This window comes from Thamnophis elegans, chromosome Z (assembly GCF_009769535.1).
Source record: "Thamnophis elegans isolate rThaEle1 chromosome Z, rThaEle1.pri, whole genome shotgun sequence".
In the NCBI taxonomy this organism is placed as follows: Eukaryota; Metazoa; Chordata; class Lepidosauria; order Squamata; family Colubridae; genus Thamnophis; species Thamnophis elegans.
This window is the reverse complement of record NC_045558.1, coordinates 133,037,858-133,109,653: the sequence shown is the minus strand read 5'-3', so window position 1 is coordinate 133,109,653 and position 71,796 is coordinate 133,037,858. Positions and strand designations below refer to the sequence as shown.

The 71,796-nt window shown below is 45.8% G+C and overlaps 2 protein-coding genes and 2 non-coding genes across 4 annotated transcripts in view; 1 reads left to right on the top strand and 3 right to left on the bottom strand.

Moving 5' to 3' along the window:
* The window catches only part of PFAS (phosphoribosylformylglycinamidine synthase), a 48,807-nt gene extending 45,054 nt beyond the window's left edge, over positions 1–3,753 (bottom strand). The window contains exons 1-2 of the mRNA XM_032234553.1: positions 3,591–3,753; positions 1,085–1,220 (exon numbers count right to left, since the gene is read on the bottom strand). Of these exons, the coding sequence (XP_032090444.1) occupies positions 1,085–1,220; positions 3,591–3,729 (275 nt within the window). The 5' untranslated portion in view covers positions 3,730–3,753. The remainder of the gene's footprint in view (positions 1–1,084; positions 1,221–3,590) is intronic.
* A 9,194-nt stretch (positions 3,754–12,947) lies between these two features.
* On the top strand, positions 12,948–13,029 carry TRNAS-AGA. Its single transcript has one exon. It is a non-coding gene; the product is annotated as a tRNA-Ser (tRNA).
* Positions 13,030–13,263: 234 nt separating this feature from the next.
* TRNAS-AGA lies at positions 13,264–13,340 on the bottom strand. Its single transcript has one exon. It is a non-coding gene; the product is annotated as a tRNA-Ser (tRNA).
* An 8,557-nt stretch (positions 13,341–21,897) lies between these two features.
* On the bottom strand, positions 21,898–62,446 carry LOC116521848. Its single transcript, XM_032236497.1, is given in 17 exon segments — positions 21,898–22,001; positions 25,029–25,135; positions 25,730–25,827; positions 28,397–28,511; positions 28,513–28,564; positions 33,075–33,192; positions 35,481–35,686; positions 36,990–37,107; positions 38,389–38,597; positions 40,699–40,852; positions 41,767–41,990; positions 47,054–47,150; positions 49,018–49,188; positions 52,738–52,830; positions 54,350–54,493; positions 60,647–60,774; positions 62,416–62,446. Coding segments are annotated over 17 exon segments (2,169 nt in total).
* Positions 62,447–71,796: the final 9,350 nt, after the last annotated feature.

The following is a 71,796-nucleotide window of genomic DNA, read 5'->3' as shown; positions in this document are numbered from 1 at the left end:
GTCAGCCTCTTGCCCCCCAAAATCTGGGTCTTCATTTTACCCACCTCGGAAGGACGGAAGGCTGAGTCAACCTTCAGCCTGATGAGATTTGAACTGCCAAATTGCAGGCAGCTGGCAGTCAGGAGAAGTAGCCTGCAGTACTGCACTCTAACCACTGCGCCACTGTGGCTCACAGATGGTTAGATATGTCATTGACACAATAAACATGAATTTGGTCACACTCTGGAAGGCAGTGGAGAACAAGGGTGCCTGGCATGATCTGGGCCATGGGATCACAAAGAGTTGGACACAACGATTGAACAACAACAACGCTGAAGCAACCATAGATGACAAAGCCTAGAAGTCACAGTACTTCTCCCCAGTCACAACTGATTTAAAACAAACCGATCAACTCTAGGCACGCTATTTATAATGATTTATTTTATTCGTTTATTAGATTTTTATTCCAGCTGTATTACTTTACAAGTCACTCAAGCTGACGAGCATACAGGTGAAACTCGAAAAATTAGAGTATCGTGCAAAAGTTCATTTATTTCAGTAATGCAACTTAAACGTTGAAACTAATATATGAGATAGACTAATTACATGCAAAGCAAGATAGTTCAAGCCGTGATTTGTCATAATTGTGATGATTATGGTTTACAGCTCATGAAAACCCCAAATCCACAATTTCAGAAAATTAGATTGGGTGGGTCTTATACACTCAATACAGCATTTTTGGCCTACCGAAATCCTGCCCCCTTTGCAAAAATGGACGTGCAGAGGGTTTGGTAGGCTTGCAAAGTGCTCCTGAAGGTTGGGGAGGGCAAAAACGAGCAAAATATTTGTCCATTTTTGTCCCTCCCAGCCCCCAGGAGCACTTTAAGAGCCTCCCAAAGCTTTTTGTGCCGCCGCCCCTCTTATTTTTGCAAAAAATGAGTGTGTGCAGATGGTTTGGGAGGCCTGCAGAGTACAAAAACTTTTTTAAAAAATTTACCTCTTCAAAATCATGGCACGTCTTATACTCCGGTGCATCTTATAATCCGAAAAATACGATAATATCCTTCCTTCCTTCGTGCGGCTTTGCCTTCGCCAGAAGACTTACCGTGGACCGATCTCTACCAGCAGATCAGACGGGCGTGGACTGAGGAACGATGTGGGTGCGATATCGCCTTCTTCGAACGGACAGCCAAAAACCCATTGCAACATCTCCATCTCCCGGGCGCTTGGGAGAGTCTTTCCTGGTGACAACACAGGGATGGGAAAAATGTAGCCACTTTTCCCAAAATCCAGGGGTGTGAAACTCAAACCCCTGATGTGATCAGATCAGATACGGCCAACGTGGCTTCGGCCTGGTCTACCAGTGCGAAGGGGAAACATTCCAGCAGTTTGGGGAAGTAGCGTCAAGCTGGCCACACCCACCCGGTTGGCCACACTCATCTGGTTGGTCACATCCATTCAGGCAGCCACGCTCACCTGGTCGGCCACACAAACACAGCCCCCCAAGGTCAACCGCAGCCCTGATGTGGCCCTCAATGAAATTGAGTTTGACACCCCTGCCATAATTCAACAGGGCTACAACCCAGCAAGCCATTATCTTGGTAAGAGGGGGATGAACAAGCTCTGAACCAAACTGTTATCCCTTAAATAGGAAGAAAACCACCATGTTAGCGTGCTTCCCTCAGTTCTTCATTCCATACCATCCATCAGAATCTACGCTTTGGCAGGTTGGAGATGGGTGGACTTCAATTCCCAGAATTCCTTAGTCAGCCATGCTGGTTGGGAATTCTGGGAGTTGAAGTCCATACATCAGGGTTGTCAAACAACAGGAATGTGCAGTCACTAGAGGCAAGGGAGGCGGGGCCTCACCAGTTTCCTCAGGGAAAGGAAAGAATTTTAAATAATTTTTTTAAAATAATTAAAGCCAGGGTAGTTGCTACCAGATTTCAAGTCACAGTGGCTTGGTGTCTGCTCTCAGTATTAACTAGGAGGAGGCCAGAGAACTAGGGGCCTCTTTTACATAAGGAATTTTTCGCCTTTTAAGAATTAAGCAAGGGTTAATAAGCAAAGAATTCCTTATGCAAATGAGGCACGTATTTTCTCGCCTCCTGTAGAGGGCATTTTTAGAGGCTTTTTAGAATTCTCTGGGAGCAACTAGCTCAGTCTGACAGAGCTCTGGCCTTTCAAGAGGGGAGGGCAGGGCACGGCAGGGAGAAGCAGAGTTGAAATCGTCTCTGAAACAGCTGGAAAGGTGCGTGTGTGGGGAGGGGGGAGGAATTCAAAAAGTTTGATCGGAAGGCAGCAGGGGAAGGGGGGGTATGGCAGAGGAGCTGCTTTGAAGCCTTTGGAAAATATATCCAATCCAACTTCTGTGTTTGTGTTTGAGAGTGAGTGAATGAGAGAGGGATCGAAGTTCTCTGTGTGCGTGTGTCTGTTTGAGAGAGGGGGGGGAGGGAGAGAGGGAGGAAGGAGGGGGGAGGGAGGGAGAAGAAAAAGAATGGGAAACTTATTTTGCAAGGGGGAAAAATGCTGTCGCTTTAAATCGGAACTGAGCATGCCTGGCTGTGGAATTCTGGGAGTTGAAGTCCACAAGTCAAAAAAGTGCCTCACCAGGCCTAAAGCTGACCGCACGTCACTGGGTCAAACTCAAGGCCCATGGGCCGTATCCGGTGCTTAGATGTGGCCCGCAAAGCCACCCTGGAACAGTGAAGGACTGGCCAGCGGTTCCTCTGGCAGAGAAAACTACGGCCTCCTGCAGCCCTCTGCCAGCAAAAACAGAGTCTGGGGAGGCCACCTGCAACCCACCCGGGCTCTGTTTTCAGCCGCAACAGCTTCATGCAGCCTCTGCCAGTGAAAACGGAACCCAGTGAGGCTGCGGGCAGGCCGCCCGGACTCTGTTTTCGGCTGCAATAGCCTCCTGCAGCCCTCTGCCAGTGAAACAGAGCCCAGAGAGGCTGCGGGCAGGCCGCCTGGGCTCTGTTTTCGGCTGCAACAGCCTCCTGCAGACCTCTGCCAGTGAAAACAGAGCCCAGAGAGGCTGCGGGCAGGACGCCCGGGCTCTGTTTTCAGCTGCAACAGCCTCCTGCAGACCTCTGCTAGGGAAAATGGAGCGCTACTAAGCATGGCTCCCAGGAGCTACATTTTCGCTGGCAGATGGCTGCAGGAAGCTGTTGCAGCCGAAAACGGAACTTGGGCAGGCTGAACACAGCCTCCCTGGGCTCTGTTTTCACTGGCAGTGGGCTGCATGAGGCTGTTGCGGCCAAAAAACGGAGCCCAGGTAGGTTGCACACAGCCTTCCCAGGCTCTGTTTTTGCTGGCAGAGGGCTGCAGGAGGCTGTTGCAGCTGAAAATGGAGCCCGGGTGGGCCCCACTAAGCGTGGCTCCCAGGAGCTCCATTTTCACTGGCAGATGGCTGGATGAGGCCATCGTAGCCGAAAACTGAATCTCAACAAGTGACGTCGAGCTGGCCACGTCCATCCCCTCTCCCCGAGATCAAACACAACCCTTATGCAGCCCTCCACGAAATCAAGTTTGACATCCCTGCCATACATCTTCAAGCTGCCAAGGTTGAGCAATATGGATTTAGATCAAAGTTGATTCAATTCTCATACCCGTCCAGTTAACGTTGAAGCACAGTTCCTTCTGGACCGCTTGGGCGCCATTGCCTAAGATAGTTTGGGCAGACAGTAGAAGGTTGTTGAGGTCCCTGTCGGCCTCGCTGGGCCGTTGGTAATAATGTAGAACCACCATAGCTGTCCTGAGGGAACAGAATAGGCAAGGTGTTAAGATATCATTCTAACGGTTGGGTTGGCAATATATGAATCATGTAACAACGTTGTACCTGTTTCTTTAAAACATACTGTAAATGTGATTGGTTGGTTTTCCTCAATCGGCCATAAGAGGGAGCCAGAACGACTGTTAGCTCTCTCTCTCTGTTTCGTTAGATGCTGGGCTGATCTGGAAGTGCTGCGAGCTATTGTACGTTTTGCAACTGCTAGCAAACTTTGAGTTCTGAACTGATTATATGATACTGGACTATGTTATTTGGATTATCCCTTAACTGAAAGACGTTGATGACTGACTGTCTTATCCGTGTATGACTTTGGACTGTTGGATGGACTCTGATACCTCTATTTCCACGAAAGTAAAGCCTATTTAAACTGCAGTGTCCCTGTATGCTGGTTTGTGTGTTCTCCAACACAAACTCTCACAACGCTTCTCTGAACACACTCGCTCTCCCAACGGGGAGCTTACCTAACACAGGGCAATGAGGAAACTTAACAATATACATACAAAATAGTGTTTCGATATCATCTGGCATTTACACCAGATAAATTATCCAAGAGGTATAAAGGTACGTCAAATAAATGTTATGAATGTATAATATATGTATAAAGGAATATACATTTATAAATGAACGTATAAATGTATGTCAAATGAATCTGGTTTTGCTCTGCAACCAAGCAGGACAAGACACAGACTTCAAGGGATAATTAGAACTGCAGAAAAAATTGCTACCATGAGGACCTGTATACTGCACGAGTCAAAAAGAGGGCTGTGAAAATATCTACAGACCCCTCACATCCTGGACATCAATTGTTTCAACTCCTACCCTCCAAACGACACTATAGAGCACTGCACACCCAAACAACTAGACACAAGAATTGTTTTTTCCCAAATGCCATCACTCTGCTAAACAATTAATTCCCACAACGCTGTCAAACTATTTACTAAGACTGCATTACTATTATGCTTCTTATTCTTCCTATTACTTATCTCCTCCTACTTATGACTATAACCTTGTTGCTTGTATCTTTGCGGTTTATATTGCTTTATTAGTTTCCTAATATAGCAATAGCAATAGCAGTTAGACTTATATACCGCTTCATAGGGCTTTCAGCCCTCTCTAAGCGGTTTACAGTCAGCATATTGCCCCCAACAACAATCCGGGTCCTCATTTTACCCACCTCGGAAGGATGGAAGGCTGAGTCAACCCTGAGCCGGTGAGATTTGAACAGCCGAACTGTAGAACTACAGTCAGCTGAAGTAGCCTGCAGTGCTGCATTTAACCACTGCGCCACTAATATGATTTGATTGCTTATTTAGCATCCTGTTGTGGCCCAGCAGGAGCCGTGGAGCTGCCGATGGACTCGATAGTGAGGACCCCTATGAGTCTGCTATCAAAGATGTGGTGGAGCCTGGGCAGGGTTCAGACTCCGAGCAGGGACCAGAGAGGCTGGTTGGCCACCAGGAGGCGCCTGAGGCATGGAGCAGTGGTGAAAGTCAAGGAAGTTTGTCCCATCAGGCACTGGAGCAGTGGTGAAGATCAAAGGGAGTTTGTTCCTGACGCCTGGCAGAGGCGGGCGGAGAAACGAAGGCAGCAATTACGGAGACAAGACTCATAGGAGATAATCAGGCCCAGGTGGTTATGATTTGGCTCCTCCCAAGAGAGTATATAAGAAGAGACTTTGGGAGGAGACCTTTTGCAGGACACAACCATTCATACCAAGCTGGAGAAGCTCTTGTGTGTATTGTATCTTTTATCTTTGGGAGTCTGGGTTGCTGCCAACGTCTTGTCTGTGATTAATTACTGTAAATAAAGCGTGGCTAAAAGTAAGCTTGTGTCGGCGTTACTCACCGGACGGAGGGGGGTCAGAACAGTATCCTATGACTATCATTAAGTGTTGTATCTTATGATTCTTGGTGAATGTATTTTTTACGTACTGAGAGCTTATGCACTGAAGACAAATTCCTTGTGTATCGAATCACACTTGGCTAATAAAGAATTCTATTCTGTTCTGTTCTATTCTTTTGGAAGTATAAAAGTAAAGAAGGGACGTTTTATCATCTATGGTGGACATGTGGTAAAGCAAAAAAATATAATCGGAGTACGATTTATATTTAATAGAGAAAAAATTGAAATGGAGATAAAAAGAAACCAGAACTTTTTTTTTTCCTTTTGGGCCTGCTGGAAAAAGAACTGGAGAAAAAAACTCGAAACTTTGTTATTATATATGTTGACTGCAACAAGGCAATTGTAGGCACGAAATAAATGGAAGGACACTTCGATTCCTGCTACGGACCAATGGCTGCAGAAGTTGATGGGGTTGCCTGAAAGGGCAAAATTGACTACTTTGATTAAGAAAAGAACTCCCAACTGTGGTCGTAAGTCAAGAATGCAATTTTAATTTTAATTTTTTTAAAGAATTTTCTAGGCCTCGTGTAGGGGTTTTTACAGTGAATCATCTGGATGGCCTTAGAACTGAGGTTATACGTGTAAGTAGAAACTGCAGCAATCTGCAGAAAATATTTGCCTGTCAGCTATTCTTTGCTCTTGCAATGTTCCCAGGGATGTTCGAGGACACGGGATGATACAAAGTATAACCTGCAACATTTTATTCACTTATTTGATAACACTTGATTTACTTAGCTATTACAACGTGAACATTCTCAAAACACAATGATGTAAGGACTAACCAATTATTGTGCCTTGGAGACTTGTTAGCCAATAATGAGATAATACGTAACGCTCAAAGAAGCTGAAAACACTATAAGAATGATGTTTCATGATTAAAATTTTGCTGTTGGTTCTCATGTTAATTCTGGATGCTCAATAACTTGGTTGATTCAGCTATCCGTGACGTGGACATCCTTCATCTTCAGCCTCGGGAACCCTAAATGCTACAGCCTCGTTGTCAGTACACGGAAAAGACTGGAGCGATAAGGGAGCAGATACTGCATTTCATTTCAGAAGTCACCTAAGTACATCTGGCAACTGCTGTATGGTACTAGCCGGCGTCGGTCTTACTCCAGAGAGCCGCTGATTGATCTAAAAGTCCTCGGAGCAAATACCCAACGGACAAAGAGGTCATTGGCCTACGGCTCACAATTCTTGCTTCACTCAAAGCCGCAGAGCAACAGCCTTCGTTATTTAGCCTACAAATTGCACAAAAAATGATCACAAATTGGGTATCACAGGGCAAGGGTCCATCTTGCACCTGGCAAGGTTTTTTTTTTTCCCTTTCAAAAGTGGTTCGTCATTGCCTCCTTCCTAGGCCTGAGAGAAAGTGACCGGCCCAAGGTCACCCAACTAGCGGAAGGCAAGACTAGAACTCACCGTCGCCCAGTTACTAGCTTGATGTCCTTCACCATAACCACCTCTCTAATGTATAAAACAACCAACAAAACAGGTTAAATGCTACTAAGGTGCAAATTTACACACTAAGAATCAACATTCAAAAATCAAATCGGGGCGCCCTAGGCAGGAAGTCTAAACAGTGCCCCGTTATGATGAATGTATTTTTATGATAACTTATGATCATGATTTTACCCCTTGTAGCTTTATGTACAATGAACAATGCATCCAGGACAAATTCCTTGGGTGCCGAATCACACTATAATTTAATTTAATTAATTACAAAATTTATATGCCGCCCAATCCCGAAGGACCTGGGCAGCTTACAAAAAGAAGAAAAAAAGAGAAAAAAAAAAAGGCCAAAAAGAATTCTATTCTATATCCTATTCATACTCTATTCTAATTCTCTATTCTATTTCTTATTCTATTCTAATTCTCTACTTTATTCTATTTTATTTCCTATTCTAATTTATTCCATTCTATTCTAAATTCTAATTCTATTCAGTTGGAGTTGTAAAAGTAAAGAAGGGAATTATCTATTCTATTCAAATGCATATATACATGGTAAAGATTCCCACTTGCACATACGTGCTAGTGGTTCCCGACTCTAGGGGGCGGTGCTCATCTCCGTTTGTAAACCGAAGAGCCAGTGCTGTCTGATGACAATTCCGTGGTCATACGGCCAGCATGACTAAACACTGAAGGCATGTATATTTATGTATGCATATAACATGGTATAACATGTGTTATGTATGTGTTTGGGTAGACAAGAACAGCTGCAGGAACTGGGCATGACTATCATAGTGAAGAGAAGGACCAGGGGAGACAGGCTAGCAGTCTTCCAATATTTGAGGAGCTGCCACAGAGAAGAGGGGGTCAATTATTTTCCAAGCACCTGAAGGCCAGACAATGAATAATGGATGGAAGCTGATCAAGGAGAGATTCAACCTAGAAATAAGGTGAAATTTCTTCTGACACTGCGCACAATCAACTCATGGAACAGCTTCAGAAGTGCTGGGAGCTTCATCACTGGAGACTTTCAAGATTGGACTGTCATTTGTTGGGGGTGGTATAGGTCTCCTGCTTGGGCAGAGGGTTGGGGTAAATGACCTACAAGGTCCCTTCCAACTTTGTTCATTTATGTTTTCGCTATACACTTTCTCTTGAGAGCAGGCAACAGAGTTTCGTTTTTAAGGCGGTGTGTGCTCACAGTAAAAAACGACAATAAATCCCAAATTATCTCACTCAAACAGAAACCTAAATCGAGTCAAAAAAAAACTTCAGCCAAACTTTTCTCACCATCCAATCTCTCCATATTTCTTTAAAAAATTTAAAAACCTAAAGCGTTTCCTGCTTGAACAGGCGTCCCGAGCAAAACAGTACCCCCCACTCCCCAAATATCTTCCCTCTCAGCCGGCCCAGAGTGATGGGAGTTGTAATCCCACGCGTCCAGGACGCCTCCCGCGGATGCACGTGCTGCTGCTTCTCCTTCTGCGGAGCCCAAGGGAAAGTTTGCCCACCTCTCCCCCCAAAAAGGGGGGGGAAGGAGACCCCGGCCCGTCCTTCCAAGAAAGTGCGCGACTTTTCCCCACGATCCCAACTTAGGTGGCAGAAGAGGGTCGTGAGAAAAGCCCCCCCTTTCCCCCGCCAGTCTCGGGGTTGCAAGGCTTACCTGCCCGAGGGCTTGGATCGTCTCTCTCTCTCTCTCTCAATCCCGCACGCGATCGCCACGATCACGGGGCACTTGGCGGGCTGCGGCGCGCACTGACCCCTTTCCTGGGAGGGGAACTTCCCGGGCAAGAGGAGAGGGGAGTGGGCGGGTAGGTGGGAGGTGGCCAGGGCCCGCCCTCATCTCCCATTGGCTGCCTCGCTTCCTCCTCTTTTCAGCCTTGAAAAAAAAGGGGGGCGAGGGAAAGGAAGGGCGCGTGCAAAAGCGATCCTGGCTTGCGCGCAAATGCGCACCCCTTGTGGTCCTTTTAGTCGGATGAGGAAGAGCTCTTGCAGAAACAGCCATTGTGTTTCGTTGGATCTAACGCGTAATGGTGTAGTAGGGTCTCTCTACATCGCTCCGCTAAAGAAATAATCCCCTCAACACTGTCAAACTATTCACTAAGGCTGCATCGCTACTACTATCCATCTTCTCGTCGTTCCTATCACCCACCTCCTCTCACTTAACGACTGCAGGACTGAACTTTGTTGCTTGCAACCTTACGATAATAATGGGCTTAGTGACCAAAGTTACAATGGCATTGAAAAAAGTGACTGATGACCATTTTTTCACACGTAGCGACCATTTTCATACTTAGCGACCGTTGCAGCATCCACATGGTCACATGATCAAAATTTTGATGTTTGGCAACAGAGTCGTATTATGATCAATGTCCTGGGGGGTCATATAATCACCTTTTGACAAAGTCAAATGGGGAAACCAGATTCACTTATGTTACTAACTTATCAGCTGCAGTTATTCACTTAAGAACTGTGGCCAGAAAGGTGGTATAATGGGCTTAGTGACCAAAGTTACAATGGCATTGAAAAAAGTGACTGATGACCATTTTTCACACTTAGCGACCATTTTCACACTTAGCGACCGTTGCAGCACTCATGGTCACATGATCAAAATGTTGATGTTTGCCACAACAATGGATAGAGTGGATGGAGGGAGGAGTAGAAGGAAGATAGGAAGGAGAGGAGAAAGGAGAGGAATAGGAGAAAGGAAAGAGAGAAGAATGGAGGGATGTAAGAGTAGGAAAGAGGGAAAGGAGAGGCAGAAAGGGAAAAGGCAGAGGAGAATGGGGAAGAAAGGAAAGAGGGAAGGGTAAAGGGGAGGAAGGGGAAGGAGAGAAGGGAAAGGAGAGGAGGAAGGAAGGAAGGAGAGAAGAAAGAGAAGAAAGGGGGGTAGAAGGAGGGGGAAGGAGGGGGAAGCAAGGAGGGAAGGAAGGAGGGAAGGAAGGAGAGAGGGAAGGAAGGAGGGAAGGAAGGAGAGAAGGTGAGAAGAAAGGAGGGAAGGAAGGAGGGAATGTAGGAGAGAAGGAAGGGGGAAGGAAGGAGGAAAGGAAGGGGGAAAGGAAGGAGAGAAGGAGAAAAGAAAGGAGGGAAGGAAGGGGGAAGGAAGGAGGGATAACAATTAAACAATTGTATCAAATGGAGGTATAATGATGGTAACATGTATAAATATCTGAGTTAAAATACTTCAGTTAATATGAATTATGCTTGATGACTGTGGAAGAGATGCAAAGTCTTTTGAAACCAACTGATACACTTTCTACAGTATGTAAAAAAAGGAAGATTTTATGTGTTGTGTTTGTTTTGAAAATAAAGAATTTAAAATAAAAAATTTTTTTTGATGTTTGGCAACAGTTACAATTTATATTTGTAAATTGTAGTTATGTTGAAATTAAAAAAACTATTACAATTCTATTTTTGCATTGTATGAAAATTTTTGTTGCTCCGTATAAAATTTTTAATCAAGCCTCCCACCCACCCCCCACCCACCCGGTCAAAGGTGTCCCTCTTTACCAATCTGAAAATCTGGTCACCTTAGATTTATATTGATTGCTTCCTAGTGTGATGGGATTGCTTATTGGTACCCTGTGCATAGACTAGATTCCTTTATTGGCCAAATGTGACTGGAAACGAAAGGAATTTGTTCTTGGTGCTGATGCTCTCAGTGTGCGTAAAAAGACAGAGATACATTCGTCGCGAATCATAAGGTACAGCATGTAATGATAGTCCTAGGGTACAAATCAGGAAACAATATCAGTATAAATTGTAAGGATACAAGCAACAAAGTTACAGTCCCGCAGTCCTAAGTGGGAGGAGCTGGGTGGTAGGAACGATGAGAAGATTAATAGTAATAGTAATGCAGCCTTAGTGATAGTTTGACAGTGGTGTGGGAATTATTTGTTTAGCAGAGGGATGGCTTTCGGGGGAAAACTGTCCTTGTGTCTAGTTGTCTTGGTGTGCAGTGCCCTATAGCGTCGTTTGGAGGGTAGGAGTTGAAACAATTTATGTTCAGGATGCGAACATGTAGATATGTAGATATTTTCACAGCCCTCTTTTTGACTCGTGCAGTGTACAGGTTCTCAATGGGTTGGTAGTAATCTTTTTTTTCTGCAGTTCTAATTATCTGTTGAAGTCTGTGTCTGTCTTGTTTGGGTGCAGAATCAAACCATACAGTTATGGAGGTGCAGATGACAGGCTCAATAATTCCTCTGTAGAATTGAATCAGCAGCTCCTTGGACAGTTTGAGCTTCCTGAGTTGGCGCAGAAAGAACATGACTATCATTAAGTGTTGTACCTTATGATTCGTGATGAATGTATCTTTTTTTTATGTAGACTGAGAGCATATGCACCAAAGACAAACGCCTTGTGTGTCCCAATCACACTTGGCCAATAATTCTGCTAGGGGTGGTGGGGGTTGGACTAGATGACCTACAAGGTCCCTTTCAAATCTCTGTAAATCAGTTAAAAAACGTTGCTTGGAAATGTTACATAAACGCATTGGAGAAAGTCTCCAACGGACAGCAGAGGCAAGTAAGCAAATAATGTATCTCAGAAAGCGATGCTCATGGAACCACCTGAAATGAATCTCCAAAAATATGTTTTTTGGCCAATGGGACCTAGAATAGAATAGAAAATATGGAATGGAGTGGAATATAATAGCATATGGAATGGAATGGAATAGAATAGAATAGAATATGGAATGGAATGGAATGGAATAAAATAGTATGGAATGGAATGGAATAGAATATGGAATGGAATAGAATAGAATAGAATATGGAATGGAATAGAATAGAAAGTATATGGAATGGAATGGAATAGAATAGAATAGAATATGGAATGGAATAGAATAGAATAGAATAGAATATGGAATGGATGGGTGGAGTGGAGTGGGATAGAATAGAATATGGAATGGAATGGAATAGATAGAATAGAATAGAATGGAATGGAATAGAATAGAATAGAATAGAATAGAATAGAATAGAATATGGAATGGAATAGAATAGAATATGGAATAGAATGGAATGGAATAGAATAGAATAGAATAGAATGGAATGGAATGGAGTGGAGTGGAATAGAATAGAATTAGAATGGAATGGAATGGAGTGTTGAGTGTAGAATGGAATATGGAATGGAATAGAATGGAATGGAATGGAATATGGAATGGAATAGAATATGGAATGGAATAGAATAGAATATGGAATGGAATGGAGTGGGTGGAATAGAATAGAATATGGAATGGAATGAATAGAATAGAATAGAATAGATATGGTGGAATGGAATAGAATAGAATAGATGAATAGAATGAATAGAATATGGAATGGAATAGAATAGAATATGGAATGGAATAGAATAGAATATGGAATGGAAATAGAATAGAATAGAATATGGAATGGAATGGAATGGAATAAATAGTATGGAATGGAATGGAATAGAATAGAATTCTTTATTAGCCAAGTGTGATTGGACACACAAGGAATTTGTCTTTGTTGCAAAGGCTCTCAGTGTACATAAGGAGAATAAAAATACATTCATCAAGAATAAAAAGATATTCTTTCTGTTCGATTCTATTATCAATTTGCTATTTTATTAACTTCAAGTCTCCCACCAGCACTGATGATGTTACCTATCTTGGGTAATGAAAACAAGGAAAACCAGAGACCACAAAAGATTCCAATTTTAAAAGCTGCCCAGAAATGGTGACTTCAGTTGCTCTGAGTTTGGAACAGAAGAATATTGGCCAGAATTGGGGGGGGGCAGGGAGTGGGTGGACAGTAGAATAAACATTTAGTCTATTGATTGACATAGACCAAATAAGAAGCAAGCATTGGTAGTCGTGGCCGAGTGGTTAAGGCGATGGACTAGAAATCCATTGGGGTCTCCCCGCGCAGGTTCAAATCCTGCCGACTACGAGGAGGGGGAAACAAGTGTAAAGATTTGGGTCCCTTAATTTGAGTATTTTGCATGGGGCCAATTTAATCTAGGTTCAGTTTGGGAGGGAGAGTGGCTGAAACATCCAAAACAACCTCCTAAGAGGAAGGGTGATCCTCTCCGATGCTTTTTTTTTTTTCCCAAACACGATTTAAAAATTGAATTAACCCAATGGGGAGGAAAAAAACTGCAGAGAAAGTAATTGCACACTTTTTTGTAGTCGGCAGGATTCGAACCTGCGGGGGACCCCAATGGATTTCTAGTCCATCTCCTTAACCACTCGGCCAACTACCCTATATATGTGTGTGGATGTGGGGGGGGGTGTAAATATAAATAATCTGCTTTTTCCTCATGTGTCTAAATACTTCCTGCAATAGTTTAGAGGGTACCAACTGCTTCCTTCTTAGAAAGGGGGTTTCCATGGCAACAGAACTGCAGCTCATCCTCCTTCGCCTAGGAATTAGCCGGCTGTGCTGGGCGATGGGAATACACGCTGGTTACTTGAAGGCTAATCTTTGACATTGGAAAAAGGGCAAGGTTGGTTCTGCACAGTTGATGCTTTCCTCAATCAATCAATCAATCATTTGCATCAACAATATCACTTTGAAGAGGGCATCCTGAATGCAAGAGAATCTTTACTGCAAAATTCTCCCAGGATTCTCCTCCCACCATATCCGTCCTGATGTTTAAATGCAAAGTCTTGTTGCACTACTTTAAACTTTAAACTTAATAGAATCTGTATGCCGCCCACTCTCTAGGGACTCTGGGAGGCTCACAACAAGTAAAAGCATTTAAAACATTTAAAAATACAGAATTAAAATCAACACAACATCCATTCCATCAAGTGGGGCTGGAAATTAATCAACAGCCCCAGGCCTGCCGGACACAGGTCTTGGTGGTTTTACGGAAGGCCGGGAGAGTGGTGAGGGTCCGGATCTCTGCACTACATTTATACCGAGCTCAGGAGGGACACATTGGTTAGGGCGCCACTTTGCGGATCCGCTGAATTGATCCCTTACCTCCTAGAACGGTGGTCACCAACCAGGGGTCCGTGGACCCCCTGGTGGTCTGGGAGAAAAGGTTGGTGGTCCCCAGAATTATTATTTGCATTTTTTAAAATATTGCACTAAATACTATTTGTCTTTTTTTAAAAAAAATCATATCAGTCATCCGCGGGATTTAAAATTATGAATTTAGTGGTCCCTGGGGTGACTCCATCCTAGAACAGTGATGGCTAACCTTTTCTGGAGCACATGAATGCACGTGCGAATGTGCACATGCCCAAATCTCCCAAATGCAGCCCCTGCGCATGCCCCCTTCCCCCAGGCCAGTGATGGGATTCAAATAATTTAACAACCAGTTCTCTGCCCTAATGATCAGCTGGGTAGGCGGGGCTCGGTGGTCATGTGACTGTTTGGGTGTGGCCAACTCAATGTCACTTAGGTCAATGGGCGCTTCACCATAGCTATTACAATGTAATTAGGGTTAACCAGAGAGGAAGTTTCTGTAAGGAGGGCAATAAAGATCAGGCTAGAAACAGCACCAGAATGTTTCCTTCCTTACAGGATTAGCCCTGTAAAGTAGAAAAAAACAAAAGGAGATTTCTTCCAACAACTGGTTCTCCCAACTGCTCATAAAGTTAACAACCAGTTCTCCCGAATAGGTGCGAACTGGCTGAATCCCACCACTGTCCCAGGCATACATGCCCCTGCGCTGCTTATCTCCAACAACTGCTTCCTATTGGGGCCCTAAGAAGCCCAAGGAGGCAGGCGAGGAGTGGCTGGGAGGGGAGGGGCAAGTAGAGGCCTTAGAGCAGTGCGGGTTCAAACCGGAAGTGGTTTGGTGGCCTGGGTCGCTGGAACCAGCAGCAACCCAGGCCTGCCACACCCCTGAACCGGTTCTCCATCTTGTTTCTTGCTTCTGCACAGAACAATTTTTATTGCACCGCACATTCGCGTAAGGGCGCATCTTGGGTGTGTGCACAACGCCGGGACCCACCCCTGCGTTAAGAGGCACCCCTCGACATGAGTGACATCAAGTTGGCCACACCCACCCAGTCAAATGACCACCTAGCCACGCCCATCCTGCCAGTCATTAGACAGATCATATTAGTGGTCTGCGGGATTTAAAATTACGAATTTAGGGGTCTCTGAGGTCCAAAGGCTTGGTGACCCCTGGGCTAAAAGACCTCCAAGGTGCCTTCCAACTCTGTTATTCTGTAATTTAGGAAGAGATAACCAGAGAAAACTTGTGGCAGTCGGCTACTGGTGTATCCCTTTCAGACTCCAGGAGTGTGAGAAATTGATGAAATAAATGTCCTTCTGGGTTCGGCTCCAAGGGGGGAAAAAAGACACTGGAGACATGGAGGCTGCTTGGAAAGATGGTTTATTGGTGGACAGGACCACATGGCTTGAGCCCTGAACAGAAAGGTGATCACATGCTTCAACATTGGAGAAGAAGAGAAGGGCTGAGGAAGGGGCTTGCTAGGCTTTTTATAACCTGTTCAGTCCCACCTCTCTGTTTCCTGTTCCTGTGTAAGAAATGTATTCTGATTGGCTGTTAGATCCCATGGGGCCATGCAGGGGCAACTCTCTAGGCTGTGTTTTGAATCCAGGTTTGGTTGAGTTCTCAGATGCCAGGTGGTCAGTTGGGTAAAGGGCCAATATATCATGCCTTTACTCCCACCCCCCTGGGGCTGCAGTGGAGAAGTCTTTGTTATGTAAAGTGGACTAGTTTGGCCTTCTTAATGGCCCATTGACAAAGCAGGAAGCTACAGGCAGCTATTCTGTCTTTTAAAACATGTTTCTTTCTTTTCACATCCAGAGAAATATTCTGTCTTTTCAATATTTCCTAGGATATTTCATTTTTCTGGGAGAGGGCTGGATGATAACTTCCCACAAAATAAAACTGCCATTTTTGGATTATTTTATGCCAAATGACGTTTAAAACAAGTATAGCCCAATGAGAACTGTGGGATGTTGACAGTAAGATATATAAGATTTTTGATTTAAAATATACAATGTGATATGAATTATAAGGAATGACTGTGGAAGAGATGGCACGAAAGTTTTATAACCAATGGACACCATTCTACAATAGTAACAAAGATGGTTTTATTTTATTTTATTTGTGTTGTGTTTGTCTGTTTTAACTAAAAATGAAAAAAAATTCTTTAAAAAAAAAGAAAGGAAAAAAAAAAAATAAAACTGCCTTTTTTTTTTTTTAAACAGAAGCTGAAACCTGGCTTAAAACCAAAGTGCTGCTCGCTTGTTGGCAGAGGGAGATTTTTCCTGAGCCAACTCAGCAGAAATTCCTCCAGGACATCATGTTGAAATCCCTGCCCACTTTGGTTGCTGGCGTCACTGCATGAATGCCAAAAAATAACAGTAAATAAAAAAATGTTTGGGTCAAGGCCACGTTACACCATCCCCGTGTCATTCACCATCTCAGGCTTCCCTCAAATCCAACAACGTAGGTCAGATTTTGACAAAGTGGGGCCATTGGCGTTTGCTGGAGGACGTGGTGTTCCGACCACTTTTGGAAGAAGATGACAAAATAGGCCAGGAGTACCCACCATCTGAGGATATTCCATATCTATACACCTCGGAGCAAAGAGGGGGGGGGACCCTTATTACTGTTTTTGGCATTTTTCCCCCCTGGTTTTTACAGGGAGTTGTGAATATTCATTATTTGAGGGGCTACTACAAAGATTAACAGATAAAGAGATTAGCAGAGTTGGAAGGGACCTTATAGGTCATCTAGTCCAACCCCCCGCTTAAGCAGGAGACCCTACACCACTTCTGACAGATGGCAGTCCAATCTCTTCTTGAAAACTTCCAGTGATAAAGGTCCCACAACTTCGGAAGGCAACTTCTGTTCCATTGGTTGAATGTTCTCACTGTCAGAAAGTTTCTCCTTATTTCTAGGTTGAATCTCTCCTTGATCAGTTTCCATCCATTATTCCTTGTCCGGCCTTCAAGTGCTTTGGAAAATAGATTGACCCCCCTCCTCTCCGTGGTAGCCACTCAAATATTGGAAAACTGCTATCATGTCTTCCATGGTCCTTCTCTTCACTAGACTAGCCCCCAGTTCCTGTAACGGTTCATCATATGTTTTAGCTTCCAGTCCCCTAATCATTGTTGCTCTTCTCTGCCCTTTTTCTAGAGTCTCAACATCTTTGTTTATAGCGTGGATCAGGGGTGGGTCCCTGCCAATTCTAACCTCTTCTGTAGAAGAAGTTCCACAAATCTACCGTGCCGTTTAGAACCAGTTCCAGCTCCCTCTCCCCGCCCGTCCGCACATCATCAAGATGAAGAGCGAGAGGAGGAATTCTGGGAGCTGAAGTCCACAAGTCTTAAAGCTGTCAAGTTTGAACACCCCTGGGGGTTTTTTCTAAAGGGTTAGGGGTGCAAGGGTCTTGGAACTTGACAGCTTTAAGACTTGCGTGCTTCAAATGCCAGAGTTTCTGAGTCAACATTTTGGTTGCTAAGCAAGAGGGTTGTTAAGTGAGTTTCACCACATTTTACAAGTTGGCCACGCCCACCCAGTCACATAGCTGGTAAGCCACTCCTACCCAGTCACATGGCCAGCAAGCCACTCCCACTCGGTCACATGGCTAGCAAGCCACTCCCACAAAGCAGGCCACACCTACAGAAGAGGTTCTAAAAAAATTTGAAACCCACCACTGGTGTGGATGCAGTCTTGCTAGGGCTTTATAGAGTGGTATTAGTACCTCCCTTGATCTTGATTGTATCCCTCTGTTAATGCAATTTAGGATTGCATTGGCTTTTTTGGCTGTCACTGCACACTGCTAGCTGGTTGTCCAGCACAGAAGAGGGGATCAACCTACTTTCCAAAACACGAGAAGGCAGGACAAGAAGCAATGGATGGAAAGTAATCAAGGAGAGGAGCAACCTAGAACTAAGGAGAAATTTCCTGACAGAACAACTAATCAATGGAAGGGTTTGCCTTCAGAGGTTTTGGTGCTTCATCCCTGGAGGTTTTTAAGAAGAGACTGAACAGCCACTTGTCTCAAATTGTATAGAGCAGGGGTGCCAAACTCAATTTCATCGAGGGCTGCACCAAGGTTGTGTTTGATCTCAGGAGGCCGGGGTTGGGCGTGGCCAGCTCGACCACTCACTCATGTCAGGGATGCCTGTGGCGCAGGGGTGGGATTCAAATAATTTAACAACCGGTTCTCTGCCCTAATGATCAGCTGGGTAGGCGTAGCTCGGTGGTCATGTGTCTGGGTGGGCATGGCCAACTCAATGTCACTCAGATTGATGGGCGCTTCGCCTTAGCTGTTACAATGTCATAAGGGTTAATGGGACAGGCAGTTTCTGTAAACAGGGGAATAAATTAGGCTAGAAACAACACCATAATGTTTCCTTCCTGCCTTCCTTACAGGATTAGTCTTAAAAAGTGGAAAAAAACAAAAGATTTCTTCCAACAACCGGTTCACCGAACTGCTTAGAAAGTTAACAACCGGCTCTCCCGAATAGGTGCGAGCTGGCTGAATCCCACCACTGCTGTGGCGGCCCAAGCGCTCTGCCAGAGAAAACGAGCCGTTTTCGGCTGCAATGGCCTCTTGCAACCCTTTGCCAGAAAAAACAGAGCTCGGGAAAGCTGCACGCGACCCTCCTAAGCTCCGTTTTCACGGGCAGAGCCACCGCGGGCCGGTCCTTTGCTGTTTCCAGGGTGGCCCCGCAGGCCAGATCTAAGCACCCCGTGGGCCGGATCCAGCCTCCAGACCTTGAGTTTGACACCCCTAGTATAAAGTCAGCCAGCCACTTCTGCAGTTAACCTGGAAATAGAAGGCTGATGTAGGAATCGCTCGGTTTTTGGTTCAGTTGGAGTTTGCGTGAAGCCAATTTTTAGAGGGACCAGGATCGGGAAGAAAGTGGGGCTTCTACTTGAGGTGGGAAATACACCTTTTGGTTTCAAAAAGGGAATTGGGGAAAGCTCATTTACAAATTGATGGTGGGCTGCTGGGGGTTCGGGTGATCCTCTAGCTAGGATTCTGCCTGGTTTGGCGAACCCCCAATGCCCACCCTGCCTCGCCCCAACCAGGAGTCCCCATGTGGCCCGTTTTGGATTCAGGTAAGTGCAGGGCGTGCACAGAGGCTCGAGGAGGGCGAAAAATGGGCCTACCGGAAGTTTCAAAAGGCCCGTTTCTAGCCTCCAGAAGGCATCCGGAGCCTGGGGAGGCCATTTTCGCCCTTCCGGAGGCTCGAGGAGAGTCTCCGGAGCCCGGGGAGGGCAAAATCAACCCCCCTGCAAACTAGGCTATGCCCACCATTTTTACGCTCACCCAGCAACCTGGAAGAGAATCCCTTGCTAAATTTTTTGAAGCCCGCCAACCCTTGGTTAAAAGGAGAAAGAATGAAATCGTTGAAATGGATTTTCACCCTATCCTCTATTCCCCGGTTCACCGACAAATGCGCGCTGGACAAAAGCGCGCCGACAAAACCGCGGCGAGAAAAGAGCGAAATGTAAATGGCGCCGGCAGAAGCGCGCCGATAAATGCGTGCCGACGAAAGCCCGCTATCAACAAACCACGCGAAAACAAGGTAATAACCCTAACCCTAACCCTTAGGGTTTTTACCTTGTTTTTGCGTGGTTTGTTGATAGCGAGCTTTTGTCGGCGCGCATTTATCGGCATGCTTCTGTGGGCGCGATTTCAACTTTGCTCTTTTCTCGCCGCGCTTTTGTCAGCGCGCGTTTGTCGGGCGCGCATTTGACAGGTCACGCTATTCCCCAGTTTCTGCACACACAAAGCCGATGGCGTTCTCGGGAGAACAAAAATAATTGTGCAACAGTAGCACCCCAATCCAGCTTTCCACAGCTTGTGCTTGCACAACCTTTCACCTGGCTACACAGTTAACCCACTTTTCTGTGCTGTGTTGAATCACAAACTACCCAAGCCAGTTGGGTTTGTGCAATAGACTTGGCCACTAAAGCTAGCCAAGAATAAACTTAACCAAGTTTTAGGCCTCTGTGGATTGTTGCACCAACACAAGTTATTTTTCTGGAATCCTTCCTCTGACTTGCTCAGTATCCTAATGAAAAAATAGAAGCATAAGATATCCAGTCCGGTAAGGGTATATATACTGTCGCCTTGCCTATTTAACTTATACGCAGAGCACATCATGAGAAAGGAAGGCTAGAGGAATCAAAAGTTGGAATTCAGATTGCCGGGAGAAATATCAACAACCTCAGATATGCAGATGATACCCCTCTAATGGCAGACAGTGAAGAGGATCTAAAGAACCTCTTGATGCGTGTGAAGGAGGAAAGTGCAAAAGTTGGCTTGAAACTCAACATTAAGAAAACTAAGATCATGGCATCTGGCCCTCTCAATTCCTAGCAAATAGATGGGGAGGAAATGGAAGTATTGACAGGTTTTATTTTCCTGGGCTCCAAGGTCACCGCAGATGGGGACTACAGCCAAGAAAATAAAAGACGCTTGCTCCTGGGGAGGAAAGCTATGGCAAGTCTAGACAACATACTGAAAAGCAGAGATATCACCCTGCCAACAAAAGTGCAGATAGCCAAGGCGATGGTTTTCCCAGTTGCAATGGATGGCTGTGAAGGTTGGACCATAAGAAGGCTGAGCGCTAAAGAATTGATGCCTTTGAAACTATGGGGCTGGAGAAGACTCCTGTGAGTCCCCTGAACTGCAAGGCCATCAAACCGGTCAGTCCTAGAGGAGATCAACCCTGTCTTCTCTTTAGAAGGCCAGATCCTGAAGAGGAAACTCAAAGGCTTTGGCCACCTAATGAGAAGGAAGGACTCCCTGGAGAAGAGCCTCATGCTGGGAACGATGGAGGGCAAAAGAAGAAGGGGACGGCAGAGAAGGAGGTGGCTGGATGGAGTCACCGAAGCAGTCGGCGTGAGCTTAAATTGGGGGTGGGAGAGGACAGGAAGGCCTGGAGGAACATTGTCCATGGGATCACAATGGGTTGGACACGACTTCGCAACTAACAACAACAACAAAAGATATCCAAGGGTGTCTTTAATCATCGTTTCAATGGCCAAACAATTGAACAGGAAGAAGGGTGTTGATTGTTGTTGCTAGTCCAGACAGAGCCACACTGACAGCTAGAAACCAAAGCCAGATCTTCCCCTTTGCATCTGTAAGAAATAAACATATAAAATCAGCACTTGGTGGAAGGGAAGTCCCAATCTACGCGCTAAAAATCGAGCACGCTCTCTTGTACCGACAGAAGAGACTATTTGTAGCTGGGATTGAACTGTGGATCCTTGGTGCTCTCCGAGCTTGGTTGTTTTCTTGCAGACGTTTCGTTACCAAACTAGATAACAGCATCAATGTTAGAAGGGAGTGTGGTTTTGCTCTCGGTTTATATACTAGTGCAGGGGCCAGCAAACTGCGGCTCTGGAGCCGCATGTGGCTCTTTCCTCCCTCTGCTGCGGCTCCGTCACCGGTCAGCGCCACAATTTTGAGAGGAGCTTCCGGTGGGGTGAAGGGGGAGAGAAGCACAGTGCGCCAGGAGAAGACTCTATGGCAAGGGGAGGGTTTCCCAGTTGTCTCCACAATTGATAGGGCTTTCGGTTGACAGGTAGAGGAAAAAGTACACCGCGCTAGGAGGAGGCTCTATGGTGGGAGGAACTGAACTTCCGATCAGCTCCAGAATTGAACAGGGGGCTTCCGGTTAGGACCTCTGTGGCTCTTGATGTTTTCTTTTCTGTGGGAAATGGGTCCAAATGGCTCTTTTGCCGACTGGCGACTACCCGGAGGAGAGCCTTCTCTGTGGCTGCTCCGACCCTCTGGAACGAGCTCCCCGTGGAGATTCGAACCCTCACCACCCTCCAGGCCTTCCGCAAAGCCCTTAAAACCTGGCTGGACAAACTACTACAGTAGTATATACAAATAGAGCGAACTCCACTCCATTTCTAACAGTGATGATGTTACCTAGTTTGGTGATGAAAATGCCTGCAAGATAACAACCAAGCTCAGAGAATACCAAGTACACAGTCTTGTAGCAATATTTTGGTCCTGTTTTTAACACACCCAGCCCTTTCTTGTTACCCACTCTTTTTGTGTGTGTGTAGCTGTAGATGCCTTTCTAATTTTATTAAACTTTATTATGAAGTAAAATACAAATACAATTCGAAAAAGAGAGGAAGAAAAAATGCAGAAAACAGTAAAAAAAAAAGTGATTGCCAACTTCCCCCCCCCCTGGGGGGGGTAGAATAAAATACAAAAATAAGGGTCAGCCTTTTTTGCTTTACTTTTCTAAAACTTTCAAGCTGTTTCTTGAAATATTAAAAAAGGCAGAATATTATATTTCCCTAAAGGAAAAAAAATGTGCTCTTGAAAAACAGTGTCCACTTTTCTTAATAGTCCCAGCAGGACTGGGCCAGCCTATCTACAGGACAAAAGACCTTCAGCTCCAGGATGATGGGATTAAGACATGATCCCTCAGCAGAGGTGGGTTCCTCCCGGTTCGGTCCGGTTCGGCTGAACTGGTCGGGGTATTTTTGTCTGGGTCACAGAACCAGTGGCGACCCAGGCTTGCCACGTCCCCAAACTGGGTCCCTCCCCGCCACTGATGTCACTGCCATGTTGTTTTGTAGTGACTGCCTGTGCGCAGTTCACTGTAAATTGTTCTGCACACGCGCAAAGAACAATTTACCTTTAACTGCACACACAGCGCGCAAAACGAATCGGTAGTAAAACTGGCAGCAACCCACCCTGCCCCAGGACATAATAGGATAGACCCTCTACCATCTAGCAGCAGAGCTCACCACATGGCACAAGTCCCTTCATTGCATCACCCAGCAAGTGTCAACCGAGCCTGGGACTCAAGACAGCCTACAAAGTTAGCAGTGACCCCTACGACAACCAATAGAATATATTTCTTGCACAGGAACAGGAAGCTCAAGGGCAAGGCCCAAGAGTAGGTATAAATAACCCTCTCTCTCCTTCATGTATTCAGCTGCACCAGGACTCAACCCATGTGGTCCTGTTCACCAAGTAAACCATTTTTCCAGTCAGCCTCCCTGTTTCCAGTGTTTCTGGAACCAAATGGATATTTCTTCCAACAGATAGTTTAGATTTGGAAGGAGTAGGAAACTGTTGATATAAAAAGTGGGAATTTTGTGTCATTTCCCATCAACTTAGCACCGTTGCGTCCCAAGCATAAAGGAGTTAGAGACATCTCCTAGAGTTACCTTGTGGTAAGATGGGTGGTTAACAAATGTAATAATAAATTTTAAAAAATTAATAAATCTCATCCATGCGTCTCCCATTCTCCTCCATATTCACCCAGGAAATTCTAATAATCTCCTATTGCGCAACTTGAAAGAAGGAAAACAGATGCCTTCAGATTCACTGAATTTATTTTTTTTTCATACTAAGCAACAAATCTTACCCGTTGAAGCGCCGCTTACTAACTGGGAGACATTATGTCTATTTGCAGCTCTTTTTTTCAGGTATCCTGCAAGAGGCAAGTCGTAAATAAATTGCAGCAAGAAGGATTTTTTTAAAAAAAACAGAGTTATTCCCTTGCGTTGTGATCCAAGCTTCTTGAGAAAGCATACATCACAATCTTAGTTCCCAAAAACCCTATTTTAGTTATAAGGCTGTAAATTATCGTCATTCCCAGCCTGCAAGGCTTCACAAACAGTCTGTGAAGATTCTGACAGATGTCTGCTTGAGTTGCCACAGTCTTTAAGGGGAATGTTGATAAACACCCACCTTATCTCCCTGGGAATGCTGGCAGAGATCTAACTCCCAAATGCAGAGCAAGGGCCAAACTTCGCACAGACACAACTTTTCAAAGCTTGAACCGACCGGATGAACAAATTGCTCCCTGCAAAAGCTCAGGTCCTGTTCGCTCCTCTTTTATCTCTTATGGCAGGGGCCAATCCTTTCCAAGCCTAATTCGACCCTGTTTTCTTAATTGTTCTTGCCTTCGGGCAGCTCTGCGCATGGGCACCCTGGGAACAGGCTCCCACTGTTCTTCCGCCTCGCTGATGTCAGGCTCCGGAGACTCCGGAGGCAACAAATAACTACCAGGTGGCCTTGGCCCCCATCTCTACCTCTGACGCAGAGCCCTTGTCCAAGATTTCCCCAGACTTGAGGACTGGCCTATGTTCCTTCCCAACCTCCTCACTGTCCTAATCTGCTGCCAGCTCTGCAAGCCGCTGACGGGCCATAACATCTTGTCTGCAATCCTTGGTGTACAAAAAGGGCTTAGTTTGGACTGCTTAAAAAGGGGGTTTGGCACTGAGGGGAGCAAAGGGAGAAGGTGTGGAAAGAAGGCGTTTCTGGGCCCTTCCTGTCAGGCTTTGCAGAGGGCTGCACTACATTTCCCAGCAATCCTTGCAATCTGTCTCTGTTTGCTGGCTTACTCTAATACAGTATTTCTCAACCTTGGGCCACTGAAAACGAGATATTTCAGGAAATATTAAAAGGGCAGAATATTCCCCATAAAAGGGAGGAATAAACTCAGCCCACACACCCCTGCCACCTTTGTCAATGGGCCATTAAGGCCTGAGCCAGTCTATTCTACATAACAAAGATCCACCTCCTTCAGGCAGAGCCATAAAAGGGATCTCAAAACCCTTTCATTACCTCATCACTCAGTAAGTGTCAACCGAGCTTGGGACTCAGGACAGAGTTGTCCCTGCATGTCCCCATGGGAGTCTGACAACCAATCAGAATACAAGCTTCAAAAGCCCAGAGAGCATAAAACCCAGGCACTCTCAGCATCTCTTCCCTTTTTTCCCCTTCACCCAAGATCTTGAAGCATGTGATCCTGTCCACCATCAAAACCATCTTTCCAAACAGCCACCATCATTCCCAGTTGACTTTCTCCCCACTTGGGATTGGATCCAGATGGACATTTCTTGCAATACTACATTTTAGGGACTGGACTCAACAGCACGGCTCATCAGGCCACATCAGGATTGATCTAATTCAGGATCACTGGCAAGAGAAGACATTCCTACGTACCTTTGAGGTGAAAAGGGTGGGGTCCGGCGGCCACCCCCTCCTTCAGGAATCGCTGCGCCCATATTCGGAGGGTCTCATTGAGCCGGTAACGGCAGCGCAGGGTCAACCTAGTACAATTTTTGGGGGGCAAAGAATGTTAGTAAAAGGGGGGGGGATAACTTTTTATGCAATGAAGATTGTTCAAGATGGTGCCGCCGATGATAGAACCGGTTCGGGCGAACCGGTAGGAACCCACCTCTAGTGGCTCCACAATTGATAGGGCTTTCAGTTCGGATAGGTACTGTAGAGGAAAAGGATGCTGTGCTAGGAGACTCTATGGTGGGGGAACCAGACTCCCGGGGGCAGAGGAAAAATGATGCCACGCTAGGAGAAGACTCTATGGTGGGGGAACCAGACTCCCGGGGGCGGAGGAAAAATGATGCCGCGCTAGGAGGAGTCTCTATGGTGGGGGAACCAGACTCCCGGGGGCAGGAGAAAAATGATGCCATGCTAGGAGGAGACTCTATGGGGGGGAAAATTGGACTTCCAGTCGGCACCAGAATGGAATGGGCAGTTAGGACGTTTGTGGCTTTTTGAGTGTTTAAAGTTGCTGGCCCCTGGTCTAAATAAAATAAATATCCAGTAATTGACTCAATTGGAACATCTTCCTCTAGGAGAGTCCTCCCCCCCCCCCCACTCCCACCCTTTTTTTTGCTTTTTACCTATACTCAGGGTCCCTGGTTATGATGGGTTTTGCTCTCGGAATCATCTCTCTCTCGAAGATCACTTCATTTTCATACAACACGTAGTTCTCTTCAAACTGAAAGAGGACAGGCAAAAGAAAAATGATGCTAAACATTTAACTTCACGGGAAGTGTGGGCCGAACACCTCTCAGAACGTGTCACCAAGGCCCAATATTGCTCTACCATACAAGTAGTCCTCGATTTATGACCAAAATTGAGCCCGGCATTTCTGTTGCTATGGGAGACGTTTGTGAAGTGAGTTTTTCCTCCTATATGAACAACCATTCTTGCCACGGTTGTTAACTCCTGCAGTTGTTAAGTTATTAACACGGTTGTTAAGTGAACCTGGCTTCACCATTGACTTTGCTTGTCAAGAGGTCGCGGAAAAGGATCTCATGACACACACAAACACACACCCCAGGACACTGCGGCTGTCATAAATAGGAACCAATATGAGCTCAGGCGAGGAGCAAGGACCATCGCCTCCCTGATCCAAGAGTACGGAGAGTGAAGAGATGGTGAGAACAGTGCAGTCTGAGCAGGCTACTAAGGAGAACAGTGCCCCATCTATCTTCGCAAGGCACATGTGGAGGGAATGAGACTTAAGGAGATGCTGTGGGGAGGGGCATTTGATGGGAACAAACACTGAGTTGAACTTTCCAAGAGTCCTTGCATTCCTTCTGGCTTCTGGACGAATTAACTGGATCCTTTGCTTCTCGAATTCCTGGATTTGTCCTGCTGGATTATGGCTGTGCAGCCTTGGTGTACACAGGACTGGGCTGTACTATTTGCAGCCAGAGGCTGCCTGAGGAGTCTGGGGAGTGGGGGGATTGTCACCACTTTTGTTCGAACTACCAACTGCCTGTGTTCTCTCTGTGCCATGTCCCAGGTCATCACACAATTCTTCATTGCACCCAAAAGCAGCTTAAAACAGCGATCACCAACTTTTTGTCCATGAGAAAATTTTGATGGTCCGCAGAGAAAAACGATTTTAAAATATTTTTTAATCTTTTTTATTATTGCATTTTTTTATATTGCACTAATCGGGGGTCCTCAAACTACGGCACCTGGGTTGGAGTACGTGCAATGAACATTTGTGTTGCTGCAGAGATTCTCCCCCTTCGGCGTCTTTTTCTGTGGGGCCAGCAGGGGGCAGACATTCCAACTTGGGGTCTTCTATAGCCTCCTGGTGTGGGGCTTTGGGTGAAGGCTGGAAGGAAGGACCACCGGTGGCAAAGAGCTGGAGGGTCTTGTTCCATATCATGGTCGGAAAGTGGCTGACCATCTCATCCTGCTGAACTTCCAGGCGCCGGTAACTGGTCTCGCTCCCACAGGTCTTCCCCTCTGCTTGGAAACCCTATGCTTCTAGTCCTCAGTGAGGTGCTTCTGTTGAGTCTCCTTCTCGCTCAGATCCAATTTGAACTGAGGCAGCTGTTTTGCCACTCTTTCTCGTGGTGGCTGCTTAGCTCCAGCAACTGCTTCCTGTTGGGGCCCTAGGGAGACCGGGCGGGGAGACGAGTGGCTGGGAGGGGAGCGGTGAGTAGAGGCCATCAAGGGGCCCCTCGATTTGAGTGGCATCAAGTTGGCCACGCCCATCCAGTCACATGACCACCTAGCCGATCGTTAGGCAGATCACATTAGTGGTTTGCAGGATTTAAAATTAGGAATTTAGTGGTCCGAAAGGTTGGTGACCCTTGGCTTAAGAGACTTGTAAATCTCACAGCATCTAAGCCAGAAGGAAGACAATGCAGCATAACAGAGAAGCAGAAGATCCTCCATGAAGCAACTGATACTTCTTGGCTCAGTTGGACAAGTCCTCTGAGGCACAGCTACCCTACACTTGAGTTCCTCGTTATCCTGGCTCCTATCCACATTCCAACAACTCTTACTTACTCTTCTTTTTTTTTAATATATAAATTTTTATTTTAATACATAAGCACATCAACAGAAACAAACACGTGACTTAAAAACAACATAGGAACAATAAGTTCCATCGTATATCATACAGCAGTTCCGAATCGGTTTCTTTGCAGTTAGTGTTTTCCCTTCTATACATTTCCATATTGCGTTCATAATCTCCTTATTCATTATCCATTTTTATATATAATTCTTTATTTATTTAATATATATACATTCACATAGTTATTCTTTTTATTTGCCATTCTTATATTATTATTATTCCATTTAAAGGTTATAAGGTATAGTTTGGAATGCTTTGTTTACCATTCTTTGCACCTGCTATGACACCACCTTATTTTCTCTTTCTTTTCTTTTCTCCCTCCCTTCCTTCTCTAATTCCTTCCTTCCTCCTCTCCATCCCCTTCTTCCTTCCCTTACCTCTCCCCTACTCCTACCCTCTTTCTTCTCCTTCCTACCCTCTCTCCTTCTCTTTCTTTCTCTTCCTCTCCTTCTTTTTCTCTCCACCCACCCACCTCTCCTTACCTCTTTCTTCTTCCCCTACCTCTCCTCACACTTCTTCTTCCTCTCCTACTATCTCTCCTTCACTTTCTCTCTCTTCCACCCTCCACTCCTTTCCATTCCTTCGTCCCTCCATTCTCTACTTCCTTCCTCCCTTCCTTGCCTTCCTTCTTCCCTTCCTTTCTTTTTCTATTGTTATAGGTGTCTCTTTCAAATCCCTTACTTACTCTTCTGATGGTACCACAGGTGGTCACGGAGAAGGTGAAGAGGGCCTTGGTGTCATCAACTCCTACTGGTCTACAGCTCTTATCCCATAGATGAGTTCTCCTGGGATTAATTCCGGTTAGTATCCAGGCTAAGCATGGTAGCCGTCATAGTTCCATTGGGAAAGCATACTGCAGAATAACGGCAAATGAAATAATTCAATTAATATGCCAGCAAAGTTCCAGCAATGGCAGAACTGAAGGCATTTAATCCAGAACGTCTCACTTGCTGAGTTTATTTCCAAAACTAGACTTACACAATCGGAGTCTACGTCCAAGGGTGCTTCCCCCCCCCCCCCACAAAAGGCAACCGGGCTTTCTTAATTTTTGGTTCTCCGAAAATGTTCACCTTTCATCTTGGATGGCTCATCGCACACGATCTAAGCCCCAGAGCTCACTGTTGCCAAAAAGGCATTCAGAGTTCTTAACCTAATTTTGCGAAGCTTCTTCTCCCGTAACATTGTACTGCTAACTAGGGCATACAAAACCTTTGCCAGACCAATTCTCAAATACAGCTCGTCCGCCTGGAATCCGCCCTGTGTATCGGACATTAATACAATTGAGCGAGTCCAGAGGTATTTCACGAGACGAGTCCCTCTACTCCTCTGCTCACAATAGAATCCCTTATTCCAGCAGGCTCGAAATTTTGGGCTTGGACAACCTGGAACTACGCCGCCTATGGTTTGATCTAAGCATAGTACACAAAATTGTTTGCTACAACGTCCTACCTGTCAATGACCACTTCAGCCTTCAACCACTATAATACACAGGCAAACAATAGATACAAACTCAAGGTAAACTGCTCCAAATTCGACTGCAAAAAATACGACTTCAGCAACAGAGTGGTCAACGCCTGAAATGTTCTACTGACTGTTGTTACATCCTCAAACCCCAAAACTTTAACCTTAAACTGATACCATGGACCTCACCCCATTCCTCTGAGGTCTGTAAGGGAGACTGCATAAGTGCACCAGCGTGCTTACTGTCCCTGTCCTCCTGTCCCCACTTATTCATACCCATTTCCTCGATTCGTGTCCATGTTTATACTTATACCTGTTATTTCGTACATGTTTGACAAACTAAATACCATATTTTTCGGAGTATAAGATGCACCAGAGTATAAGACGCACCAAGGTTTTGAAGAAGCAAATGTTTAAAAATAGGTTTTGCGCTCTGCCAAACTCCCAAAAATGGCCCGTTTTTTCGCATAGCCTTTAGGAGGCTTGTAGAGTGATCCTGGGAAGGTGGGGTGGGGGCAAAAATGAGCAAAAAATAGCCCTTTTTTATGAAAACAGGCCCTTTTTTGTCAAAAAAAAAGGGCATGGATAGCCTTTAGGAGGCTTATAGAGTGCTCCTGGAGGCTGTGTGTGTGTGTGGGGGGGAATTGAGCAAAAAAAGGCCCCTTTTTCGCTCATTTCTGCCCTCCCCAGCCCCAGGAGCACTCTATAAGTCTCCTAAAGGCTCTGCATGGCCATTTGGTGAAGGGGGCGGGGTTTCGAGAGGCAGAAAATGCTGTATTCAGTGTATCAGATGCACCCAGATTTTCAGCCTCTTTTTTGAGGGAAAAAGGTGCATCTTATATTCCAGTGGTGGGTTTCAAAAAAAATTGGAACCTCTTCTGTAGGTGTGGCCTGCTTTCCAGGTCCACTGGTGGAACCTCTTCTAACTGGTTCGGTAGATTTGATGAACCGGTTCCACCGAATAGGTGCGAACTGGTAGGAACCCACCTCGGTTATACTCCAAAAAATATGGTAAATGAAATAAATAAATGATAAGCAAATCATTTTCAAAGAAAATACTAAGAAAGTCCAGTTGCCTTTTAGGAAAAAGCACCTTTGGGGCAACCATGACTTGGATGATTGAGAATCTCCACAGACAATCAAAGTCTATGGATTATGGACAGTAGTAATGTGCTAGTAAAGTTTTACACCTGGGCAAAAAAAACCCCAAAGGTACAAGTACAGATTAGGTGAAATCTGGCTCCAAAACAGTATCTATGAGAAGGACCTTAGAGTCTTAGTGGACAATCACGCAAACATGAGCCAGCCCTGTGCCAACAGAATCCTACCATTGTATAAACAGAGGCATAGAATCAAAGCCATGTGAAGTATTAGCACCACTTTATAAAGCCTTAGGTAAGACCACAGGAGGGTTTCTACCGATTCGGACCGGTTCGGCTGAACCGGTAGTAACTTGGTGGCCTGCGTTGCTGGAACCGACACCGACCCAAGCCTGCCACGCCCCTGAATTGGTTCTCTCGGCAGCGCCATAGCCGCTGCCATCTTGTTTTTTGCCTTCTGTGCATGCACAGAGCAATTTTTGTTGCATGGTGTGTGCAGGCACGCAGCGTACAGCGCGGCCCCCGCAGCACATCCCTGAGTGAACCAGCAGTAGTGGCAGCCGGAACTCACCACATACCTGCCTTCGACGCCTCCACAAGCCTCCGCAATGTTTCAGCTGCTCAGTGGAGTGTTGCGTAGATGCTGTATGCGCCACACGCATGCGTGGAAGCGCCGAAGGTTTAAAAGGACAGGTAAGGAGCTTGGGCGGGTGGGCCCTCCGGAGCACTGTCCTGGAACAGTACCCGGTGCTCCGGGCAGACTCCGGTACGCCCGTAGCGGGGCATACTGTTTGCAACCCACCACTGGTAAGACCACACATGGAATATTGCGTTCAGTTTTGGTCATCACATTACAAAAACGATGTTGAGACTTTGGAAAAAGTGCAAATAAGAGCAACTAAGATAATTAAAGGCCTGGGGGATAACCCATATGAAGAAAGATTGGAGGGATTTAAATTTGGCTAGTCTAGAGAAGTGATGGGGAATCTATGGCAGGCATGCCAATGGTGGCACACAGAGCCCTCTCTGGCACATGCGCCATCGCCAGCTGCTCTTCTGTGTTCCAGCTGCCCGCCACGCGCATGAGCACCAGGCTGCTGTTCTCTTTCAGGTTCTGGCGCTCCGGCACACACACATACACACCAGGGGTGGGTTCCTGCCAGTTCTAACCTCTTCTATAGAAGAGGTTCCACAAATCTACAGTGCCGTTTAGAACCGGTTCCAGCTCTCTCCCCCTGCCCGTCCGCACATCATCAAGATGAAGAGCGAGAGGAGGAATTCTGGGAGTTGAAGTCCACAAGACTTAAAGCTGTCCACCCTGGGGGTTTTTTTTCTAAAGGGTTAGGGGTGCAAGGGTCTTGTAACTTGACAGCTTTAAGACTTGGGTGCTTCAAATGCCAGAGTTCCTGAGCCAACATGACTGGAGGAGGAATTCTGGGAGTTGAAGTCCACAAGTCTTAAAGCTGTCATTTGAACACCCCTGGGTTTTTTTTCTAAAGGCTTAGGGGTGCAAGATCTTGTAACTTGACAGCTTTAAGACTTGCATGCTTCAATGCCAGAGTTCCTGAGCCAACATGACTGGAGGAGGAATTCTGGGAGTTGAAGTCCACAAGTCTTAAAGCTGTCAAGTTTGAACACCCTTGGGGTTTTCTTCTAAAGGGTTAGGGGTGCAAGGGTCTTGTAACTTGACAGCTTTAAGACTTGTGTACTTCAAATGCCAGAGTTTCTGAGCCAACATTTTGGTTGCTAAGCAAGAGCTTTGTTAAATGAGTTTCACCACATTTTACAAGTTGGCCACGCCCACCCAGTCACATGACTGCCAATCCACTCGGTCACATGGCTGGCAAGCCACTCCCACCCATTCACATAGCCGGCAAGCCACTCCCACAAAGCAGGCCAGAGCTACAGAAGAGGTTCTAAAAAAATTTGAAACCCACCACTGATACCCGGAGTCCTACGGGATTGGGCGGCATATGCATATAAATTTATTAAATTACAATTACAATTACACACATTCCAGTTTCAGCACTCGGTGCCGAAAAAGCTAACCGTCACTTTGAGAGGCTGCCACAAAGACGAGGGGGTCAATATGTTTTTCAAAGCAAATGCCCTATTTTTGCCCACAACAGCCTCCTGCCACCCTCTGCCAATGAAAACAGAGCTTGGGGGTTGGGTTGCACAGGGTTCCCCCACCGCAAGCTGGATCCAGCCTGATGGCCTTGAGTTTGAGCCCTCTGACCTAACAGGAGCACTAAATGGATGTTGTTAGAAAATAATGCTTTATCTGGCCACATGTGATGAGACCCACAAAGAATGTCAGGTGTTTCATACAGCATCCAAAAGTAAATCAGAATCCAAGGCAAAGTATTGCTCAAAGTTCCAGTTTATTAAGAGAGCCATGTTGGCACATCTGGGAAAACCCGAATCTGAAAGCTTCCCAGTTTTCCCCACCTCGGTGAAAGTTCAAGATCTTGCCCCCTCCCTCCCCCCCCCCAGCCACAAATCCATCACATGGTCCTGTCTCCCACTGCCACGCTGGCAGACCCACTCATCCAGTTCCGGTCAGGTGCAGAGGTGCAGAGGCAAAGGGTGACCTTGGTTTTCTAGAAGGAATTTTGTTTTGGCTACATGGCATCTAACTCCGTACAATCCCTCTTCCCATTTTCCCACAATAGAAAATGCATAGTAGAATAATAGAAAGTGCGGGAGGCCAAAGATCCAAAAGAAAAGATCGCTGCGGGCCTGACAAATAATTTGTCTCCTTGCATCAGCTCTTGGTTTATGTTCTACATCTGGACTCACCCAGTAATTTTCCAGTAGGGAAGACACAAGATCTGGAGAACTCCACCATCGTCAACAAGGTCTTGTTATCCCGCAGGCTGAAATCTAGCCGGACAGTAACTCCGGAGAGAGAGATATCCTGAGCCATGGAAGAAAGACAAGAGGTTGGAAAGGATGCCATGCCGCCATCCCAACACAGCTTGCTCACCTTGGAAGGTGCACCATCATCTCTTTGCCCCTTTGACCAGGGCAAATGACGAGAAACAGTGAAGGAGAAAGGTTTTCACCTGCTTGTTATTTGTTTCTTTCTCCATCTAAAATCAGTTAAATAGCTCTCTGGGTTTAAGACATAGAAGCAGGGGTGGGTTCCTGTCCCTTCTAACCTCTTCTATAGAAGAGGTTCCACAAATCTACAGTGCTGTTTAGAACCGGTTCCAGCTCCCTCCCTCCCGCCCGTCCACACATCATCAAGATGAAGAGCGAGAAGAGGAATTCTGGGAGTCCACAAGTCTTAAAGATGTCAAGTTTGAACACCCCCGGGTTTTTTTTCTAAAGGGTTAGGGGTGCAGAGGTCTTGTAACTTGACAGCTTTAAGACTTGGGTGCTTCAAATGCCAGAGTTCCTGAGCCAACATGACTGGAGGAGGAATTCTGGGAGTTGAAGTCCACAAGTCTTAAAGCTGTCAAGTTTGAACACCCCTGGGGTTCTTTTCCCTAAAGGGTTAGGGGTGGAAGGGTCTTGTAACTCGACAGCTTTAAAACTTGCGTGCTTCAAATGCCAGCGTTTCTGAGCCAACATTTTGGTTGCTAAGCAAGAGCTTTGTTAAGTGAGGTTCACCACATTTTACAAGTTGGCCACGCCCACCCAGTCACATGGCTTACAAGCCACTCCCACCCAGTCACATGGCCGGCAAGCCACTCCCACAAAGCAGGCCACACCTACAGAAGAGGTTCTAAAAAATTTTGAAAGCCACCACTGCCTAGAAGGGACTCTGGGACTTTTCTTTAGGTTTCCTTCTCATAGAATCAGAGGGTTGGAAGAGATGTCCTACAAAGTCTTAATCCAACCTCCTGCCCGAAGCAGAGGTCTTCAGATCTTCAGCCCCATTTATGGGGCTGTCTAATATTTGGATAGAACAGTGGCCACAGGACTGGAAAAAGTCAAGTTTACATTCCAATTCCAAAGATGGGCAACGCCAAAGAATGTTCAAACTAACGCACCATTGTACTCATTTCACACGCTAGTAAAGTTAGGCTTAAAATCCTACAAGCTAGGCTCCAGCAGTATGTGGATCGTGAACTACTGGAAGTACAGGCAGGATTTCGAAGAGGCAGAGAAACTAGAGATCAAATTGCAAACGTACGCTGCAGTGGTGGGATTCAGCCAGTTCGCACCTATTTGGGAGAACCGGTTGTTAACTTTCTAAGCAGTTCAGAGAATTGGTTGTTGGAAGAAATCTTATTTTGTTTTTTCCACTTTACAGGGCTAATCCTGTAAGGAAGGCAGGAAGGAAACATTCTGGTGTTGTTTCTAGCCTCATCTTTATTGCCCTGATAAAGAAACTGCCTCTCCAGTTAACCCTTATTACCATTGTAATAGATAAGGCGAAGCGTTCATCAATATGAGTGACATTGAGTTGGCCACACCCACTAAGTCACATGACTCCCAAGCCCCACCTACCCAGCTGGTCATTAGAGCCGAGAACCGGTTGTTAAATTATTTGAATCCCACCACTAGGATGCTGGATCATGGAGAAAGCTAGGGAGTTCCAGAAAAACATCTGCTGTTGTGGCCTGCCGGCAGACAGCAAACCTGGCAGCAGAGACGGACAGTGATGAGGTTGGGGAGGAACAGGGGACAGTCCTGGGGGCTGAGGAAAGCTCAGACGAGGGCTCTGTCAGAGGCAGAGAGGGAGCTAGGCAGCAGTGAGGCAGAGGAACAGCTGGAGCCTGTTCCCAGCGTGCGCATGCACAGAGCTGCCAGAAGACAAGAACAACTAAGAAAGCAGGGTCGACGTGGGAGTAAAGCCACACCTTGGAGGTGATTGGCCCCTCCCACAGGAAACAAAAGAGGAGCGAACGGGGAGTGGGCTTTTGCAGGAAACAATTCGTTCCTTTGGTCGTTTCAAGAGTGGAAAGTTCTGCTTGCGACTCTAAGAGACTCTTACCAAGGGTTGCCTTGCCCTGTGTTTGGAAACTAGCTATCTGGCAGCTCGCCAAGCGAGATAAGGTTTGTGTTGATAAACATTCCTCTGAAAGACTGTTTGCCAAGCCTGGCTGACTGTGAATGGAAGGAATTCACAGTCGTGTAAATAAAAGAGGTTTTGCCGGGACCGAGACTTCTGCTTCATGCTTTTTAAGGAAACCTAGGTCAAAACAACCACTTCCTTTAACCAGAATTCCTGCCGAGCGTCTATTTCCAACACACCTCATACACCAAGCCAATGGCCAAAAATGGCGCCGACAGGTAGAAGTAGCTGCCATCATCTTGAACGGTGTAGTTCTGCGATGCTGCAAGTTCGTTGGTCAGCTGAAGGCCGCCCACAAAAGGAACCCAATAGCGATCCAGATTCCCGCGGGTCATTATGAGACCAATCTGTACTCCATCGCAGAAACCCTCAAACACTGGAAGGACTGGACAACAGGAGCCATCGGACGCAAGAAGAGACACAGAAAAGGTTGGAGGGCAGCTTTACATTGCCTGCTCAGTCAGGATTCATTTTATCTGATTTCGGGATGGATGGATGGATGGATGGATGGATGGATGGATGGATGGATGGATGGATAGATAGATAGATAGATAGATAGATAAGATATGGAGGGAGGGAGGAAGGGAGAGAAATAGAGAGATGGAGAGGTACAGAGGGAGGGAGGGAGGGAGAGAGACAGAGAGATGGAGAGATGGAGATAGAGAGAGACAGAGATAGATACGGAGGGAGGGAGGGAGGGAGAGATAGAGAGAGAGAGATAGCTGGAGAGATAGAGAGAGAGAGAGAGAGAGAGAGAGATACTGAGGGAGGGGGAGAGAGAGACAGAGAGACAGATATAGATACAGAGGGAGAGATAGATAGAAAGCTAAAGAGAGTAGATATGGAGGGAGGGAGGGAGGGAGGGAGGGAGAGGGGGAGGGATAAAGAGAGAGATGGAGAGATGAAGAGAGAGATAGATAGAGAGAGAGATACAGAGGGAGGGAGAGACAGAGATAGATATGGAGGGAGGGAGGGAGGGAGGGAGGGAGGGAGGGATAGATAGATAGATAGATAGATAGATAGATAGATAGATAGATAGATAGATAGATAGATATACAGAGGGAGGGGGAAAGAGAGACAGAGAGACAGATATAGATACGGAGGGAGGGAAAGATAGATAGAGATAGATAGAGATAGAGAGAGATAGAGAGAGATAGAGTAGATATGGAGGGAGGGAGGGAGGGAGGATGGGGGAGAGCGAGCGAGAGAGATGGAGGGAGGGAGGGGAGAGAGGGGGAGGGAGGGATAGAGAGAGATGCAGAGAGATAGAGAAATAAAGATAGAGAGCTAGAGAGATAAAGATAGAGAGATGGAGAGATGGAGAGATGGAGAGATGGAGAGAGAGAGATACACAGGGAGGGAGAGATAGGGAGACAGAGGGACAGAGATAGATATGGAGGGAAGGAGGGAGAGACAGAGATAAAGAGTAGATATGGAGGGAAGGAGGGATAGAGATATGGAGAGATAGAGAGATAAATACAGAGGGAGGGATGGATGGATGGATAGATGATAGATAGATAGATAGAGATAAAGAGAGGGCGGGGGTACCATGTTTTCCTGATGGCTAGCTCAGGAATTCTGGGAGTTGAAGTCCCAGTCATAAAGAGCGCCATCCTTTCCCACCCCTGACCTAATTGGATGTTGATGACTTTTAAGCCGTCGGGATCAGTTTGGCCACGCAGACTCACCTACATCAGCGACTTCGCATTCAAGGACTCCAGGATGAGTGAACGACTTGCCCTTCGGGAGCAGGAAAAATGTGTACTCGAGATGCAAAGTGTATTTTCTGAAGTTGCCATAGAGATACTACAAGAGAAATTAAGTTCTTTAGGCACACAAACCCATTGACGTATATGGATTCCCCTGCCAGAAGCATTTAAATTATCAATTCCTGCAATTCTCAACCTGTAGTCATCCTCAAAGAAACCCATCTACTTTGGCTGAAGGAGTACAGGAAGTCTTCAACTTATGGCCACAATTTCCATAGCTATTGTTGTGGCCCGCCAGTGGACCTGGCAGCAGATTCAGACAGTGAGGAGGTTGGGGAGGAACATGGGCCAGGCCTGGACTCTGGGGAAGGCTCTGATGAGGGCTCTGTGTCGGAGGTAGAAATGGGGCCAGGGCCATCTGAGGGTTATCAGCTACCTTTGGAGTCGGAGATCAATGGGGCAGAAGAACAGCTGGAGCCTATTCCCAGTGTGCCAGTGGTGGGACTCAGCCGGTTCGCACCACTTCGGGAGAACCTGTTGTTAACTTTCCGAGCAGTTTGGTGAACTGGTTGTTGGAAGAAATCATTAGGGCCGAGAACCGGTTGTTAAATTATTTGAATCCCACCACTGCAGTGTGTGCATGCACAGAGCTGCCAGGAGAAGGGAAAGACTAAGGAACAAGGGAGGAAAGGCACAGGTGGATGGTGAAGGGCCCCTCCCATAGGTAATAAAAAGGAGCGAAATGGGAGTGGAATTTGCAGGAGACAATTAGTTCACTTCATTAGGGTGAAGATCTGTTCCTGACTTCTTGCCAAGTAATTGCTGCTACAGCGTGGCGTTTGGAAGATATCAGCCTGGCAGCTCTCCAAGCCTGATCAAGGTCTGCAGTTGTGAAATCTCTTGAAAGACTGTTAGCCGGGACTTTGCTGGAGAGGAATTCCCTTTCAGCTAAATAAAAAGGAGTTTTATCGGGATGAGAAGTCGGCTTTGTGCTTTTGCGAAGTCTAGGTCAAAACAGCTATGGGGGACAGTTGTTAAGTGAATCCTGTCCTATTTTACGACATTTCTTGCCGCCATTGCTAAGCGAATCACTGCCGTTGCTCAGTTAGTAACCCGGTTGTTAAGTGAATCTGTCTTCCCCATTGACTGCTAATCAGAAGGTCGCAAAACTTGATCACTTACCTTTAAAAATAAAGAGACCAAGGACCATGCTCTTCTCTTCCACGAAGAGAGAGTGCAACTTAACTTAGTAAGCTTAATGATATCTACTCATTTGAGCAACAGGAACTAGTATCTTGTCACAATCAAAGCTGCAAACGTCCGGCGCTCGGATAAAAGCTCTTCCCTTAACATTGCCGTGGAATTTCTCCCTTCTTACCTTCTGCTCCACCAGAGGGTTGGAGAAAGGAACCTGGAGAATGAAAACTCGGGTGTGGTTGGCATTGGGCACTTCCTCCAGGGTGCAGCCGTGTGCCTTGATTTCCAGTGGCGTTAAGACTTTGCCGCCTATCGCAATGGCAGACAGCTCCACATCGGCAAGGAAGTTCCCTATGGTGACATCGAAGTAGCCTCTCTCTGGAACCGTGTCTGAGGGGAAGCACAAGTTTCAGAGCCAATAGCGATAGATAGATAGATAGATAGATAGATAGATAGATAGATAGATAGATAGATAGATGATACATAGATAGATAGATGATACATAGATAGATAAATACACAGACAGACAAAGAGAGAGACAGAGACAGAGAGAGAAAGAGAGAGAGAGAGATACAGACAGACAGACAGACAGACAGATAGAGATAGAGAGGTAGTTAATTAGTTAGTTAGTTAGTTAGTTAGCTAGTTAGTTAGTTAGGTAGGTAGGTAGGTAGGTAGGTAGGTAGGTAGGTAGATAGATAGATAGATAGATAGATAGATAGATAGATAGATAGATAGATAGATAGATAGATAGATATACCTGTAGATAGTTATAGTTATAGATATAGATATAGATATAGATATAGATATATAGAGATAGAGATATAGAGATAGATAGCTATAGAGATTATAGAGATAGAGATAGAGATAGATAGATAGAGAGAGAGAGAGAGAGAGATAAGAGAGATAGAGATAGATAGATAGATAGATAGATAGATAGATAGATAGATAGATAGATAGAGATAGAGATAGATAGAGAGAGAGAGAGAGAGAGAGAGAGGGGTAGGTAGGTAGGTAGGTAGGTAAGTATGTAGACAGACAGACAGACAGACAGACAGACAGACAGACAGACAGACAAAGAGAGAGAAGGGGAGAGACAGAGAGAATCTACAAAAATCTATAGGGAAAGGTAAAAACATTAGATAAATATAAGAAAATATAAACATTAATATGTGGCTCACAAAATCTATTACAATATAAAATATCTCTCTGTCCTCATGATGGATTAAGAAATAGTGTATGTTTATCTTTTATTTCATATCCAGGGAAGGATTGGTTAGCAATCTCTCTGGGACCGTGTCTAAGGAGAAATAGAAGTTTCAGAGCCGAGATGGTGCAGTGGTTAGAGTGCAATACTGCAGGCAACTTCTGTCGGCTGCCAGCAGTTTGGCAGTTCGAATCTCACCAGGCTCAAGATTGACTCAGCCTTCCATCCTTCCGAGGTAGGTAAAATGAGGACCCAGATTTCTGGAGGCAAGAGGCTGACTCTGTAAACTGCTTAGAGAAGGCTGTAAAGCACTGTGAAGTGGTATATAAGTCTAAGTGCTATTGCTATTTCAGCTGGAGGAATCTAAGCCTAGGATAATTTTCCTGATGTAGTTGAGGTAACAGTATTCCTGAGAGATGACCTTCTATAGAAGTGTCCGCAGAGAAATTGCCTCCAGAAGTTGTGAATGCCCCAACACTGGAAGTCTTTAAGAAGATGTTGGATAGCCATTTATCAGAAATGGTATAAGGTTTCCTGCCTAGGCAGGGGGTTGGACTAGAAGACCTTCAAAGTCCCTTCCAACTCTGCTATTGTATTTGTATTTGTAAATGTAAATACAGGTAATTCTCAACTTAGGACCACAATTGGCCCAACATTTTCATTGGTGAGTGTTGTGGCCTGTCAACTGCCAGTCCCTCCAGCAGCTGAATCAGAGGAGGAGGAGGCGTGGGAGTCCCGGTCAGCATCAAGGCAACCCAAGAGCTCTGAGGGGGAAGATGGGAGTGGAGCTGGCAGAGAGAGAGACACACACAGAGGTGTAGCATGGGCCATCCATCAGCCCTCAAATGGAGAGTCAACAGCCCCCAGGTCTGGAGGTGGCTGATGGGGAAGAGGAGGAACAGCTGGGTCTAGTGCCTGACGCATGGATGCGCAGAAGGCAGAGGAAAGGAGAGCAGTGGAAATCTATGGGCTGATCCTTGGGATGAAAGAGCCACTGTTGCTAGCGAAGCCTCACCCCAGCTCTGGGGATAAAAGGCGGGGGGTGGAGATGAATAGATGGGGCAGACAATTATTCATCTCCCTGCCGACAGACTTGTTAGCCTGCAGTGAGAGAGAAACTTTTTGCCAGGGCTGCTGGCGCTCCGAATGAAAGAATCATTGCTTCGACTACAGAGGGCTTGTTGTGTTTAGGGAGCTGGATCAGAGCACTTGTGTTCCACCAGGTGTCTTTTCCAAGGCTTGCTCTTCTCACCTAGGAAAAGCCGGGAGCGATACAAAACTTACTGTCAGTGAGCACCGGTATCTGTGGGGCAAAGGGAGTGCGGATTGACTTGAAGATCCAGTGACGGGTCCGGTCACTTTCATCTCCTCGCCATCTGCGGTCCAGGAGGAGTTTGATGGTATACGTGGTGCCATAATGATTGTCGATCACGTCACTCTGGAAAGAAACAGACCAACGTTATTCATTCAGAGCCTCTTGTCTGAAAGTCTGTGGAGACTCTCGGCCATCCCCATTGTAGCTGTCACGAAAGTGCTTTTTCTAAAGGCAACTGGGCTTTGTTTTTCCTTGAAGTTCCAAGAAGCTCGCTCCTTCCTTCCTTCCTTCCTTCCTTCCTTCCTTCCTTCCCATTTCCTTTTTCCCTTTCCTTTTCCTTCCTTCCGTCCCGTCTTTCCTTCCTTCCGTCCCTTCTTTCCTTCCCTCCTTCCTTCCCTCCCTCCCTGCCTCCCTTCTTTCCTTCCTTTTTTCTTTCCCTCCATCCCCTCCTTCTTTCATTTCCCTTCCCCTTTTTCTTTTCCTTTCCCTTCCTTCCTTCCTTCCTTCCTTTCCATTTCCTTTTTCCGTTTCCTTTCCCTTCCTTCTGTCTCTTCTTTCCTTCCTTCCTTCCCTTCTTTCCTTCCTTCCTTTTTTCTTTCCTTCCCTCCTTCCCTGCCTCCCTTCTTTCCTTCCTTTTTTCTTTCCCTCCATCCCCTCCTTCTTTCATTTCCCTTCCCCTTTTTCTTTTCCTTTCCCTTCCTTCCTCTCTTCTTCCCCTTCCCTTCTTTTTCCTTTCCTTCCTCTTTTCCTTATTTCTTTCCCTCCCTTTCCTTTGCTTTCTCTGTTCTTCCCTTTTTTCTTTCCCTTCCCCGCTTTTCCCCCTTTCCTTTCCCTTTTTTCTTCCTTTCCCTTCCTTCCTTTCTTCCCTCACTTCCCTCCCACCCACCCCTCCCTACAGAAGCTTCTGGGACGAGAAGCGAAATGTCTTCCAGAAAAAAACAAAGTCCAGCTGCCTTTTGCAAAAGTGCCCTTGGGACATCTTGCTCAAAATCCTAATGTCCAACCCCAGGGAAAGGACCTCTTCCCCCAGCACCAACCTCTGTGATTCCTCCCACAGCGCCAATCGGTACGGTGATGCTGATGAAGTAGGCGTCGCTCTGGAAGATGTAGCCATTCCGTACAATCGTGGTCCTGTCAATTCTGCCCCCATCCAGGCCCATCTCAATGGTTTCATCTTCAAACTGGTGGGGGAAGAGCACCAGCGACGGGATGATCCGTGGCGAGGTCCAGCGCAAGGCATTGGCAGTGAAAGTGGGCGGGTCTGCAGGAGAAAGAAGCTGGATGTGTGTGGGTTTGACATTATGACAATTGACTCTTTGGGGGGGGAGATGTTGTGTCTGAGCTAAGACAAACGCAAGGTGTCAATCATCACCAACCGATGCCAGGATTGGTCGGTTAATGTAGGCGTTGCCTGGGGGGGGCTAACGTCGTTCTAATTGGTTGCCGGTTTGACAGCTACTATATAAAGAGCTGTCAAACCGGAGTTCTCTGTTCTGTTCTGATTAGTGCATAGTTGTTGTTGGAATAAAGCTGTTACTGTTCAATGGATCGCCTCAGTCAAGTGAATTAATATAAGAATAGTAATAGCAATAGCAGTTAGACTTATATACCGCTTCATAGGGCTTTCAGCACTCTCTAAGCGGTTTACAGAGTCAGCATATTACCCCCAACAGTCCGGGTCCTCATTTTACCCACCTCGGAAGGATGGAAGGCTGAGTCAACCCTGAGCCAGTGAGATTTGAACAGCCGAACTGCAGAACTGCAGTCAGCTGAAGTAGCCTGCAGTGCTGCATTTACGCAGCCTACTCTGTCAATAGCCAGTGATTTCCTAATAAAAATAAAATGTCGGCTATTCCGAGTTTCGCCCCCTTCTCTGCCCAGAAGGGGTCGTGGGAGGTTTTTCTTGAGAGGTTCAAATGTTTCTTACTGGCAAATGACTTTGCTGAGGTGTCAGAAGACAGAAAGAGGGTTTTTTTCCTCAGTGCTTGTAGCCCAGAAATGTTTACTATGGCCAGTATGTTTAGTATGTCTTCTCCAATGCCTGTATACACCGTTCCGTGGGATACTCTAATGAGGTGTTGTGTCTGACAAACGCAAGGTGTCAATCATCAGCAACCAATGCCAGGATTGGTCGGTTAATGTAGGCGTCGCCTGGGGGGGGGCTAACATCGTTCTAATTGGTTGCCGGTTTGACAGCTACTATATAAAGAGCTGTCAAACCGGAGTTCTCTGTTCTGTTCTGATTAGTGCATAGATGTTGTTGGAATAAAGCTGTTACTAATAATGTTATTAATATAAGAGCATAATAGGGGACACACCCCTAATTTGGGGTAGGTGTTACAGGGGGGGTCTCAACAAAATCCTGCCAGGAAGAATGACCTCTTCTGCTAGGCCTCAGATTAGAAAGGGGGACGGACCTTTTGTGTGGTGTTTTGGTTTGTCGGTGTTTTGATTGCTTCCCATTTTAGAGTATCTGCATCAAGGGTGTCAAAAATCACGGCCTGTGGACTGGATCCATCCCCCTGGGATACTTAATCTGTCCCGTAGGGCCGGTCTGAGAATACTGAAAGGACTGGCCCGTGGTACTTCTGCTGCCAAAAACAGGCCAAAAACGGGCCAAAAACGGGCTGCACGGGGGCCTCGGGAGGCCTGTTTTCAGCCCATTTTTGGCCGGCAGAGTACTACAGGAGCCCATGGGGGGCAAAAACAAGGTGCAGGGGCCCCCCATGCCCCATTTTGGCTGGTATAAAGTGCTGCAGGAGGCGTCCGTCCTATTCCCCCCTGCTCCCTGCTGCCCCTCCCCCCACCAGTCCACGGAGGAGAACTGCAATGCTGATTTGGCCCTCGAAGAAATCCAGTTTGACACCCCTGATCTATCTCTTTGTTGTTATATTTTCTTAGCTTGTACGTCATGACGGACAGACAGACAGACGGATGGATGGATGGATGGAAGGAGGGAAGGAAGGAAGGAAGGAAGGAAAAGAATGAGGGAGGAAAAAAAGAAAAGTGGGAAGGAGCATTGAAAAGAGGTAGGGAGAGAAAGAAAGGGAGGGAGTAAGGGAGGGAGGGAAAGACGGAGATGGGAAGAAATAGGAAAGAAAGAAAAGGAAAGAAAGAAAGAAGGATGGAAATAGAGTGATGGAGGGAGGGAAGAGAAAGAGATGGGAAGAAAAAGAAAAGAAGGAAAAGTGGGAAGGAAGGAGTGAGGGAGGAAGGGAGGGGTGGGAGAGAAAGAAAGGGAGGGAGATTGGAAGAAATAGGAAGGAAGGAGAAGAGCCTGATGCTGGGAAAGATTGAGGGCAAAAGAAGAATGGGATGACAGAGAATGAGGTGGCTGGATGGAGTCACCGAAGCAGTAGGCATGAGCTTAAATGGTCTCCAGACGATGGTAAAGGACAGGAAGGCCTGGAGGAACATTGTCCATCGGGTCGTGATGGGTCGGACTCGGGCACGACTTCGCAACTAAGAACAACAACAAAAGGAAGGAAGGAAGGAAAAGCAGGAGGAAAGAAAGAAGGAAGGATGGAAAGACAGAGGGATGGCGGAAGGGAAAGAGAGGGAGGGAGATGGGAAGAAATAGGAAGGAAGGAAAAGCAGGAGGGAAGAAAGAAGAAAAAGAAGGAAGGAAGAAAGGAAAGAAAGAAGTAGGGAGGAATGACAAGACAGAAGACGGAAGAAAAAGTAGAGGAAGGAAGAAAGGGAGGGAGGGAAGGAAGGAAGGAAAAACAGCTCACCTACAATGCACAATTTAGGAATGGAGGAAGAAAGCACCATGTTATCATCTATTAACTATCAAGGAACTGTAAACAACAACAACAACAACAACAACAACAACGAACTTGCAAAGAAAGGACTGAAAATTTCGCACTTGGTGTAAATGGATGATGTGAAGCTATTTGGTAAAACAAAAATTGAAATGAATTTATTAATTGAAAGCACAAAAGAATTTAGCCAAGACATTGGTATGCAGTTTGGAATTGACAAATGTGCAACAATGGCAACCAAAGCAGGCAAGGTCATAGAAGATGATGGAATAGAACTTTAGAATGAAGAAATGATAGAGGCAGTAAAACCAGAAGAAGGCTACAAGTACTTGGGGATTTTAGAGGCCTCTGACTTAATGCATAATAAAGTCAAGGAATTAACTTCAGCCAAGTACATTCGACGAATTCGCAAGATATTAAAGTCCAAATTGAGTGGAGGAAACATCATAAAAGCCATGAATACCTGGGCTATACCTATGATTTGATACTCTGCAGGAATAATTGACTGGACCCAGATGGAGTTGGACAATTTGGACAGAAAAACAAGGAAACCTATGACAATGACTCATGCTTTGCACCCTAAAAGTGATGTTGACCGATTATATCTACCAAGAGCAGAGGGTGGTCAAGGACTCCTATAAGTAAAACAGACTGTGGAAGAAGAAAGACACAGCTTGAATGATTACATCCAGAAAAGTGAAGAACCAATGATTAAGGAAGTAAATAAAGGAGGCCTTTTAAAGAAAACTAAGTCAAAAGCTGAATATAAGAAAGAAGTAATTGAGAAGTGAGTTGAAAATTGGAAAAACAAAGCTATGCACAGCCAATACTTGAAAAGTATTGAAGGCAAAGCTGACCAAAAGCTAACTTGGAACTGGTTAAGATCAGCACCACTGAAAAAAGAAACAGAAGGCTTTATTTTGGCAGCTCAAGAACAAGCCTTAGCCACAAACTGCATGAAGGCAAAAATTCAACATGTTACCACCAACAGCAAATGTCGCCCCTGTAATGAGAAAGACGAGACAGTCGACCACTTGATCAGTGGGTGCAGCAAAATTTCACAAACTGATTACCTACAACACCATGACCACGTGGCTAAGATCATTCACTGGAAATTGTGCCAAATGTTTGGATTTGAGTACAGCAAAAAACACTGGGAACATCACGTTGAGAAGGTTTTAGAGAATGAGAAAGTCAAGATCTTGTGGGACTTCAGAATTCAGACTGACAGGCACTTGGCCCACAATACACCCGACATATCAATAGTTGAAAAGAAAAAAGTATGGTTCATTGACATTGCAATACCTGGAGATGCACGAATTGAAGATAAACAGCAAGAAAAAATCACAAAGTACCGGGACTTGCAAATTGAAGTCGAGCGACTGTGGAAAAAGAAATTGTGTGTTGTCCCGATTGTAATTGGAGCCCTTGAAGCAATACCTAAAGGGCTACCTTGCTATTTGGAAATTTTAAATTTATCAGACTTCAACATTCTGATTCTACAAAAAACCACCCTACTTGGAACAGCTTATATCCTCCGACGTTACCTTAACAGTTCCTAGGTCCTTGGTTAGGACTCAAGCTGTTGAGCTACCAACCAGCCCCAAAGGCTGTGAATCTCACCAAAGATTAACCACGCAATAATAATCAGATTAAATAGATGGAAAAACAAAGCTTTGCATGGACAGCACTTGAAAAACATTGAAGGAAAATGTGATGACAACTTGACATGGACATGGCTGAAGATGGAAACTATCAAGAAAGAAACGGAAGGTTCAATACTGGCTGCTCAAGAACAAGCACTACAAACTAATGCCATGAAAGCGAAGATACAAAAATCCACTGACAACCCAAATTGCCGAATTTGCAATAACAAAGTTAAAACGGTTTCACATTTAATATGTGAATGCAGCAAAATTGCACAAACTGATTACAAAGCTAGACACGACTGAGTTGCTAAATTAATCCACTGGTCATTATGTAAAAAATATGATTGACCTGTATCCAGAAAGTCATGGGAACATAAAGTGGAAAACGTTATCGAAAATGAGATGGTGAAGATCTTGTGGGGCTTTCGAATACAAACGGATCGTCATTTGGAGCATAACATGCCAGATATCACAGTTGTAGAGGGCCGAAGTGTACAATTTATTGATATTACTGTTCCTGGAGATATCAGAGTCGAAGAAAAAGGACTAGAAAAAATAATGAAATATCGCGACCTGGCCATCGAAGCTACACGGCTATGGATGAAGCATGTAAGAGTGATACCCATTGTCATCAGGGCACTTGGCACCATGTCCAAGAATTTTACAAGATACATCAACAAATTGCAGCTTCCTGCAATAACACCAGCGGAACTGCAAAAAACTGCGCTATTCGGAACATCTTATATTTGAAGAAGGTACTTGGTTGATACTTAGGACGCTGGCAGCAAACCGTATCAATCATTAGCACCAGTCACTGGTATTTGTAATGCATTCTTCAATGTTCAGTTGGCTAAGTTTCATGTTTAATGAATAAAGTATATAATAATAATAATAGTAAGCAAGTGACTCACTGACAGGGCAGGCCACAGCGGTATCCACCATTAGGATCATCCAGGCCTGCTTATAGAAGATGGTGGCTCGGGCAACTTCCACTTCCAAACCCTCGACCTACAGTGGAAGGAACAGGTGAGCTTTTACACCTTGGCTGAGATTTTTTTTCCCCATTTTAAGGCCTTCCTTTCCACGGCGGTTAAGAGAATCCTTGCGGCGGTAAAGTTAGTAACCCAGTCGCTAAGTGACTTTGCTTCCCCATTGACTTTTTGCTCATCGGAAGGTCCCATGCAACCGTCAAGAGATATCTGCCAGTTGCCAAGCCTCCAACTTTTGATCATGTGACCACGGGGATGCCAGAATTGTGTAAAATGGCCACAAGTCGCAAAGGAGGGGAGGGGGCTGGATTCCCCTGGAAAGTTAGTGGCTTCTCCAATGTGAAACTCATGGAGGACCTACAGAGGAAGTGGGGTGTGTAAGCCCACATAATTTTTGACCATTAATTTATTTTGGTCAACGTCATGCTCCGAAGCGCCGGAAGGCAGGACGAGAAACAAGGGATGGAGACTCATCCAGGAGAGAAGCGACCTGGAACTAATTTCCTAGCAGGGAGGATAATTAAACAGGGGGACAGCTTGCCACCAGAACTTGCGTGTTGCTCCAAGACTGGAGGTCTTTAAGAAGTGACCGGAGTGCCATTTGTCTGGATTGGGATAGGGGCTCCTACTTGGGCAGGGGTTGGACTAGATGACCTCCAAGGTCCCTTCCAGCTCCGTGATTCTGTAAGCCTCCTGCCTGAGCAGGGGTTGGACTAGATGACCTCCAAAGTCTCTTCCAACTCCGTGATTCTTTAAGTCCCTTTTTGTAATACCATTGAACCTTCGAAGGTCACTAAACAAATGGTTGTAATTCAAGGACTATCGGGACACTATAACCTATGTCGCTTCATTACTGGAACTGAAACACAGTTTAATCACAGAATACCCTGAACCATAAACTAACCATGTGTTAGTGTTGTGGCTCACCAGTGGCCGGCAGAGCTGGCAGCAGATTCGGACAGTGAGGAGGTTGGGGAGGAACATGGGCCAGTCCTGGAGTCTGGGGAAGGCTCTGATGAGGGCTCTGTGTCGGAGGCAGAGAGGGGGCCAGGGCCATATAACAGTTATCAGCTGCCTTCAGAGTCAGACATCAGTGAGGCAGATGAACAGCTGGAGCCTGTTCCCAGTGTGTGCATGCACAGAGTTGTCAGACGAAGGGAACAGCTAAAGAACAGGGGTCGACTTGGGAGTAAGGCCATAGGTGAAAGATGAATGGCCGCTCCCAGAGGAAATAAAAGAGGAGCAAAAGGGGAGTGGAGTTTGCAGGAAACAATGACCTCACTTAATTGGTTCGTGACTCTCCGAGACTCCTTGCCAAGTTCTGCAGATCTCGGCCTGGCAGCTCTCCAAGCCAGATAAGGTCTGTGACTGTAAATCCTCCCTTGAAAGACTTTGCTGGATGTGAATGAGCAGCATTCACAGTCAATTAATAAAAGGGTTTTTTGTCGGGACCAAGAGTTTGCTTCACGCCCTTAGGAAGCCTCGGTCGGAACAGTTACGTTCGTGTCGCAGATGAATCAGCCACCTCTTTGCCTTATCTCAGGGGTGTCACAATTAAGACCAGCGTTCCAAATCCAGTCCCTGGGGTGCTTAGATCTGGCCCACGGGCCACCCCTCGACATGAGGGATGTCATGCTGGCCACACCCACCCTGACAATGCCCATCCCGGCCATGCCCCTCCCCCGAGGCCAAACACTGATGCGGCCCTCAGTGAAATTGCTTGGGACACCCCTGCCTTATCTGTGGTATGAACCAAACCAGAGTCCCTTTTGCAAACCCCTCACGGCCTGAGGCTTTTCAAAACGACGCTCAGCTTCTACCTCAGCCCCGTCTCTGTCGCCAGACCTGAAGTGCTGAACCTTAGCAAACATTGGACCTTCGCTTACCATAGCCACTTCAGTCTGCTGGGTGCCATAAGGGGTGCGGAAGAGAACACGGGTGGAGGTTGTGTTGAAGCCGTAGCCCAAGCTGTAAGCTTGGGTAGCCATCATGTTCTCAACGGAGCCATTTTGGAAATGGAAAATTACTTGCCAGACTTGGTTCATAGCCCCTTGGGCCTGCAAGGACAAACACAGATGAGAATGAGGGAGGGAGGGAGGAGACGTTCAGATATCCAGAGTCCTGCTTGAGGCTTAAACCATGGGTCGACAACCTTAAACACTCAAAGAGCCGTTTGGACCCGTTTCCCACAGAAAAGAAAACACCGTGAGCCACAAAATCCTTCCCTTGCCTGACTATTTACTGAGCGGCCACAAAACTAGCATATGTAGTTGAATTAAATCTGTTTTCTTCTGAAGCTTTTCTTGGATTTATCCGTGGTTGGCCTGCTGGGGGTTGAAAAGCTCAATAAATCGTGTGCCGGCAGGTATCACAGTTTGGCGATTGTGACGCGTATTTTGAGCCACAGGGAGCCACAGCAGAGGGATGAAAGAGCCACATGCAGCTCCAGAGCCGCGGGTTGCTCACCCTGGCTTAAACCATATTTATGAAGAAAATGTGGGTTCTAGGTGTCTTGAGGAGGAAGGTGCAATATTTGCAGAATGGGGTTGCGTGCTACGTTTGTCAAACGTGACCCTTGCTCTGCCGAAATAGGGGGAATTAACGGCGTACTACAGATTCTTCTGGGACAGTGATAGCAAACCGCTCGTCAGGGAAGAGGAGCTGCCCAGGATGCATGCGCACACCGGGCAGCTCCTCTTTCAGTTTCTGGAACGCATGCGCGCACGACAATCAGCTTGGCGGCGCACATGCGCCCGCAGAAACCGGGAGATCAGCTCTTCCGGTTTTCGGCCCTGCCGCGTGTGTGAAGGCCAGCTGATCGCCACACACACATGCATGCCAGAAATCCGGAAGAGCAACAGGCGAGGCCGCGCGTGCCAGCCAACATGGCTCTGCATGCCGCTTTGGGCAGGCGTGCCATAGGTTCACCATCAAAGTTCTAGGAGATGCAAGCTTTTAATGAAGTTTCCTGCCAGGAAGATCATGGATCAGTGAAGCCACCAGTATAGAGCCTGAGGCTACAGACAGATGCTGTGAAGCTAAGGCAACTGCCAGAAACAAAGATGTCTCCTTCCCACTCATACACAGCTATTTCCTAACCCTAAAGGCAGAATCCTGATACTATCTGGAGCAGGGGTGAAATGCTACCGGTTCTATCCAGTTCGCTGGAACTGGTAGTAACAAATCAGAGGTGGGTTCCTACCAGTTCGCACCTATTCGGTAGAACCGGTTCGTCAAATCTACTGAACCGGTTAGAAGAGGTTCCACTAGTGGACCCGGAAAGCAGGCCACACCTACAGAAGAGGTTCCAAAATTTTTTGAAACCCACCACTGGTCCTTGGATATGATTATTCTACACTATCATGCTCATATTTATAAAACTCAGTGCCTCTGTGAAAGGTAAGGATGACTACTGCGTTTGTGGTGCAATCAGAACATTGCGTGTGTTGAAGTTGTTTTAACGCAAACCAAAGATGCCTTTTAAAAAACAAGTTTACATCATATTCTGATGCATGCCAGTGCTGTGTGTGAGGTAATTTAAGGTGGTTCCGACAAGTGTCGTCGGCATCTTCATATCCGGTCACATGGGCGGCAAACCACTCCCATCCGGTCACATGGGTGGCAAGCCACTCCCACAAAGGAGGCCACACCCACAGACTAGGTTCGAACAATTTTTGAAACCCACCACTGTAACAAATGCTTCTGGTTTCCCGAACCGGTAGTAAAAAAATAAAAAAAGACTCCCACATAGAATGGAACAGCTGATTGTCACAGCTAATGAACCTTTTTAAAAAACTTTTTTCAAAGCATTTTTAACTACCTATTTGCCCAATTGGTAGCAAAAAAATGCTTTAAAAATAATTTTAAAAAAAGGTTCCAACTATCAGCTGTTTGACAATCAGCTGTGCTGGGGAATGTTTTTTCTTTTCTTTTTTACTTTTTTAAAGCATTTTTTTACTATCAATTAACCTTAACCGTGACTCTGTGGGTTTCCTGCAAGTTGCCGGGGCCATTTTGTGTGAAGTCCAGCTCCTTCTGCATTGTGTGTGTCAGTTGTGTGTGAGTAGGGTTGTGTGGCTTTTGTGTTGTTTGTGTGTGAAGCGTGCAAGTTGGCTTTTGAGCTCTTCGGGGCTCTGTGAGGTTCCTGCTTGTTGCTGCAGGGACCATTTTGTATGCCTTTGCATTGTGCGTGAGTCCCTTGTGTGGCTTTTGTGTTGTTTGTGTGTGAAGTGTGAAAGTTGGCTTTTGAGCTCACCGGGCCACATAACCATGACCACCAAGCCACACCCACCCAGTCACATGACCACCAAGCCACGCCCACCCAGTCACATGACCACAAAGCCATGCCCACCCAGTCACATGACCACCAAGCCGCGCCCACAGAACCGGTAGGGAATATTTTTAGATTTCACTACTGGTCTGTAGTGATATCTCTCCAGTCAAAGAAAAAATGAGATCAAAAGTATGCCACCTTCTCTAAATCAAGTATCCTTAAAACGCATAAATGCCATTTCCCCAAATTTACCACCTGATGGAGCCGTTACTGAGAATCCTGGAAGCTGAAGTCCCAACACCTGGAGGATCTTGGTGTTTACTTCACTGCTCCTCAGCTTTGAAAACCTAAAAGTGTGTGGACTTCAATTCCCAGAATTCCCCAGCTGGTATCAATTACATCAAAGAAGAGTACCAAGTTCCCCCTTTCTATTACCCTGTCAGCTGCCATCTTATACTTGCTTGGGGTTGCTTGGGGAAATGAAAGTAAGTTCCTGTGCCTTCTCAAGATTCTGCCTCAAGGTCACCCAGCTGGAAAGAGGAGGGAGCTGCATACCAAACAGCGCTTGGTTCCACCACAAAACCGCGCTCGACTAAACCGCGCCCGACTAAACCGCGTCGCTGACATCATCAACAGGACGACAACAGCGCAGACACAGAAGCACGCTGTAAACCCTAAACCTAAAATTAACCCCTAAACCTAAACCTAACTCCCCTAAACCTAATCCTAAACCTAACCCTTAACCTAACCCTTAACCTAACCCTAAACCTAACCCTAATCCTAGCCCTTAACCTAACCCTAAACCTAATCCTAACCCTTAATCTAACCCTAAACCTAACCCTAACCCTTAACCTAACCCTTAACCTAACCCTAAAGCTAACCCTAAACCTAACCCTAAACCTAACTCTAAACCTAACCCTAAACCTAGCCCTTACCTTAAGTTGAATCGGCTTGCTTTCAAAGCGCTATTTAAAGCGCCCTTCTTTCTCCGCGCTGGTTGTTGTCGCCCTGTTGATGACGTCAGCGATGCGGTTTAATCGGGCGCGGTTTAGTCGAGCACGGTTTTGATGGGTCACGACAGCGCTTCGACTGACCGTTATAAAAACATCTTGCTGAACTTAATTGGGGTGGGCAGTAAGGGACATTTAAGGGAGGGAAAAAGTAGAACTTAGGAATTCTGGCATGCGATTCTCAGTTCTGGCCTTGCAATACTGCACTACCTCTAATAAAACTATACCTTTCTCAACAAATGGAGCCAAGGATTGATTCTCTCCTGGGGTTTAAGTTGTGGCAGGGCTGACATATCCCAACTTTAATCCAACTCTACTCCTACCGTGTCTAGCATCCTTACCACAGGCCATGCTGCCATCCAATCTTCGTTCAGGGCTTCACTTGCTATTCCTGGGACAGCTCGCCGAACAGAGACCTGGAATAGAAACAACATTAGCACCCATGCATGCAGGCGTGCCCCGCCCACCTACCCCGCTTTTGCCACGCAATGGCATGGTGGACCCATTTTTCACCCTTCTCAGGCTTCAGAGGCTTTCCGGGAGCCTGGGGAGAGCGAAAATGGTCTCTCCCACCCCTTGGAGGCCCTCCAGAGGCTGGAAACAGCCGGTTTTCTGACTTCGGGAAAGCATCCTGAAACGGCCAAAAAACGGCCCAACGCACAAAACGGCTATATCACCGATACAGCCCCTCTGTTAATGCAGCCTGCAACTGCATTAACAAAAGCGCACACACACAACAGTTATGTGGTTCAGTGTCTACGCAAAAACACTATAGCATAGGCAATGCCAAACTTAATGACTGTAATTGAGCCCAACTTTTCTGTTGCTAAGTGAAACATTTGTTAAGTGAATTTGCCCCCTTTTAAGAACCTTTCTTGCCACCGTTGTTCAGTGAATCACTGCAGTTGTTAAATTAACAGCGCAGCTGTTTTTTTTAATGAATACTTTTTATTTCCATTTTCATAACACACACTCACATGTAAACTATACATAGCCAGTATTGTATAGTGTTAAATAATAATTACATCAGTTCCTCTTGTCAACAATACCCAGAAAAATAGAAACCCATTATAGCTCTTCTGCTCTCCATACACCTCTTTCTTCTACTACCCTCCAACTTTCTATCTTCCCTCCATCATCCTTTTCTACCCTACTTCCCTTTCTACTGCTCCTCTCTCTACAATCCACTCCTCCTTTTCCTTCTCATCTTCCCCCCTTACTCTCTCTCCTATCCTTCTCTTCCCATCTTTCTTCTCCCTTCTATTTCCCACTACTCCTCTCCTTGGTGTATTTCCTCTACATGTCAATATGCTTAACATCTCCTAGTTTTAAAGAAAAAATAGTAATAATAATAGTAATGAGAATATAAGAAAAAAAAACAGTATACATGTGGGGTCAAATTACATTAAAATCTAACACGTCTCGTCAAACCTGATATATATCCCTCCCCCCCACCCTCCCCCCCAGCCCCCCACAACCTACCCCCCCCCGACTTCCCAGAACCTGTACACGGTATAGATTTTTAACAAACACAGTCTAAAATATATTGGCACAGCTGTTGAGTGACTCTGGTTGTCCCCTTGATTTTGCTGATAAGGAGGTCGCAAAAGGTGATCTCCGGATGCCAGGATACGGCCGCTGTCATAAATATGAGTCGGTTGCCAAAAGTCCGAATTTTGATCAAATGACTAGGGATGGGGGATGCTGCAACAGTTGTGAGTGTGAAACTTGGCCGCAAGTCATTTTTTCCAGTGCTGTTCTCATTTTGAATGGTCATTAAATAAACTGAACCATACGTAATTATTATATATTTTTTTAAAATAGCGTGTCGACATATGCTGCAAACACAACTGATTTAATCCAAGCAACAAGAGGTTCCGTTTCCGTACGTCAAACTACATCAATCAATGATTTCAGCACCCTTATTTTACTCACCTCCATGTAATTTTCCTCGCAGACGATCTCACGGGGACTCCACGGGGCATTGAGGGGACAATTCATGGACACTTCATAAGCAGCAGTTACGTTATCAAGGCTGGTCATCTCCACCTGGAGCCGGAGGCTGAAATCCTGATCAAACTGCGGAAGGGGATTTAAAGAGCATTTGTTGTGAATCAAAGGTTTCAATTGGGTTTGAAGAACCCAGCTTTGGAAGCAATCTTAGGCCTGATCTACATCGATGTATCACTCTTTCTGATTTGGCATCTCCAGCTCCCATTGAGAACATTGGGAAACAATGAATTCTGGGGGCCTTGGTGCTCTCTGACATTGGTGGTTGTTGCACTGATGATGTTTATTTATTTATTTACTAGCCGATAACCCGGCGTTCCCCCTTACCAAAGGGAGCCTCCTTGTGGAGTACTGTGAAGCTGTTACCATGGCAACTCCACTGCGCTGTACAGTAGAAGCCATTTTACGGCCCAACAGGCTGGATCTTAACAGAACACACACCCCAAGGGGTGTTAGGGATGTCTTACTCCCATAGTATTTGTTTCCAGAGAGTAAGTCATCTGTGTACCAAGTTTGATTGAAATTGCTTGAGGCTTTCCAGAGTTATGCTGGATCATTCATATATATATATCTGAATGTTCTATCCCATATATATATATATATATATATATATATATATATATATATATATATATATATATATATATATAGACACACACACACACACATTTATATACCACAACTCCTGGTATGCCCAAATATGGGAGGAAGTTCACTGCTTCCATTCTCTGTCCATCGGCTCGTCATATTTGGGCATACCAGGGGTTGCGACTTTAAATATATATCTTTCTCCCTGGCTCGGCTGATAAGGAGAGGAACTCTGTGGCTTAATTGATTGATTGATTGATTTCATTTATATGCTGCCCTTTTCCCTGAAGGGGACTCAGGGCGGCTCACAGTTCAATCGGGAAGGGGTACAGACAGGGGGTAAAAGAAAAAAAACAAACATAACAGTACACAATTTAAAAAACACACAATAACCATACCATTCGAGAAGGGGGGCAGAAGCTTTTTAGCCCCAGGCCTGTCGGAATAGCCAGGTTTTAAGGGCTTTGTGGAAGGCCTGGAGGGTGGTGAGGGTTTGAATCTCCATGGGGAGTTCGTTCCAGAGGGTCGGAGCAGCCAAAGAGAAGGCTCTCCTCCGGGTAGTCGCCAGTCAACATTGGCCGGCGGATGGAATTCGGAGGAGGCCTAGTCTGTGGGATCTGATCGGTCTATTGGAGGTAATTGGCAGCAGGCGGTCTCTCAAGTACCCAGGTCCAATACCATGAAGGGCTTTATAAGTGACAACTAGCGCCTTGAAGTGTATCCGAAGACCAATAGGCAGCCAGTGCAGCTCATGGAGGATAGGTGTTACGTGGGTGAACCGAGGTGCACCCACGATCGCTCACGCGGCTGCATTCTGGACAAGCTGAAGTCTCCGAATGCTCTTCAAGGGCTGCCCCATGTAGAGCACGTTGCAGTAGTCCAGTCTAGAGGTCACAAGGGCACGAGTGACTGTTGTGAGGGCCTCCCGGTTCAGGTAGGGACACAACTGGTGCACCAGGCGAACCTGGGCAAATGCCCCCCTGGTCACAGCCGACAGGTGGTGTTCGAAAGTCAGCCGTGGGTCCAGGAGGACTCCCAAATTGCGAACCCTGTCTGAGGGGCGTACCGTTTGACCCCCCCCCCCCAGCCTGAGAGATGGAAAACTTGGCCAATTAGTAGGAGGGAAACACACCAGCCACTCGGTCTTATCTGGGTTGAGTACAAGTTTGTTAACCCCCATCCAGGCCCCAACAGCCTCGAGGAACTGGCACATCACGTCAACCGCTTCACTGAGTTGGCACGGGGCGGACAGATACAACTGTGTATCGTCCGCATACTGATGGTATTTTATCCCGTGCCGTCGGATGATCTCACCCAGAGGCTTCATGTAGATATTAAACAGGAGGGGGGACAGGACCGAACCCTGCGGCACCCCATAATTCAGGGGCCTAGGGGTCGATCTCTGCCCTCCAACCAACACCGACTGTGACCTGTCTGAGAGGTAAGAGGAGAACCACCATAGGACAGTGCTTCCCACCCCCACCTCCCGCAGTCGTCGCAGAAGGATACCATGGTCGATGGTATCGAAGGCCGCTGAGAGGTCAAGGAGCACTAGGACGGAGGCATGACCTCCATCCCTGGCTCTCCAGAGATCATCGTTAATGGTTAACACATCTGCCTAAGATGCAATACAGCACAGGTTCCAATCCCAGTAAGGGTATGGTTAACTGATGAGAGCTAAATAGCTTGAAATAGATCTATACTAGTCTCCCTTTATTTATTTATCAGCACAACTACAATACAAATGTAACAAAGGCAACAGTAAAAATATTGGGTTTCTGTCTGGATGGTCTCTTATGACGAGCCGATGGGCAGAGAATGGAATGGTCATTAAGTCTCCCTTTATTTATTTATCAGCACAAATACAACATACATACATACATACATACATACATACATACATACATATATATAGTTTTAACAGGGTCGTAATGAATTTACAGGTAGCCCTCAACTTACAACCATAATAGCGCCCAAACTTTCTGTTGCTAATTGAGACAGTTGCTAAGTGAATTTTGCTCCATTTTACCATTTTTCTTACCACTGCTGTTAAGTGAATCACTGCAGTTAAATTAGTAACCTAGTTGTAAAGGGAATCTGGCTTCCCTCATTGACTTTGCTGGTTTCTGACTCTGGGACACGACGGCCGTCATAAATATGAACCGGTTGCCAAACCAATTTTGATCACATGACCCATGGAGATGCTGCCACAGTCGTAACTGGTCATAAGCCCCATTTTTCATGGACATGATTTTGAACAGCCACTAAACGAACTGCTGTAAGTCGAGCTCTTATCTGTATTTGTTTTATTTATTTGTAATTTATTCGCTGCCTGTCTAACAGTGGGGTTACTCTAAGCCAGGGGGCAGCAAACTGTGGGCTCTGGAGCCGCATGTGGCTCTTTCCTCCCTCTACTGCGGCTCCGTCACCGGTCGGCGCCACAATTTTGAGAGGAGCTTCCGGTGGGGGGAGGGGGGAGAGAAGCACAGTGCGCCCGGAGAAGACTTTATGGCAAGGGGAGGGTTTTCCAGTTGTCTCCACAATTGATAGGGCTTTCGGTTATGACAGGTAGAGGAAAAAGTACGCCATGCTAGGAGGAGACTCTATGATGGGAGGAACTGAACTTCTGGTCAGCTCCAGAATTGAACAGGGGGCTTCCGGTTAGGAACTTTGTGGCTCCCAGTGTTTTCTTTTCTGTGGGAAAGGGGTCCAATTTGAGTGTTTAAGTTTGCCGACCCCTGCTCTAAGCGGCTTGCAATAATGAAAAGGAGGAAAATGAAAGGAGTGGAAGCAAGCAAAACAGAAGTAACATGATAGAGTTGGTCCAGAATGCAGCCGCGTGAGCGATATTGGGTGTACCTAGATACACCCATGTTACACCTATCCTCCGCGAGCTGCACTGGCTCCCCATTGATCTCCGGACGCGCTTCAAGGTGCTAGTCGTTACTTTTAAAGCCCTACATGTTTTAGGACCTGGCCACCTGAGAGACCGCCTCCTGCCACTTATCTCCCAACGACCAACAAGATTGCACAGATTGGGTCTCCTCCGGGTGCCGTCGACCGGACAATGCCGGCTGGCGGCTCCTCGGGGGAGGGCCTTCTCTGTAGCTGCGCCGGCCCTTTGGAACGATCTACCCGTAGAGATCCGGACCCTTACCACTCTCCCAGCCTTCCGTAAAGCCACTAAGACCTGGCTGTTCCGGCAGGCCTGTGGCTGTTGATCGATATCCAGCTCCACTCTGACAGAATGGATGTTGTGGAATTTTAATATTGTATCTTTATTTTAATTTTAAATGTTTCTTTTATCATGCCTGTAAGCCGCCAGGAATCCCAAGGGAGTGGGCGGCATACAAATTTCAATAAATTGACATTGAAATAGAATGAAATAAACAATGATGGAAGAACACAAGAATATTGCATCAATATGATAACCAAAAAAATGGATGGGAAGAGAGAGCAAGGGGGGAGAGCGGCATGGAGTCTGCCATCAATCTACCAGCCCCTTCCAGTTTGAAACTCCTCCATTTGGTGCCCAGGCGCCCGGAGAGCTGGCAGAGCTTAAGGGTTGTAAACTTGACAGCTTTAAGACTTGTGGACTTCAACTCCCAGAATTCTTCCTCTAGTCATGTTGGCTCAGGAACTCTGGCATTGAAGTGTGCAAGTCTTAAAGCTGTCAAGTTACAAGACCCTTGCACCCAGGGGTGGGTTCCTGACAGTTCTAACCTCTTCTATAGAAGAGGTTCCACAAATCTACAGTGCCGTTTAGAACCGGTTCCAGCGCCTTCCCCCCGCCCATCTGCACATCATCAAGATGAAGAGCAAGAGGAGGAATTCTGGGAGTTGAAGTCCACAAATCTTAAACTGTCAAGTTTGAACACCCCTAGGGTATTTTTTTTCTAAAGGTTTAGGGGTGCAAGGGTCTTGTAACTTGACAGCTTTTAGACTTGCGTGCTTCAAATGCCAGAGTTTCTGAGCCAACATTTTGGTTGCTAAGCAAGAGTGTTGTTAGGTGAGTTTCACCACATTTTACAAGTTGGCCACGCCCACCCAGTCATATGGCTGGCAAGCCACTCTCACCTGGTCACATGGCTGGCAAACCACTCCCACAAAATAGGCCATAACTACAGAAGAGGTTCTAAAAAATTTTGAAACCCACCACTGCTTCCACCCCTAACACTTTAGGAAAAAAAACCCAGGGGTGTTCAAACTTGACAGCTTTAAGACTTGTGGACTTCAACTCCCAGAATTCTTCCTCTTGCTCTTCATCTTGATGATGTGCTGATGGGCGGGGGGGAGGGAACTGGAACCTGTTCTAAACGGCACTGTAGATTTGTGGAACCTTTTCTATAGAAGAGGTTAGAACTGGCAGGAACCCACCCCTGGTACACATGCATTTTGGGCACTTGAACCGGAAAAGGTTAGCCATCACTGGAATAGGCCCTTTGCTTTCTTGGGGGAAGGTTTCCATTCTTACTACCGATAACCAAATCTGGCCCTAGATTCTGCCTTGCTTTACCTTCCCAATAAGCAACCAATTCAGGAGATTGTTTTAAAGCAGTTTATTCGAGTACCCTGATAAAGTGAGATCTCTCTATGAAAAGGGAGAAGTTAACACAACAAAGGAAATGCAAGAGGAAAGTCAATTGGACAGGATAAAGGTAACCCCTGCTCCTTTGCATAGGGAATCATGTTACATGTACCGTATTTTTTGGAGCATAAGATGCACCTTTTTTCTTCAAAAAAGAAGCTGAAAATCTGGGTGCGTCTTATACACTGAATACAGCATTTATTTCCTCCTGAAACCCCGCCCCTTCACCAAAATGGCCATGCATAGCCGTTAGGAAGCTTTTAGAGAGCTCCTGGAGGCTGGGGAGGGCAGAAATTTTTTGCTCAATTGTACCCCCAGCCCCCAAGAGCACTCTGTAAACTTCCTAAAGGCTATCCATGCCCTTTTCTTTACAAAAAACAGGTCCATTTTTGTGAAAAATGGGCCATTTTTGCTAGTTTTTGCCCCACCCCCCCCAGAGCACTCTGCAAGCCCCCTAAAGGCTATTCATGCCTTTTTTGGGGGGGGGAACGGGCCCATTTTCATGAAAAACGGGCCATTTTTGGGAGGCTTGCAGAGTGCAAAAACTTTTTTTTATTTGCCTCTTCAAAAACTTGGTGCGTCTTATACTCCGAAAAATACGGTAGTCAAACTGGTTGCATGTTTGCATCCCATAATATCACACATGTTCATTAAAATGAGGTCTGATGTGAGAAGGTGGGGGGGCGTGGGTAAATGGTAAGGGAAAAAAAGGTTGTTTAGAGTTCACCAAAGAGATAAAACCAGCTCCCCAATTTGGATTAACAAACTTTTTTCTTATCTGTGTAAACTAGTCTTGAACCAGTTTTATCTTTTGAATTTAGGAATGTTAAAAGCTATTGCTACCTTCCAGTCTGTAACGAGCCCGAACATCATTTTAAAAGAGAGAAAGCAAGTCAAATTAAAATACAAACTAACTAGGTGACTTAACAAGATACAAAATCCATGTCATGTGCCTACCATCACCACCACCACAATGCCGATCACTACAGAATCTGGTTTATAAACTCTCCAGCCCAGCTTCACCCAAGACAGGACGTAAGTCTTACCACATTGCGGACGGAACAAGCCAGGAAGGAGACACGGATTTCCGGGTTTCCACGGAGATCCACGCCGTGGGTGAATCCGCACTGGGTAGCGATGTGATCAGTCACAGAGATACGCTGGCCGAGTTCATCTAGGAAAGCGAAAAAACAAATTCGATCTCCAAGCCAGCTTGCAGCATCATTTGCTCTTGGAGTTCACCATACTATCACATACTATCTGGTGTATGACAGGGGTTTAAAGTTTAAAGTTTAATAACACTTATATGCCACCCAATCCTGTAGGATTCCGGGCGGCTTACAATACAAGTAAATCAAAAAAAGAATGAAAGAAAAGAAAAGATAGATTTAAAAACATAGATTTAAAAAACACACCATGCACTCCATTCTAAGTGGGGCAGGACCGTATTTGGGGTCAACAGCCCCAGGCCTGCCAGAACAGTCAGGTTTTGGTGGCTTTATGGAAGGCCGGGAGAGTGGGAAGGGTCCGGATCTCTGCAGGTAGATCATTCCACAGGGCCGCGTCAAACTCAAGGCCCGAGAGCCGGAGCCGGCTTAGATCTGGCCTTCAGGGCTGCCCCGGAAACAGCGAAGGATCATCCCACAGTGCCTCTGCCAGCCAAAATGGAGCTTGGGGCAGGCGGCCCTCCCGAGCGCCATTTTCACTGGCAGAAGGTTGCAGGAGGCCGTCGTAGCCGAAAATAGAGCTCGGGAGATGTTTTCGCTGGCCAGAGGCGCCCCCGACATGAGTGACATGCTGGCCATGCCCACCCCAGCCCCCCAAGGTCGAACACAACTCTGAGGCGGCCCTCAGTGAAATTGAGTTTGACACCACCGGTGTATGAAAAGAAGGACCAGGAAGGACATGATAGCAGTGTTCCAATATCTCAGGGGCTGCCACAAAGAAGAGGGAGTCAAGCTATTCTCCAGGGCACCTGAAGGCAGGACAAGAAGCAATGGGTGGAAACGAATCAAGGAGAGATCCAACCTAGAACCAAGGAGAAATTTCTTGACAGTGAAAAGAATTAATCAGTGGAACAGCTTGCCTCCAGAAGTTGTGGGTGATCTAACCATGAAGATTTCAAGAAGAGATTGGACAGCCATTTGTCTGAAATGGTACAAGACCACCTGCTTAAGCAGGGCGTTCCACTAGACACTACCGTGTTTCCCCGAAAATACGACATGTCCTCATAATACAGCCATGCCACATTTTTCTGGTGGGCAAAAATATAAGCCCCCCCCCCGCATATAAGCCCCCTGGACAACCCCCCACCTCTGGCCAGGCAGAGCGCCACTCACCAACCTAGCAGTATTCTGAAGGTTCCAAGCCGCAGGAACCTGGGGGGAGGCAAAGGTGATCGCGTTGATTGGTGCCTTCGGGATACCGCTAGGTTGGTGAGCAGCGCTGTACCCAGCTGAAGAGAGGGGGTTGCCAGGCGGCTGGTCTCTTGCAAGCGGGCTCCGACAGCCTAATGGGCGAATGGCTGTGTTGCCTGTCGCAGCAGCGCAATACAACAGCCATGAAGCGACCACGCTCATGAGCAGCCACCCGGAAAACCCCCTTTTCAGCCAGGCACAGCGCCATTCACCGACCTAGGGGTATCACCAAGCCACGTGAGCAGCTGTTCGCCGCTGCTCGGCTCCCGTGACTTGGCACCTTCCAAATGCCAGTGAATGTCACTCTGCACGGCTGGAGAGGGGAGTTGCGCGAGCGGCTGTTCCGCTCTTGCTCACCCGCCTCCCAGCCTCATGATGCATGGCCCAGCTCTCATTACAGAACCAGGGCACCGCCGCCACCGCCGCCATCCCAGCCTGGCTTTTTCCATGGCTTCCAACCTGAGTCTTTAGGCAGTGGCCACTCTGGGCGCACGCTCTATGGTTGTACGCTCTGGAGGCAGCTGGCCCACAACCATAGAGCCAATGGGAACTTAAACAGATCTGAGTCTGTGCAGAGAATTGAAACAGAAACGTAAGAAGAAAGCAGTCTGCTGCTCTGTGAAGTAAACTAGCAGTCTTTCTGCTCTGCTGAAATTAATCTAACTGCTTGTGTTTGCCTGTAACTCTCCTGCCTTCTGTTTACTTGGAAGAATCACCTGTTGGTATTGTACATTTATTCATCTATTCTTATGTATATAAAAAAGTTAATGAATCCTGCTGCATCAGTTATCTTTGTGTGCTTTCTGGATTTGAATTTATGCAACAAACTGTGACACTATTCTCTTATTGAGGCTACACTAAGGTTGTAGGACTGTAATAATTTATTAGGTTTACATTAGTTGACTGCAACTCAGGAACAAGGAAATAGAATAGAATAATACAGTTGGAAGGGACCTTGGAGGTCTTCTAGTCCAACCCCGTTTAGGCAGGAAACCCTACATCACTTCAGACAAATGGTTATCCAACATCTTCTTAAAAATTTCCAGTGTTGGAGCATTCACAACTTCTGGAGGCAGGTTGTTCTACCAATTAATTGATCTGTCAGGAAATTTCTCCTCTTAGTTTTAAGTTGATTCTCTCCTTGATTAGTTTCTACCCATTGCTTCTTGTGCTTTGGAGAATAGTTTGACTTCCTCTTCTTTGTGGTAACCCCTGAGATATTGGAACACTGCCACCATGTCTCCCCTAGTCCTTCTTTTCATTAAACTAGACATACCCAGTTCCTGCAACTGTTCTTCATATTTTTTACCCTCCAGTCTCCTAATCATCTCTGTTGCTCTTCTCTGCACTCTTTCTAGAGTCTCCACATCTTTTTTACATCATGGCGACCAAAACTGAATGCTGTATTCCAAGTGTGGCCTTACCAAGGCCTTATAAAGTGGTATTAACACTTCACGTGATCTTGATTCTATCCCTCTGTTTATGCAGCCTAGAACTGTGTTAGCTTTTTTGGCAGCTGCTGCACACGGCTGGCTCAGTATGCATTATGTTTTTCCTGCCTAAATGTAGAACATTACTTTTTTCACAATGGAATGTGTCTTTGAGCAGGCCCTAAATATTTCTGCCATTGAGAAACAAGTCAGGCTCGCCTAAGCTCCACCTGAATCCTTACCGGACCATTTACTTACTGAAGACACTGTAACTCCAAGAATTTTGTCCCAATGCTGACTTGTCCAGCGATATCCAAAAGTAGCGGTCACGGCATTCGGTCCGTACGGCCCCTTCCAGAAAAGGGAATATTTTTTTCTAGTAAGCAGATGTAGGAAGTTATCACCCAGCCCTCTCCCCCCCAAAAATGAAATATCCTAGGAAATATTGAAAAAGCAGAATATTTATCTGGATGTGAAAAGGAAGAAACATGTTTTAAAAGACAGAATAGCTGCCTGTAGCTTCCTGCCCCTCCCCCTTTGTCAATGAGCCATTAAAGCCTGAGCTAGTTCACTTTACATAATAAAGAGTTCTCCCCTTCAGCTCCAAAGTGATGGGATTAAGGCATGATAATATTGGCCCTTTATCCAACTCGCCACATGGCATCTGAGAACTCAACCAAACCTGGATTCAAAATGCAGCCTAGAGAGTTGCCCCTGCATGGGCCCACGGGAGTCTGACAACCAATCAGAATACAAGCTCAAGATCAAAGGCCAGAGAGGGCATAAAACCAGGGACTCAGCTTCTCTTCCTCCCTTCTCTTCTCTTTTCTCCACCAACATTGAAGCATGTGATCACCTTTTCTGTTCAGGGCTCAAGCCATGTGGTCTTGTCCACCATTAAAACCATCTTTCCAAGCAGCCTCCATGTCTCCAGTGTCTTTTCCCCCACTTGGAGCCGAACCCAGAAGGACATTTCTTCCAACACAGACAAATAAAAACTTAAATCTCTCTCCCCCCACCCCCACTCCCAGCTCTTTGTAGCTTCCAGAAAACTGTTCCCTTGGATGTCTATTTAAAACTCAGCTATTGCCTCTGGAAATTCTTGAGACTGAATCCTAACAAACTCCATTATGGCTTAACATTATGTGTGAAGCCCTAATGGAGTTTGTTAGGTTAGCTTGTGCTGTGAGCCAATGTTACAGGCAGCCCGGCAAAATTTGATTTCTTATTCTTATTCTAATGCTCTTGTCTGGATTATTATTATTATTATTTCCCAGTATTTAACCTTGACAACTTTAAGATGTGTGGACTCCCACAATTCTCCAGCCGTTCATGGTGGCTGATGAATTCTGGGAGTTAAAGTCCACATATGTTAAATTTGCCACAGTTGAGAAATACTGGTCTAGATTATTAAGAGGAGAGGAGAGGAGAGGAGGAAGTTAAAACCCACCTCTCTCCTAGAAAATAAAAATATTTTAGGAAATATTACAAGGGCAGAATACTTCCTCTAAAGGAGAGGCAGAAACTCAGCTCCCCCCACCCCACCACCTTTGTCAATGGGCCATTAAGGCCTGAGCCAGTCTATTCTACATAACAAAGATCTACCCCTTCAGGCAGACCTATCTAGCAAACAGAAACTCACCACAAGGCCCTTGGGAAAATTACATCAGCCAGCAAGGCAAGCTTGGGTCTCAGGACAACCTACAAAGTTAACTAAGACACACACACACACACACACACACATACACCCCGGGAGTCTGACAACCAATCATAATGCATTTCTTACACAGAAATGGGAAACAGAGGTGGGGCCCAACAGAAGGTATAAAACCCAAGGACTCTCAGCATCTCTGCCTTTTTCTGCTCAGGAGCTCAAGCCATGTGATCCTGTCCACCATTAAACCATCTTTCCAAACAGCCTCCATGTTTCCAATGTCTTTTTCCCCACTTGGAACTGAACCCAGAAGGACATTTCTTCCAACAGTAGAGTAGAGTAGAGTACAGTAGAATAGAATAGAATAGAATAGAATAGAATAGAAAATATGGAATGGAATGGATAATAGAGTAGAGTAGAATAGAATAGAATTGAAAATATAGAATGGAATGGATAGAGTAGAGTAGAGTAGAGTAGAATAGAATAGAATAGAATAGAATAGAATAGAATAGAATAGAAAATATGGAATGGAATGGATAGAGCAGAGTAGAATAGAATAGAAAATATGGAATGGAATGGAATGGAAAATAGAGTAGAGTAGAATAAAATAGAAAATATGGAATGGAATGGAAAATAGAGTAGAGTAGAATAGAATAGAAAATATGGAATGGAATGGAATGGAATGGAGAGTAGAGTAGAGCAGAGTAGAATAGAATAGAAAATATGGAATGGAATGGATAGAGTAGAGTAGAATAGAATAGACAATATGGAATGGAATGGAATGGAAAATAGAGTAGAGTAGAATAAAATAGAAAATATGGAATGGAATGGATAGTAGAGTAGAGTAGAATAAAATAGAAAATATGAAATGGAATGGATAGTAGAGTAGAATAGAGTAGAGTAGAAGAGAATAGCTTTATTGTCACTTTGAATGTAGACTAATTGGCATACATTAAAAATGAAATTTCGTTACATACAGCTCTTAGAAGGTGACCACCTCCAATTTTACACTACATAAACATAACAAGATAAACAAATACAGAATTAGGTATATACGCACATACATTATATGACACAGAGAAATATGGTCTAGTTCGGGTGTATACATATTTATGGCGAGAAAAACGAATCTTGTGAGTTTACCAGACGGATGGCCTAGGGAACAAAACTGTTCCAGAATCTGGTGCTGCTGCTAGAAATATTCGATTCGCTTAAGTCTGCACGGAAATTCAATAGCTACTTCCTGCACGTTATTTATATTTTTGCGAGTGATTTCTCCTATTCCAGCTAATTCTGGCAGAGGTGGGTTGCTACCAGTTCACACTGGTTCGGATGAACTGGGAGTGGAAACTGGGAGTGGGTCGCCAAACCAGTAGGGACGGCAGGTTCGCCACGCCGTTGCCGGCATATTTTTAATTCTTTTTTTTTTTTAATGTTCTGGGCATGCACAGAAGAATTTATGGGCAACTGAGCATGCGCAGCAATCCACTGCTGATTTCCGAGCACATCTATTTCCCCCTGAAGACAGCAGTGGGAAACTTGAAAGAGCATGAGGCCATAACCATCACTGATTAGCAGACTATTAATCCAGAAGAGGGAATTGGGTTGTTTTGCAGTTAAAACATAAAATTAGTCCATGTTCTTCACTACCACGGTGGAACCAACACGCTTACCTGGAGGGAAAGGTACAGTCACTACCACCTGGCTCCCCAATATATAGAATAGGATACTGTTGGAAACACAAAGGCAAAAAAAAAAAAAATGAAATTAGTTTTGCTTTGGATTGATGAGACGGGGAGAAGGATGAGATATTTTAGGAAATATGAAAAGGGCAGAATATTTCCCTTAAAAGAGAGGCAGAAACTCTCCTCCCCCCCCCCTTTTGTCAATTGGCCATTAAGGCCTGAGCTAGTCTATTCTACATAACAAAGATCTACCCCCTCCAGGCAGAACCATAATAGGAATCCCAAAGCCCTTTCATTACATCATCACCCACCAAGAGTCAACCAAACTTGAGACTCAAAAACACAACCTACAAACTCACCCCTGCATGGCTGTGTGGGAGTTTGACAACCAATCAGAATACAAACTCAAATGCAAAAGTCCAGAGAGAGCATAAATCTGGGGCACTCTCAGCATCTTCCCCCTCCCCCCCTTTTTTTTCTTTGCCCATGACCAAGAAACCTAGTTGATCCTGTCCACCATTAAACCATCTTTCCAAGGAGCCACCATTATTTCCAGTGTCTTTCTTCCCACTGGGAACTGAACCGAGATGGACACTTCTTCCAACAATGTGTTTCAGACAGAATAGAAAAAGGAGCCATCTTTAAATATTCAAGGCTTGTGAAAAAGAGGCAATAAAACAGTTTTAAAATCAAGATATTTTGTTAGAGCATCTCTGGGGTCATCAAATTAAGGGGTAAATTAAGGTCTTAGGCAGGAGGGGTCCAACTTTGGCAACTTTAAAAACTTGTGGACTTCAACTCCCAGAATTCCCCATCAGGCCAGTCTGGGAGTTGAACTCCATAACAGTAAAACCATTGCAACAACTTGCTTTCAGAAGTTGTGGGTGCTCCGTGGAGACTTTTAAGAAGAGACTGGACAACTGTTTGTCTAAAATGGACTTTAGAGTCTCCTGCTTGAGGGGTTGGACTAGAAGACCTCCAAGGTCCCTCCGATTCTATTGTAGGAAGTTATCATCCAGCCCTCATCCAGAAAAATGAAATATCCTAGGAAATATTGAAAAGGCAGAATGTTTCTCTGGATGTGAAAAGGAAGAAACATGTTTTAAAAGACAGAATACCTTCCTGCAGCTTCCTGTCCATCCCCCCTTTGTCAATGTGCCATTAAAGCCTGAGCTAGTCCACTTTACATAATAAAGAGTTCTCCCCTTCAGCTCCAAAGTGATGGGATTAAGGCATGATAATATTGGCCCTTTACCCAACTCGCCACATGGCATCTGAGAACTCAACCAAACCTGGATTCAAAATGCAGCCTAGAGAGTTGCCCCTGCATGGGCCCATGGGAGTCTGACAACCATTCAGAATACAAGCTCAAGATCAAAGGCCAGAGAGGGCATAAAACCAGGGACTCAGCTTCTCTTCCTCCCTTCCCTTCTCTTCTCCAGCAACATTGGAGCATGTGATCACCTTTTCTGTTCAGGACTCAAGCCTTGTGGTCCTGTCCACCATTAAAACCATCTTTCCAAGCAGCCTCCATGTCTCCAGTGTCTTTTCCCCCACTTGGAGCTGAACCCAGAAGGACATTTCTTCCAACACTATTAATCTGTTACTCTGTCTTACTGTCCCACTTGGTTACAAGACATATCCATGAACTGACCTTGAATTGGCCATGGCTATGTTCACAAGACCCTTGAAAACCCCAAAGTCACCAAAGATAATTGAGCCGCCCTGTGGTCACTTTGGGGAGCTAGGTTATACCGTGAACCCAGAATATTGGCTTAGAAGAAAGGAGCTTAGCTGTGAATTAATACTTCAGCAGTTCTAGAAAGTCACACATTTGTGCCACCTTAAAAAACAAAAGCAAAACTGTTCGAATAGTTCTCCAAACAAAGAATAACTTCACTAATGTGTTTGGAAATTATATCCAACATACCCCCCCAAATTCTCCAAATTCCAAACATCCGTGTCTGGTTTTTAATCATACTCCAAAGCTATTTTCTTAGCCTTTGTAATTTAAAAAGACTTCACCTTGGGAATCACGCTGAGTTTTTTTCTAAACTTTCCAAAGAAAAACCAGACACCCCTTTGGCAGACACACCCCCCCCCGCCCCACTTCTCTGGCCTTTAAAATGAGAAATAAAACAAACCACATACCCTATGGACAAGAGAGACCTCATATTGGGGAGGAAAAAAAACTGCTTGGCTGTAGCAGCCGGCTAATAATATCTCAGTTTCAGAAACAATCACAACCACTTCTCAGCTTTGTTCACAAACTCTGATTTATTATAGGCTTCTGTATTTGGAGTTAAAAGTGGTGGCACCTGCTTCCGGTCCTTTGTTAATTTACTATTTACCATATTTTTCTGAGTATAAGATGCACATAAAGGTAAAGGTTCCCCTCGCACTTCTGTGCTAGTCGTTTCCGACTCTAGGGGGCGGTGCTCACCTCTGTTTCAAAGCCGAAGAGCCAGCGCTGTCCAAAGACGTCTCTGTGGTCATGTGGCCAGCATAACTAAATGGGAAAGGGGCACGGAACTCCGTTACCTTCCAGTGGTGGGTTTTGGATCGGCGCTGTGGCGGCCACATGGACGGGCGCAGCACGCACATGCGTCTTAGCGCCTCCGCGATGTTCCAGCTGCTCTGCGGAGCATCGTGCAGGTGCTGTGTGCTCAGTGAACGTGCGCAGAAGCGCCGAAGAGCTCTGTGTAGCCTGTTTTCGCCCTCCAGAAGCACCCTGAAGGCCAAAAATGGGCCCGTTTTTGAGTTCCCGAACCCTCCGCACATCCTGTCTTCGCCTACCCCACCCCTAGAAGCACTTTGAAGGCCAAAGATGGGTGCATTTTGGGGTTTCCGAACCCTCCGTGCACCCAATTTTTGCTCTCCACGGCCCCCAGAAACACTCTGAAGGCAAAAAATGGGTCCGTTTTTGGGTTCCCAAACCCTCTGCACACCCTGTGTTCGTCCCCCCACCCCCAGAAGCACTCTGAAGGCCAAAGATGGGTGTGTTTTGGGGTTTCTGAATCCTCCGTACACCCCATTTTTGCTCTCCCTGGCCCCCAGAAATACTCTGAAGGCCAAAAATGGGCCCGTTTTTGGGTTCCCGAATCCTCCGCACATTCTGTGTTCGCCCCTCACCTCCAGAAGCATTCTGAAGGCCAAAGATGGGTGCATTTGGGGGTTTCTGAATCCTCTGTGCACCCCATTTTTGCTCTCTCCTGCCCCCAGAAACACTCTGAAGGCCAAAAAAGGGCCCGTTTTTGGATTCCCAAACCCTCTGCACATCCTGTGTTCGTCCCCCACCCCCGGAAGCACTCTGAAGGCCAAAAACGGGCTGTGCAGAACACTGCAGAATGCTTCTAGGTACCGGGGACGGGGAAAACGCAACGCATGGAGACCAAAAACTATTTTTTTCTTGTTTTCCTCCTGTAAAAATCTAGGTGCGCCTTATAGTGTGGAATATATACGGTAATTCATCACCATTCTATACCGCCCATTTCAGCTTTAAGGTCGGGCACTAAGTGAATCAGGACCACAGGGTAGAGAAAGAGGTTGAGGGGATTGACTTCATATTCTGGGGGGTGAATAACACGTAGTTTTGTTTGTGATTTTCTGCTAATTGTCTCATATCATTGCTCTCACCCCCTCCAGGGAGTGGGGTGGGGAGAAACTTAGGGCAGCCCATTAAAAATGACAAGCCTGACATCCTATGTTTCTTTTCTTTATAGCTAAAGATCAATTTCATAAATAGAATAGAATAATAACTTTTATTGTCACTTCAAATGTAGGTGAATACATGAAAATGAGATTTCGTTGCATGGGGCTCTCAGATGGTAATCTGCAGCCTCCTGGCACCAAAAATGGGCTGGGGGGGGGACGCCGCACTGCCTTGCTTCCCCCCTCCCCTGAGCACACATAACCCCCTGCATATGCGTGCACATCTCCCACATGTGCCCCGACCCCTGCGCATGCACAGCAAAGACCTGAAAATCAGCTGGCCAGCGGGAGGCGCATGGGTGGTAGAGAGCTGAGCTGGGCTCCACCTGCCACAAATTCACCATCATGGCCATAGAAAGTCGTGATGTGAAACCAGGTCTCCTGTGCCAAAAAAAAGAGAGGAATTGATAAGGAAATTATAATTTATAAGGGGAAAAAATGACCCAGAATCAGCCTAGGCACCTTCTTTTGAGATCAAAGACAATGTTGGAATAAGGGGGAAGGGAAATATACAATATAATTTGCTTGGCTAATTTTTGCTTGACTAATTTTGGCATAATTCCATACCATTTCGGAGCCCAGAAGTTATTTTAGGCTTTCAGGAATCATCTCTGATTCCAGCAATCATGTGTAGTTTTAAAACAATCCTTATGTGTGGTGGGGGCATTTGGCTTTCTTTAGATATCAGGTTATAACTTTGTTTTCCTGGTACAACAGGCAGACATTCAACAGGTGAAGCTGTTTTCCCAGGATAAAGGAAAGCAATCCGTGCAAATTGTCTTTATGTCTTTATTTATTTAGATTTATTTATTTAGTTTGTCAAACATGTAGAAGATAACAGGTACAAGTATAAACATGGACATGAATAAGGGAAATGAGTACAAATAAATGGGGAAAATAGAATAGCGATAAAGCATGCTGATGCACACACCATATACATTAAACAGAGTTGGAAGGTACCTTGGAGGTCATCTAGTCCAACCCCCTGCTCATGCAGGAGGCCTGTACTAGGGATTCAAACTGCCAACCTTTCTGATCGACAAGCTCAGTGTCTTAAGTCATTGAGCCACTCATATATATTACATACACCACCATATATATTGTTACAATACGATCCTAATTTTTATTTAAACGAGACACAATTCCTTTTAATAGAAGCAAATGGGGTTACGATTTAAAAACACGTGCTTTTTAAAAAATTCCTTTCGATTAAAAATTAGCCATCCACTCGTGCGAAATCAGGACTGCGAAATTTAAATTAAAAACAGATTATCAGAGTTGGAACTTGGAAGAACTTGG